The 71255-nt window shown below is 39.9% G+C and overlaps 2 protein-coding genes, 1 long non-coding RNA gene and 1 pseudogene across 9 annotated transcripts; all 4 read right to left on the reverse strand.

Moving 5' to 3' along the window:
- Positions 1-12289: 12289 nt before the first annotated feature.
- On the reverse strand, positions 12290-13153 carry LOC146520266 (uncharacterized). Its single transcript, XR_014873818.1, has 2 exons — positions 12712-13153; positions 12290-12622 (listed from the first exon to the last, which is right to left on the reverse strand). It is a non-coding gene; the product is annotated as an uncharacterized LOC146520266 (long non-coding RNA).
- Positions 13154-27050: 13897 nt separating this feature from the next.
- LOC146520267 (immunoglobulin heavy variable 2-4 pseudogene) lies at positions 27051-29262 on the reverse strand (annotated as a pseudogene).
- Positions 29263-30994: 1732 nt separating this feature from the next.
- Positions 30995-43326, reverse strand: LOC146520268 (uncharacterized). 7 transcript variants are annotated; one of them, XM_085157724.1, is made up of 9 exons: positions 42483-43326; positions 35476-35556; positions 34421-34468; positions 34290-34322; positions 33844-33891; positions 33713-33745; positions 33190-33237; positions 33059-33091; positions 30995-31350 (listed from the first exon to the last, which is right to left on the reverse strand). In XM_085157724.1, the coding sequence occupies exons 1-9, from the start codon at positions 43012-43014 to the stop codon at positions 31100-31102; spliced, it is 1107 nt and encodes a 368-aa protein (XP_085013850.1). In that variant the 5' UTR covers positions 43015-43326; the 3' UTR covers positions 30995-31099. The 7 variants fall into 7 exon arrangements, with proteins under 7 accessions (XP_085013850.1, XP_085013853.1, XP_085013852.1 ...); XM_085157727.1 differs by lacking the exon at positions 33190-33237; XM_085157726.1 differs by lacking the exon at positions 34421-34468 and having other exon boundaries at positions 42483-43325.
- A 2642-nt stretch (positions 43327-45968) lies between these two features.
- LOC146520269 (N-lysine methyltransferase KMT5A-like) lies at positions 45969-50797 on the reverse strand. Its single transcript, XM_085157523.1, has 6 exons — positions 50687-50797; positions 48209-48251; positions 47950-48112; positions 47582-47774; positions 47014-47085; positions 45969-46208 (listed from the first exon to the last, which is right to left on the reverse strand). The coding sequence occupies exons 1-6, from the start codon at positions 50795-50797 to the stop codon at positions 45969-45971; spliced, it is 822 nt and encodes a 273-aa protein (XP_085013649.1).
- Positions 50798-71255: the final 20458 nt, after the last annotated feature.

Genomic DNA, 71255 nt, shown 5'->3' on the forward strand with positions numbered 1-71255 from the left:
AATATACAAACTGTTAATGTGTTAACTGATTTGTTTTATTTTTATTGTTTTTGGGAAAGTCCACTGTGAGTTTTTACTTCTGTTCTGAACTGAGAAAGTGTAGTATTTGCTAGTAATTTACTCAATTTCAGTCCTTGTCTTTTCCTAGTCTAACCTGTCTACATATTAACACCTGTTAATTAAGAAAAAAATAGTGCTGTCAATAGATCGAAAAAATTGACTAATTAATTGCACAGTTTTCTGTAATTAATCGTGATTAATCGCAATTACTTAATCAATAGCCTGGTTTTAATTACATTTTTTCAACTTTATGTTTAAGCTTCTAACTGATTATATGCAATATAATGAAGTAAATGTAGAATAAACACAAAGAATGTATGCTTAAATTCAAAGATAATTTGAATAGTTTTTGTTCAATCTTACAGCACAGGCTCTCTCCTGTGAAATACAACTTTCAAAAAACCTATATAAACTGCTGAGTCCTCAGTCTTCATGCTGTTCATCTGCAGATAAAGTTTACTGCTGGAGTCATCTCTGGAGATGGTGAATCTACCCTGGACTGACTGGGGATAAGAGGTAGCATAACTATAAGTTGAAGTGCTGATATAAGCAATCCACTCCAGCCCTTTTCCAGGAACCTGTCTGACCCAAACCATCCAGTAGTCTCTGAATGTGAATCCAGAGGCTGTGCAGGTCAATCTGTGAGATTGTCCAGGTCTTTTAACAACTGGTTCAGATTGTGTCAGAGTCTGACCATTAACACCTGGTAAGACAAATAAATAAATAAATAAATAATGAATTATTATCCAAAAATAAGAGAATGTTACATCAGGGGAAATCCTCACCCGCCCACCAAATAACTGAAAGGAGCAGTCTTGTCTTGTAATCCTTGATACAATACTGCAAAGTGAGTTGTCTGTTGTCTTTTCCAACAGATGGATAAGTAGTGGTGGAAGATGTTTTGCATAGACTCTGCCTTACTTAAGTGAGGAGTTTTCACAATTTTTCAAATGATTAATTTGGCAAAAAGGTTAAACTCATCTCTGAAACTCACTCCAAATAAGCTTGTTCAACACTATGTTGTTCAACCATCAATAACACACTGAGCTAAAAACATCTGAAAGTGAAGTTGGGTATAAAGTGATGTAAGTTTATCTTTGTGGTTTGAATAATGTTTCGGTATTGCAGTTCTGCTGTTGACAGGATGATGGCTTAATCTGCAAACACCCCACTGGCTTTGTGAAATAACTGCAAGAAGAAGGATAACAATGAGTGCAACAGAAAATGAAAGACATGGATAGTAGCTGATGCATCTCATTGTAAAGATGCTTGCAAAATATTTTTTGTTTTTTAGATGAGACAACAGGGCACAGCTGTCATCAAACAAGAATTAAGGCAAGCAAATGATTGCTTTTACTCAGGCACTATTTCAGGTAACATCACAACAAATGAAATTAATGCAGTGACAAGCTAATCTGGAGGATTGCAGTTGGATGTGAGAATGACTGTTTATCCATAGCAGAAATGAAAGGATTGTAGTAACTATTAGATTTGTACGACTGGACAATGTGACTTCAATTTTATTTATTTATTTTTTTGGTATTTAGTTTGAGAAAAGTATGTGCCATCCGACAGATAACATCACAGTCTAACCGCAACATACTATAGTAAATATGAACCGAAGATAATGACACACTGACTCTCTTTTTGAAATGCTGCATTTGGATCTAAATTAATTAAACTCACACTCCCTCCTCTGTCACCCGCCAAACGGTCGCTGGTTCTGTGCTGTGTAAAGCTGATTAGGATCTTTGAAAGATGGTATTTACAAACATAAAAGCTAAGGCTTGGGTGGAAATCAGTTTCACTGAAACCTTTGATAATCGCCTTCTATTCATTTTTTGATCGTTTTAGTAACTTGCTTGGAAATGCAAGAGTGCAAGAGTGTTACATTTTCAGATAACATACTCCTGCGCAAACATTTTAATGATAATAGGAAAACAAATAATATTGGTGTTTTTTCTATAGATAGTTAATATTGCTAATATAGATGATAAATAGGAGTGCCGTTTTCAAGGGTTTTTTGTAGTACATTATGATACTGTCCTTTGCCACACTTTGAAATGATCTTTTGAAAATTATTTGTTCTTTGTTCATAAAAATGTACTTTACCTCAGCAAATGTGTTACAGGTTTTTGCATGCAAATTATTTGTTGCTTTCTCTGATATTTATGTTGAATCTCTCTTCTTTCCATCTATCCATTTGCCTCAACTTATCTGGAGATGGGTCACAGGGGCAGCAGCCTCAGCAGGGAAACCCGAACCTCCATCTCCGTAGACACCTCCTCCAGTTTTTCTGAGGGATCACAGAGTTTTTCCAAGGCCTGGTGAGAGACATAATCTCTGTCAGATAAAACTGAAAGCAGATTCACGGCTTTACACACAGTTTATAATTTCATTCAAAAATATTTTGTGGATGTTCAGTGTTTACTTATACTGTGAAAAAGATACTTCCCCTACGTGTGTATTAATAATAATTTATGTTGAAAATACACATCTATGGAGCATCCATTCATTTGGTTAAAATATGAAACAGAATGATAATACTTTATTAATGATTTTTTTATTTCCATTTCTTCATTAAATAATTATGCATTTACAAAATTATGATTCACATAAATATAAATGTAAATATTGTTGGAGTGAGGAGACTCTTTAAAATCATCAGGGAGCTCCTCCCCTGCCAAAAGAATAAGAAACCTGACAGTTAATGGTCAGGTGTTCCCCTGGCTGCATAATCATGGATGGGGCTATGTGGGAAATTTTAATCCTGTGAATTGAAAATTATATTTCATAATAAATTATAAATTATATAAGATTCTGTGTTGATCTAACCAGACTCATAGAGAAGGCTGTTTTCATTTTTTCACCTGAAGTGATTTACTTTATTTCAGATACAAAAGGCTGTTTCTGCAGAAGGTTTTAACTGCAATATTTATTCATACATTGTTTTACTTTCTTATTTATTTTTTGTGACATCAAATGCAAATGTAAATACGCTTTACTTTAGCTTTACCTAAACAAAATTAGGAGATTTTTGTTAACAAACATGTTTGTTGTTCTCTCTGATTGCAGATGTCAGACACAAAATTCAACACATTCCCTTCTTGTTAAGTAAAACCAAACAAATGAGTGTCCACAGCTATTTTAAGTGTCTAAGCATTTTACTTAAAGTGATAAGATAAGAGACATCATCTGCAGCTGTTTTGTATTGATCTTTGTTTGAGCCCTCTTTAAGGCCATTAGTGGTCTGATGACTCCTTCTCTGGTTGATTTACATGTGTTCAGGCGATGTGAGGTTTTTGTTCATGTTGTCGAGATAGGTGGAACAGAGAGAGATTGAAGTCCCCCTGGCTTCTCTCCCTAAATCTGAGAGAGCCATATTTACTAATAGTAAATTATCTTTAGTCATTTAATTAAAGAGATAAATAAAAGTATAAGTGATTAATATGTTGAAAGAGAAATGAGTCTGAGAATAGGAAAAAACACTGCCCAAAAGAAAACCACTGGATGCCCTCTGACTCAACTCCAAGTCCATCGGATTACTTTCAAGCAATTAGGTATAAGTTCAACCAATCTAACAAATATACAACAGCCTATATAACTAATAGTCCTTTCCATGCATGCTGTCTGATCCAGGCTATGTGAACTCTGCCAAAAAATAAGAGACCTGACAGGTGATGACAACATGTTGTCACGAGAAGATTGGTAACACGAGAGGTTTTGAGTTTGGATAGATTCTATTATTCTGTCTGGAAAAGGGATCACGTACCTGGAAATCACATCAGCTTCATTATTGTCATTATTCACCCAACTGTATTCTTTTTGAAAAGGCAGCATTTACAATAACTGAACGACTGAATTTACTCTGTTCTTGCTCGAAACTAATAACGTCAAAATTAAAAGATTTATTTTTAAAACAATTGATATTTTCTTGTGCATTAACAAATAATATAAATCCTAATGCATTATGTTTATTAAAAGATAAACAATTCAATGGGCCTCCATATAGACTAAGGTTATTGTCTACATTTATTTTAACGTTTCTACTGGAGATAATAAACTTACTATATGCCCTCCTTTAATGCAGTCATGATAAAAAATTCAAAAAACAAAACAACATACTGGAAAAATTATTATTTTTTCCTTGGAATACTTTTAAATGTATTTGTGCAGGTGTACTGCTAACATACAAGATTCTGTAGTATGTAAACTTTGGTTTGTCGTTTCTGGTTTGCATAAAGTACCCTTGATGTTTTCAGTTTCTGCAGATGTGTGACAACGAAGATCTAACGTGATACTATAGGGAAATAACTTCTGAGGAACTGAAACTGTGTGTGAAAGCACGGTAGCCTTATGAGCTAATGAATATGCATGTGACCAGAGACAAATAAATATGTAATATTATTTATTTATTTGTTTGTTTTTTATGTTTGAGTTACTATAAGAAGCAACTGATGGTGAATTCAAAGCTGTACAGTTCAATGCATGCAGTCCTCCAGTCTGTAACCACTGATTCAGAAACGGATTATATAAAGTATATAAATAACATTTCATTGATTTGAACTGTTGTCCAGTTTGGTGAGCCTGTGTCCTGTGTGTAGCCTCAGCTTCCTGTTCTTAGCTGGAGTGGCACGTGGTGTGGTCTTCCACTATTACACATCTGCTTACAGGTTGATATCTTGTTCTTTCAGAGATGCAGTGATGACTGATTACAACCAAAGTATGTTGCACTTCTATCAGCTCCATTTGGCGATGAGCTCTAACATCCAGCATCATCAAGGTATTCTTCCCTAGAGAACTGTCACTCAATGGATAGTATCAATTTATCAGATGTGTCCTAGAAATTGTCACGGTTCTGGGTCCGTTGGACCCAGTATTTTGAGTTTATTATATTTTGGTTTTATTCTGCTTCATGTATTGTTTGAGTTCCAGGTATGTATTTCATGTTATTTTGTCTCTCAGTGTCGAGTCTCAGTGTCGAGTCTGCGTTCTTGTTTAGTAATTCATGTTTCCTGTTTTATTGTGAAAGTCTTATGTTAGTGTGTGCAGCTTGGTTCCCCCCGTCTTGTTAGCCCTGATCTCTCCCAGCTGTGTCTCCTTTCTGTTGCCCATTCCCTCATTACTACCCTGTGTATTTAAGCCCTGTGTTTTCCCGTGCTCGGTGTTGCATCGTACCCTCAGATCCTGCCTGTGTGTTCCAGTTAGTGTTTTCATGTTTGGTTTCTTTTTTGTTGGTGCCAGCAATAAAGCTGTGGTTTTCAGTTATATTTCCGTCTCAGAGTCCTGCACTTGGATCCACATCTCCACCTGCCCTCACACAGAGCCCCGACAGAAATGGCTGCTGGCTCCTTTGCTTGTATTTTTGCTCACTGTGTGTTTCCCTGTGTACAGACCTTCCCTGGAATCCCTTACTGGAGTGTGGTTTTGGATGCCTGTTCTCGCTGACCCTGGAGCCAATCCCTGCCTGCACGCTGCATGTAGCACATAGTTGGTGATCACTTTAAACACATTGTGCGTTTATTCTGTCCTGCTCTTGAGTCCACTTCAGTTTTTGTGACAAAATCAGATAGAAGTACGAATTTGGGTAACGCTTTCTAATAATGTCACACTATTAGCATCAGTTAGGTATTGATCTGTAGAAATCTGTAGAAATTCTCATTTATAAATAAATATATGTTTATCCATCTATTACTGTTACACCGTCACTATCACTGCTGTACACTGCTACTAATTTATTGCTAGTAATAATAATAATTATAATAACATATCTGTATTTATAAGTTTCATAGGAGGAGTAATTCTATACAAATAATAGTTTAAGCATTTGCTAATAACTTACTAATACTAATCTATTAATGCTTAATAGATTTGACATTATTAAAAATTTAATTTGAATTGGTCTATTGCATGTTGTTTGCACTGCACCTTGACACCGTCACTGTAAAGTCTGTAAATGCATATGTGCATATGAGTTAAGATGAATTCAGTAAGATTTTGTACAGCTGCTAAGCCAACTTTAATCACAGTGGCTCTCGAGCACAATAATAAACAGCAGAATCTTCAGTCTTCAGACTGTTCATCTGCAGATACAGCTGCTGCCTGCTGTCGTCTCTGGAGATGGTGAACCGGCCTTGAACTGCCTGAGCATAGTAACTGTTGCCATTGTCATTTCTGACAGTGGAGACCCACTCCGGCCCTTTTCCAGGAGCCTGTCTGACCCAGGCCATCCAATAGCTGCTGAATGTGAATCCAGAGGCTGTACATGTCAACCTGTGAGATTCTCCAGGCTGTTTTACTGCTGGATCAGACTCAGTCAGAGTCTGACCAAAAACACCTGTGAAAAGAAAACAAAAAAAGATGAAAAAGGGATAGTCAATTTACACTATCAGTAAAAACTAAGAGCTATTACCCAAAGACCTTCACCTTCACAACATAGAGTTAGAAACAGCAGCCCTATTCTACAGTCCATCATGTTAAACCTAATGTCCATTGCTCTCTGTGGCCCATTGCAGTCAGAGAAGTAAAGGTGAAGGGCACCTTTGTTTTGCATTGGCTCCTCCTTGAAGGAAGGACATAACTAATGTGAAACCGGTAAAAAATTTCCATACTGTGTGTTTATAATGGCATTAAATATTAGAAAATGACTCAATGAATACTATCCTTTCACTCCTCAGTTACACAAGTAAGCAACAAATACAGCAATCTAGTAATCATAGTGAAAAAAATATTCATTTGCAAAATTATGCACCTGATTAATACTGACAATACTGGTTTCTTGGAATAATTTTTAAAAATGTCACCAGCCAGGCGTAATATACATACATATATTTGCCTAGTTTGGCATATCATTTTAAAAAGTAGTGCTTTCTGCCACGGCGAGAGGCCAGTGTGGGAAACACTGGTCACAGACAGCACTTGGAGACGCAGGGACTGAGGGTGACAAAGCTTTATTTACAGTGGTGCAATAGATGCAAACAGCGAATGAAGGTGAGAGGTGCTTAACCTCTTAAGCCCCAAGCCTACCTGATCTCCTGCTTTTTGCCCCCGTATCAGGGGGCGTTGGGGCTTAAGAGGTTAAAGTGCGTACCATAACCTAGAAAAGCTCAAAGTAATCACGGAATAACTTAAAACACTCTTGTGGAACTGAGGGCTGCCAGCAAACTAATATAATCTTAAAGCACACTAGAAACTCTACTCTGGAGCATGAACTTAGAACATGATTGGCAGTAACATTAACTTTGAGGCACACTATGATTCATAATCCTACGCTTAAAGACACACTTGTTTAACTCAGTGATTCATAACTCTTTACTTTGAAACATACATGGCCGACTTGCCATTTCTATGAAACAAAAAGCTATTAAGAGCACTAGAAGTGTCCGTGGGGAAGCCGTGGGGCTGTTGTGGATGGGATGGAGAACCCGACACTGGGTAATCAGCCAGTGCAGGAACTCCCGGGGAGAGGGAGAGAGGCAAAGGTGTAGTCATTATGCGCAGGCGAGGCGAAGCTTAAAGGGGAGGTGGTCTGGGTGAGAGGAGACGGTAATCCGAGGATGAACTGAATGCTGGGCAGGGCAGGCAGGTGGGCACGGAGAAACTGTGAGCAGACGAGCGCTGAAATCCAAACACGTCATCATGACTAACATGCCATCGATTGATGGTTTTACAATAAGTGAAAGAAGGAAAAACAAATAAGTTGTTTATGTTTCTCTAAAATTCCTTTAATTAATTTCCCAAAATGTGTGCTTGACTTCTCGGAGAGAGACAATGATTTGCACAGCTAATGTTGCTTTATATTAGCTGGAAAAGAGTAGAGCAGCACTGCATGGTTTTTTTTTTTTTTTTTTCATGAATCAGAGGCAAAAGGGGGGGGGGATGACTAAGCAGATTCAGTCTTAGGGAGGCCAGGCCATTGCTGTAATTGAAACCAAAAACAAACAAATTAAATATCGCATAATGCTAATTAGAAAACTTTTCCAACACAATTATGATGACACCAGGTGTTTCTGTGCTTCAGCAAATGCATATGTCAAACAAAAGAGATAAACAAAGAAATAAATAGAATCTTCAGTGATAATAATAATAAACAGAATCTTCAATTTTATGCCTGTTGACTTGACTTCAGGACACATTAAGAGAAAACCTGAAATGATTTTGTAATGAGCTACAATACAGTGATAGTTATATTTACCAGTTCTTTCTCTGGCTTATGATGAATGCCGTAACTTGTCAAATTATAACTAGATGTGGTATAGTAGACCTTCCAGTAGTTTATTTTAAATCACTGAGGGAGGCTGGTCACTTTTAATCTTACTCCACACATCTTAATAAGGTAACACAATTATTATTATTGTTTTGTTTCCTTTTTTCTTTATAGCTGCTCATTTTCTTTTCTTACCACGAATACTAACTTTAAAAAAGTACTCAAGTCAATCCTATTTTACTTTCCTTACAAAAGTATTACAGTTATTAATTATGATTAGGTAAATTAGTTTTAGCAAACCTTCCTTTAATATTGTACACACTGACAAATGGAATCTCAAGTACAAGTATAGAAATTTGTGAATGCCATCAATAAAACTGTACATGTGGAAATGCAGAAATAATTTGTTGATATTGTTTGTAAATAATGTTTATGTAGTGACATACTTATCAGCACTCTATGCAATAAGTATAAAGCATTTTTTTCTTTTTTGAGAATTGTGTTGTCTTTCTTTATACACTTTTAATATGACCTAAGAAACAGCCGCAGGACAATTTCTGTTCGGATGAATTTTTCTGAGAGCCTGACTAAAATATTCTTAGTCTTTTTTTCTCAAGGTGTTTAGCATAATTGTATTGTGTCACATTTTTACTACTCAAAGCAAAGGCATCATTTAGTTTCACTATGGTGTGGAACCTGTACAGAAACTAAAAGTCAGCAATGGTCACTGTGAGTTTTCAGTCTTGTACTGAACTTAGAAACTATATTTTGTTCTAAAAACTTCCAAGATCTTCCCTGATCCATTGCATTTTCAGAGATTCAAGACTAAATTTAAGCATGCCAATTTGGAATTAATACCTTTAAGTATTAAGTTTGACAGAGCTGTATGTGATTGATTGAATAAACTGAATACATTTGTAACCTTGTTCCTTGTTCTGTTGAACTGCAGGTTCAGAACCATGCCACCCAACATAAGTGAGGTAGGAGAAATAACAACACCATGTCTAAAATCTGTTTTACTTTTATTTTGCATATTCATGGGTGTAATTGGCATTGAAACTGATACTATCAATTATTTAGTAGGGTCTAATAAGAACTGTAGAGTGTCACAAAGTGTTGAGTTTAATTAGGTTAGTATAATTTTATTGTCGCAGTTTGTAGTTGAGTTTGTAGACCAACTCAAACAACTCAACAGCCACAGTGGATCTCCAGTCCAGTCCTGATTTGTCACAGTACATTATGTAGGAGTAACGCAGTCAGAATTCAATTGTGAATTCAAGTGTGCGTTTTACAGTGTTAGTTTAGCATCATTATATAATATTGAAATGATGAGTAATAGATATTTTCTCATCTGTTTTACAGTAAAATTTCTGTGACATGTAGACAACAAAGTCATTTTTCAGGTGAAGAGAAAAACCATAAGTCAGTGAGATCCCTTTAGTAGTTGGTGTTTTTGTACAGCTCTTCCTCTGTTTCCAGTCACTGTGCTTCGACGGGCACAGAAGTAAACAGCAGAATCTTCTGCTGTCAAACTCTTGATCTCAAGATACTGTCTGCTGCTTGAGTCTTCTTCAGTCATGACGAAACGGCTTTGGAAAGTACTGCCATAGATAGCTGAGTTTTTTCCTGTATCCATTCTACCGATCCACTCCAGAGCTCTCCCCGGCCTCTGTCGTATCCAGTTCAAATAGTACTCTGTCAGGGTATAGCCAGATATGATGCATGACATCTTCACTCTCTCTCCAGGTCTCTTCACTTCAGAAGGAGACTGCTCTAGTTTGATCTCACTCCAAACTCCTGCAAACACAAGGAAAAAAAAAGTAACCAACATAAATCAGAGTATTGTCTTATATGTTTTAAATAATACACTGTTTTCTTACCGTGGAAACATATAATGAATAATAAACTCCAGGAATTTATACATTCCATAATTTAGACCACTTTATAATCAGCACGTATGTGTGGTTAGAAAGTGTCCCAAGCTGTTGTGTAAAGAAACTAAATGAGAATTGATGATGCAGTGTTTATATCTGAGCAAAACTTTGCATAGACCTCCCTCTGCAGGAGCCATTTGGTATTTTTGGAGAAGGTAATGGTTTACAAAATCATCAATAGAAAAAAAGTCAGTCCACTTTTTGTATTGTTTTTTTAAACCTCTGATTTCACATATCAAGACAAAGAATAACCAGACATGTGACACTCTCATTATAATCAACATCATCAGATTTTTGATTTTTTTTTCCAAAGGAAGCTGCTAATCTTCTCACAGGATTCAACATTTTTAAAGCTAAACCATTAAGAAGTCTTCTATCATCTCACTGACACACAAGTATAAATATTTATTCGTTAATGTTAATGAAGACAACACTAGTCATAGTTTAATTTTACATCATGAATGTTATATCATGTCGGGGACAGAAGTAAAGAGCAGAATCTTCTGCTGCCCTGCAAACAATTTTAAGTTACTGTCCTCTGGAGTTTTCTTTAATCATGATTAAATGACTTTGAAAACAACTGCCATAGATGGGAGAGTTTATGTTCTGTCTACTCCATAGGTCTTTATTGTATCCAGCGAATATTGTAACCTGTCTGGTCCAAGACCAGGATTTATTTGACAAATAATGAGAACTATTAATAATAGGTTTATCTAGGAGTAAAACTTAAACCTTAAACCTCCTTCTTCATCAATCATTTGGTTTTCAGAAACTCCCAAGAATTATTATTATTGTGCTGTTTTTTTCACCTGAAGAGATTCACTTTGTTTAAGATACAAAAGACAGTTTCTACAGAAGCTTTTAACTGATTTATTTTACATTTTTATTTTACAAGTTTCCAAAATGTATCTAATCTTAATTCTCGAAGCACTTTTTTGTAAAATGATAAAGCCTTGTAGCAGTAAATGAGTATTATTGGCAAACAAAGACACATTTCTTTTCATTGTAATTATGAAATTAAAAAAAAATATTTTCAGAGTGAATAAATCTGCTGTTTTTGTACTTATCTTTGTTATTTATATCAAGAAACCTCTTTAATATCCTTATGGGTCTGACATCTCATTCTTTGGTTGGTCTGCAGCTGTTTGGTGTTATTGTGTTTCTCTGGCAAAGTAATATACAGAGGTGTCATCAGGTTGCACATTTTGTACATTAAGACTGTATTGCTGGAAGAGTCTAAGCCGATACTGAACTTGTTCTTTAATGAATCTTTGTAGTATGTGGCCCATCCAACACCTGCACTTCCAATCCACTCCAGTTCTTTCCCTGCAAGCTGTCTGATCCAAGCTGTCCAGTAGGTGCTAACAGAATAAGTGACCTGACAGTTGATGGTCAGATGTTAACAAAGTTCTGGAGTCTCAGAGGCTGACTGTGCCAGCTGTTCACACTTTACACCTGAAAACAGAAAAGTATATTTCATAGAAATAACACATCAAAGTTCTGCTTCTAAAGATAGAGGGACAGTTTTGGTAATAAAAAAAGTATTAATGTTGTAAGAAAAGCAACAACTTATTTATAGCCTTAAGAAGAGGAAGTGAAAGAAAAAACAGAAGAGCAGCTGCACACATGAACATTTCTGCATATTTACATGCATGTCATGCTTTCCTTTCTCCTCAGTTTTCATGTTTTACTGCCACCTGGAGGTTTTTTAGTATTTACTTTCTTTAAAAGGGTATTTGGTGTAGTAATATACAATAGAGTCATACTGCTGGACTGTACAGACCTGTGGAAACAGAAATGTAATTTCAATCTTCACCTTCAATTATTCAGTATTTCGTTTGTGTTTATGAGTGTGAATCCACTGAAGGCTCCTTCCAACCCAAGCATCTCAGCTCTCAGTCCTCTTTTGAATTGGAAAAAGTACATTATGGGCCTGTTGTTTGTTCCAAGATCTTAATATGGAAATCATTTATATGATTAATAAATATTTTCTGTTTACACTTCACATTCAGAATATTGAAATTAGTTTTCCAGTGAAGAGAAATCCAAAAGTCTTCGAGGTTTACTAGTTGATATTTTTGTACAGCTGTTCTTCTGTTTTGTGTCACTGTGCTTATTCGAGCACAGAAGTAAACAGCTGAATCTTCTGCTGTCAGGCTCTTAATCTCAAGATACTGACTTCTGCTGGAGTCTTCTTCAGTTATGATGAAATGACTTTGAAAAGAACTGGCATAGCGAGCAGAGTTTGAGCCTGTGCTCATCCAGCCAATCCACTCCAGAGCTCTCCCTGGTCTTTGTCGTATCCAGCCAATATCATAACTTGTTGGGCTATAACCAGACAGGATACATGACAGCTTCACTCTCTCTCCAGGCCTTTTCACCTCAGAGGGAGACTGCTCCAGTTTGATCTCACTCCAAACTCCTGCAAGAATAAAAGAAAAAAGAAAAAGAAAGTCATCATTATAATTAGAGTATTGTCTTCATTTTTTAAAGAATGAATCCTTTTCTTACCCTGGAAACATATAATGAATAATAAACTCCAGGAAGTAATATAATCCATAATTTAGAACACTTTATAATCAGAATGTTTGTGCAGTTAAAACGTGTCCAAAGCTGTTCTATAAAGAAACTAAATGGGAACTGATGATGATGTGTTTATATCTGAGCAAAACTTTGCATAGACCTCCCACAACAGGAGCTAATTGGTATTTCAAGAAAAAGATAAAGACATAGAATATCATGAACTGTCTATTTTTTTATATTTATTATAACAAATTTTCTGCACATGAGACAAACTCTATCACTAAATATTTTTTAAAAAGTCAGTCCCACTTTTTATATTGTGTAACTATTTCCCCCTAGCTTTTTTGCACCTTATCTCACCTTATTACAGTCCAGTGTGTTCTACATTTTTCAAAATACTGATAAAATGAATCAAAACTCAAATTGAGCCTGTTTCACGTCGAAGAATAATCAGAAGTGTGACACTGTCATCGTCATACTCATTTATCTGATCATTCAGTCTCTCTAGTAGTTTTTTTTTTTTTTTTCATTTTTAAAATATATATTATGGGTGTAATTAATGCTATCAAAAACTGATAGCATCAGTTGAGTGGGGGGATCTAATAGGACCTGAAGGGCAGTGTTTCCCAACCACTGTGCTGTGACACATAGGTGTGCCTGAGAAATGATCAAGTGTGCCATGGAGATTATCTGGTTTCACCTGATTGGTACGCTAAGCAACCATCGTGAGCTACGGGCAGAGGAATTACATTCCCCTCCACTAGAGGGCAGTACAACTACCTGCTCTAATTAAATTGGTTGCCAACTGCCAGTAAAACAGAAGAAGGCGAAGAAGAAATTACATGGTCATGCTGCAAGTGAGACAGTGCAGCATGTAATAGTGATAGATAAATATTTGAAAAGTACTTAATCTGACCAGATGAAGGCCCAGCATGAGTAGTGGTCAGAAAAAAGTCAAAAAAGGTGTATAATTGGGACAAATCTGAACCAATTCCGCCAAGCCTGGTGCGCGGGGAGAAATTATCAATATGCTTTTTGTGACATTTTTGTTTGGTGGGGTGCCGTGTGAAATGTGTGCCGTGGCTCCAAAAGGTAGGGAACCACTGCTGTAGGGTATCCCAGGGTATTTAGTATAAATTTATTGTAACATATTTACTCAAAGCAACTAGTTTTACCCACAGCAGCTCAAACAACTCATTCAGCAACAGTACTGTCTTTAGTCCTTACCTCACTTGACAAGTATAGTATCTGCTAATAACTTCACTTCAGTGCTTTGCCAAGATCCTGTCTGATCCAGTCTGTCTGTCTGATTTCGTCATTCACTGGATGTGATTTGAGAGATTGTAAAGTCAGTATCTGAGAATTATGTTTCCTGCTTCTGTGAAACATCTGACAAAGAAGGAAACCATGACTTGTGCCTATTGAAACAACTAAACATCATTTTAATGTCACTCAGTTACTCAAAGTTTCTAATAATGATTTTCAGCCTGCTCATCTCTTCAGTCTATAATCAAGAGTGCTTTTTACAGTGTCAAATTACCATTATTTACTTTTGAAATTATTAATATAACTAACAGATATTTTCCCATTGCTTACAGTAAAACTTACAGTAAGAACTGCCATAGATAGCAGAGTTTGACCCTGTTTCCATTCTACCAATCCACTCCAGAGCTCTTCCAGGTTTCTGTTGTATCCCGTGCAAATAATGGCTTGTCAGGCTATAACCAGACAGCATACATGACATCTTGACTCTCTCTCCAGGTCTTTTCACCTCAGGGGGAGACTGAGGGAGACAAACTCAAAAGGAACAAAAGGAGTAGAAGTAGTGATCATCACTAATCCAGTTTGTCTTCAGTGTTTTAAAGAAAACATAATTTGTGATAATTTAAAGCTGTTTATAATCAGAGATTGTTTTTCTGGTTAAAAAAGAAAAGAACTGCAAGAAGTTCTGTGATGAACAAAATGACAATTGTAATAATGGAGCAAAAGTTTGAATAGATCTCCCTCTACAGGAGAAATTTGGTATTCAAAAACTCAGTTTCACAGCTTCCAAGTATTTTACGATTTGATACGATATCATGAATATTTTTGCCGTAATACTTAAGCTTATAAACATCATGAGAATCTCATTCTCAACTGACCAGATTATTTACAGAGGGATGGTTTGTGAATGCTGCAGGACTGATGCGATGCTGATCTACATTTCTCATTGCTCTGCATGTAGTGCAGGAGGAATCAGCAGTATATTTTTGATGATACATTTCTCATGTACTGTGGATAATTGCTATCCAGAGTTAGACCTTAAAGTGTTTGTAAGATATAATATAGTATGCAAAATTAATAGAATATATGTTTTACTTTATTGGGAGTGAAAAATATTCGATAAATTGAATTGAATATTTTATTTGAGTGAATCTAATGAAATCATCAGGATTTTGTACAGCTGCTTAGCAGCTTCTGTCACTGTGGGTCTCGAGCACAATAATAAACAGCAGAATCTTCAGTCTTCAGGCTGTTCATCTGCAGATACAGCTGCTGTCTGCTATTGTCTCTGGAGACAGTAAACCTGCCTTGAACTGACTGAGAGTAGTAGTTGGTGGCACTGTTAGCATCAGCAGCAATCCATTCCAGCCCTTTTCCAGGAGCCTGTCTGACCCAGTGAACCCAGTAGCTGCTGAGTGTGAATCCAGAGGTTGTACAGGTCAATCTGTGAGACTGACCAGGTTGTTTAACTGCTGGTTCAGATTCTGTCAGAGTCTGACCATTAACACCTGTAAAGAGAAAATCAATGACAAATGCACAACTTAAGCATGGCCCAAAATATAATTTTATATTATCATCAACAAAGCTTTTCACCTGCCAAGCAAAGAATTAAAAACAGCAGTCCTGTCCTACAGTCCATCATGTCAGGCTGTGAGTCCACTGTTCTCTGTCATCATCGCTACAGTCAGACATAAAGAGATAGAAGCTATCAGTGCTTTGCATTGACTCCGCCTCCTTGTGAAGGGCAGCTTCTCCCTGATGAAATTAAAATTAGTGGTGTGCTGAGTATCGCAACCATGTTACACTATTCACTTTAACAACATCACCATGTTGAAACTACAACAGTAGACTACAGACCAATATCTCACTTCAGCACATATTTGTTTTATGCGGGTCACATAAATGAGAACAGCTGGTTATCACTCAAGAAAGAACATTTAGTGCCAGATTTACTAACAGCCTGTGGCAGCACAAAGCCTTCTTTAACACTAAACAGTGTGGAGATACAGAAATTCGTTTATTGCTGCCATATAATCTGCATCATTATAATTGCATTGATAACATTCTTTACAGCATTATGTCATCTAATAATATTTCTCACAGTATTGATATTGCATTAAAGTTGTCTATTGAAGATGTTCATGTTAACTTTTATTACAGGTACGGTCAGAAATATTTCATACACATTGCATATTTGTGCTTATTTGGAGTTGATGTTCGGTTCATTAAGGGTCTTAAGCTTCACTGGCGTAACTGTCCAGGTGATACATGCTGAGGGAAACTAGAACATAGAAGGATGATTGCATGCATGCTTACAATACATATAACACATATAATCTAGGAATGTGTTAGGCCTGAGGCCTTAACTCATTTGGTGTCTCACTATATTTTACTCTACTTGGCAACAGATGACCAGAGTCAATAATTAGCCCCAGAGACCCTGAGGGCTTGAAGTTTATTACCTTGTATGGAAGTTGTTATAGAAAAGAGAAGTTCTATGTCTGTTTATAGCCATTAAAGATGTACAAGATGTACCATTAACTGTGATTAATGTCTGGAACCTATTTTAATCTGTGATTCACGCCATAGGTGGGTGGGGGGGGGGGGGGGTATACCCCACTGCTTTATAAGTGTCCACAACATGTATATTTGTCAGAAAACATAGGCTGATGTTTTCTCCTGGCTGTTAATAAACTCACCATTTGATTGCACTTTTCTGGGGCCTACGTGGTTTGTCTCACTGCTCTACATTGATCAATTTTGCAACAACAGTTTCTGGGTTTACTAAAAAGATGTGGTGTATGTTTTGTGACTGAGAATTTTGAACAGGTAATTTTTGCAGATGACCTTTTTGTATTTGTATTCCCCCTTCGAGAGAATAACAGAATATGTTTAAGAGTTAAGTATTTGATTTGCTATTACTACACACCATAAAGAGTAGAATAGAATATAACAGAATAGAACGTTTTTGTCACTGTTACAAGAACAACGAACCACAGTTTGGCATCTCTCTGTTGGCAGCATGTAGATTTACATTCAGATTCTTACAATGTAAGTAGCTACAAAGTAACATAGTTGTTTTTATCTACACAAAAAAAGAAGATATGTACAAGTTTTATATAAATACAAAGAAAGCTGCTAAGTTGTGGAGAGCACCGGGCCGTTGCGACTGCTCGTGCCGCCATCTTGGAAAATTGTAATTTATTGTGATATATCCAGCACTGAAAAACACCTTATACACATAGTTGTGATAGCTGCTTCTAGAAATGTGAAGTGAAGTTTATTTATTTATCAATTGTATTTCAGAATGAATGTTCAATTGACACATTCTGACATTCTGTGTAGATGTTAGTGTAAGGCCTAAATTTTGGCTCTGTCATAAAGCTCTTTACACGGTTGGTTCATGATCTGACAATACAAAATGTTCATAATCATACTGGTCACCTGTTACCAAAAGATTTCAGTTATATGTGGTGAAATAGTTTATAATAACCAAGTTCTTCTCTGGATAACTCCTGCACTCCACCTAAGTCTTAAAATGAGTTAATCCTCAGGTGTGAATCCAGAAAATATAACATTTAACAGCATTATGTAACTATGAGCGATAATGAAGCTGTATGTTATATTGTTTAACCTTCTTTATTATTAATTGGTGATGGTAAATAGAGAAAGCACTTTTTGTATTTCAGTTACAGTCTCTCACTTTCTTATTTGATGCAGTAATAAACTGCATCTTCAAACTGTTCATATGTATCTAGACTTTTTTGCTGGAATCATCTCTGGAGATGCTGAATCTACCCTGAACTGACTGGCAGTATTAAGTAGGAAAACCCAAAGTGTCTATAAAAGCAATCCACAGTATTCTTTTTCCTGGAGCCTGTCTGACCCAGGCCATAGCGAAACTGCTGAAGGCAAATCCAGAGGCTGTACAGATCAATCTGTGGGACTCTCCAGGCCTTTTAATGATTTCATATTCTGTTTTTGTTTCTGACCTTACTTAATTAAACTTAAGTTTTAAGCAGAAAGTGATGGTTTAACACTGTATATCAAAACTATAGTAAGAGAAAATCTTTACCTGTCCAGTAGAAAGATAAAACCAGCAGACTCTTTAGTCCATAGTGTTAGTTTTTGGTTTTTGCTATCCTTTGAGCTGAACAGAGCTGTTGTTTAAATTAGACTCCTCCTCATATGAAACACATTACTGAAAAAACACTGACTGGGTTCTTACTTGGTGAGAAATTAAAAACTGCTATGTTACTTTAAAAACTTTATGTATTACTGCAGTCAAATTCTGGATGTCAGGAATGACATCATGAAGTCATATTGCCTTTACAGTACATAAAAGGTATTATTAGTCATAGTGTATAATGTATTTTCTTTACCACAACAGGTTGTGGTAGATGGCTCGTGAGCTTGGGTCTGCCTGGATGTGTCTTCATATTAAAAGGAAGTTTTAAAATACACTTCAGGCCTTTTCTGAGATCCTGTTTGATTCAGTGTCTGACGTGGTCATTCACTCGAATTGAGAGAATGTAAAAGTTGATATGTGTGACTCTGCTGGAGGAGATTCTTGATCATAGATCTGTTAGGAGAAAACATAGTCACCTTTTCATCGGAAACATTTTCAGTACTGGTAGTAAACATTTATCTAATGCAATAACTAAGTTAATAACTGAATATATTTCTATGTCATGTTTGAGTAAAATCAGGTATGGATCCATCCAGAGTCATTTGAGCTCCTCCCAAACGACCAAGCTCCTCACTCTCTGAGCACAAACTCCCTTCAGATGAAACTTATTTCCGCCACTTGCTTCTGTGATCTTATTCTTTTAGTTCATACACAGAGTTGGTGGCCATAGAGTCACAGCTGATAACAGCCTGACTAAGGGATGGTTCAGGTAGCTTATGCTTATGGTTTCTTCTTCAAACTAAACATACTATTCTTCTGGGATGAGCAGAAGGGAACAGATTGAAATATGATGTAATCTGACTTCCTTTAGTAAAACTTTATTGTAGACTGAACCAGGATTTTAATAAATTTTGGATTATGCTCATTTCAGCTTTCGCCAGTTAAAATTAGGTTGAACCATTTTCAACGTGCTTGCCTGTTCAGTTTAAAGTTATGGGTAAATGTGTGGATGTGTACCATGTCACTTTATCGAAAACTCTTTTTCATCTGCAGAGAAAAAACAGAAGTCATAAGATCACATTGTTACTTGATATTAGTACATGCTGCGGTTTTTGAGCAGCAGTTCTTATGGTTACATAAGTAAACAACAGGTGTACTTTCTGCTGGAGTCTTCTTCAGTCATGATTGCATGATTTTGAAAAGAACTGCCATAGGAAGCAGAGTTTGAGCCTGTTTTCATCCACCCAATCCACTCCAGAGCTCCCCCTGGTCTCTGTTATATCCAGCCAATATTTTTAACCTGTCAAGGTATAACCAGATAGGATAGATGACATCTTCACTCTCTCTCCAGGTCTTTTCACCTCAGAGGGATTCTGCTCCAGTTTGATCTCACTCCAAACTCATGTGAGAAAAAATCATGTGATCATGAATAAAAAGAATAGAATAATGAATATATCCTTCCTCAACTTTGAAATTAATTACACAATGAAGAATATAACACATATAACCGAGACAACTAAAATTTTAAGTATTTGTATGAATAAAATGTTGTTCTGGAAGTAATTAGATGAGAGTTTATGGTAATAGTTTTATACAATCTACTAAAGATTTCCATCTACAGGAGCCTTTTGGTATTCAAAACTCACTTACACAACTTATTCTCTATTCTTTATTTTCTTCTTATTTTAGCAAGGAGATAAAAGCATATGATGTTATGAACTAGCTGGTTTTCACTGTTATATCTCTAACATTGCTTTTTCCTCGTTACTTTTTGCATTGTGTAACTCTTCCCTTCATAATTGAAAGGACTCTCTCTTTCTTCTCAAAATGAGTAATTTTTTTTTCATCAAAATCACTGTCCTTTTGTCTTTCACAGAAGTAAACAGCAGAATCTTCAGCTGTCAGACTCTTGATCTTGAGGTACTGTCTGCTGCTGGAGTCTTCTTCAGTCATGATGAAACGACTTTGAAAAGAATTGCCATAGTCAGCAGAGTTTGAGCCTGTGTCCATCCTACCAATCCACTCCAGAGCTCTGCCCGGCCTCTGTCGTATCCAGTGCAAATAATAGCTTGTCAGGTCATAACCAGATATGATGCATGACAGCTTCACTCTCTCGCCAGGTCTTTTCACCTCAGACTGCTCCAGTTTGATCTCACTCCTAGTTCCTGCAAGAACAACAGTTTTAAATATGTAATGCCATTTCTTGGAGAAACTCTCTTGATGTCAGACTTTTTTTTAAAGTATCGAGGTAATGTAACAAACATATGTGCAGACTGTCAGTAAAGGTCCGTCAGTTTTCGTGTCATTTATTGATTTATATTGGGCGTAAAGTTGTTCTGTTTTATTAAAGGTGGGGAGGCAATAAAATAAAACCTGAAGGATTTTGTACAGCTGCTTAACCAACTCCTGTCACTGTGGCCTTCGGGCACAATAATAAACAGCAGAATCTTCAGTCTTCAGACTGTTCATCTGCAGATACAGCTGCTCTCTGCTGTTGTCTCTGGAGATGGTAAAACGGCCTCTGACTGACTGAGAATAGTAGATGCTACCACTGCCACTGCTGATATAAGCAATCCACTCCAGTGCTTTTCCAGGAGCCTGTCTGATCCAGACCATATTGTAGCTGCTGAATGAGATTCCAGATGTTGTACAGGTCAATCTGTGAGACTCTCCAGGTTGTTTAACTGCTGGTTCAGATTCTGTCAGAGTCTGACCATTAACACCTATAAAAATAATGAGAAAATTAATGATTTGCACAACTTTAAAGCATGTAACAAAATATTTTAGACCATCAAAAAAACAAAAAAACAACCCCTTACCTGCCAAGCAGAGAGTTAAAAACAGCAGTCTTATCCTACAGTCCATCATGTTGAGATGAGATCTCTGTCAACATCCCTGCGCTCAGATATGAAGAAGCTCTCTGTGTTTTTGCATTGACTCCTCCTCTCAGACATTTGTGTCCAACATCTAAAGATAAATAATTAAGGCTTTTTTAAATCGTGTTTATCTCAATTAACATTTTTGGCATTTCCCAAAATGTTTGCCTGACTTCACAGAGAGAAACAGAATCGTGTTATTAGCAAATATTTTGTTTATATTGGGATGAAAGGGTATAACAGAAGTGTATATTCTTAATTTAAATAATTTATTGAGAAGATGTGATATGCTCAATAATATATTAATGAGTTAGGTTGGTTTTTTTTTTTATTGTTTTTTTCAACCGTTTTTCACAATATGTAAAAACATAACTTCGCACTTATATAACTTCACCTAGATCATATATCAGACAGTTTATCAAAGCAGTCTATGCCTTTAAACATAACATTTCTGTCATCCTTTTCTCTCCCTGGGATGTACCTGGGTTATACTTTCTCCCGTTCTGTAACATTAGCTAAATACACACACAACTAACAGACTGCATCAGAAGTCTAATTGTAATGCTAAATACAGCACCATAAATAATGCATAAATTACATGTTTTTGTCTCTTACATTTCTTTGTATTCATTAAGCCTTAGTGATGAATATGCAATAGAATTTACTTTTATTTGTTAAATAAAATTATAAATTCATGAAACAAAAACATGTGAATTGCAAAAAAAAAAAAAAAGAAGCATACTCATGGTCTCACCTGTCACCTGACATGCTGGCTTTAGGCTTTAATCTGTGGACTTTTCCACTTAAAATTATTCAGTCTATTCAGTCTATTTATAGTTGGACACTCCAGTCTCATCACCACACTTTCAGACAGACGTCTGAAGGTGTGTTTAGAAGGATTCTAAACATAAACACTGGACATAACTAAGATTTTGAATGGGAGAGGGACAGTTAAATTATGTGTTTGTTTGATCATTTGTTAGTTTGTATTGCTCTGTTTTTGTTTGTTTGTGTGTGTTTTTTAATGGATTAGCCTTTGTATACTTTGCAGAATTCTATATAAAAATGGGTTGAGTGCATAATATGAATCATTTATGTTTAAAATACATGTTGTGTTTTATTTGCTATAAGAAACTCATCTACATTTACCAGTGAACTGATCCTGAAACAATCTGTGGTCTTAGGGCTCCTCCTCTGGTGGTGCAGAGTTTAAATAACCAAAGATGCTTTTCTTCTCCTCTGCTGAACGCAGACTTCACCCCCCTGAAGTTAAAGCTGACAGGAAGATAATTTCTGCAACTGTCGCGATGTGACCTTGACTGAAAACCTTTGAAAAATATTTGCTTGATATCTGTTTAAACCATAAATGATTTGGTTCCATCCTGTTAATATCAAAGACTTTATAAGTGCCTCCTGATAATAAAGGTATTTTTATACGCAGTCAACCTCTTTTAATTTTCCCTAAACAATGTAGCGATGACTGCGTCAACCTTAATTTCTTAACATACTGTTAGATAATGTATTAATTAATTTGTAATACACAGTGGAAGATTCTGTACAGCTGTTCAGCCAGAGTCAGTCACTGTGGTTGTCGGTCACAATAATAAACAGCAGAATCTTCAGTCTTTAGTCTGTTCATCTGCAGATACACCTGCTGTTTGCTGTTGTCTCTGGAGATAGTAAACCGGCCTTGAACTGACTGAGAGTAGTGGATATAACCACTAGTCTCACTGATCCCAGCAACCCACTCCAGTCCTTTTCCAGGAACCTGTCTGACCCAGTGTATCCAGTAGCCACTAAATGTGAATCCAGAACCTGTACAGGTCAGTGTATGAGAATCTCCAGGTCTTTTAACTACTGGTTCAGATTGTGTCAGAGTCTGACCATCAACACCTGTTAAACAAGTAAAACAGTCACTTGCTGTAAACTGGTTAATTGTTTGAAGGCAAACATAAGTCAGTATCAGTGAAAGTCTTCACCTGCCCACAAAGTGATAAAAAGCAGCAGTCCTCTCGTTATGTCCATCATGTCAAACTGAATTATGACTCCACACTCTCGTCTTCCCTGCAGTCACATAAGTAGGTTTAAGACAGCCAGGTTTTGCATTGACTCCTCCTCACAGAAAGGAAAGAGCTGATGTAGATGTGACAATTATTCTCTTATAGTCCACATTTAGACTTTTCAATACATTTGATTCATTCATTAATTTAGTTCAGTTCACTTCAGCCATTGTATTGTTCCTACTGAAAAACCTGGTTCACAGACAGGCACACAAAAGTCATCCACAAAAAGAAGAAGAAGAAAAACAACATAAAAAAACAAAACAATACAAAACTAGATCAAAAATTTTATTCACACACAAAATACAGAAAAATGCACAAAACATACAAAAAACACAAAACATTAATCAGTAAAAATTACTAAAATATACAAGTACAGGTATCACATGAAGCTATTTAAAAACACTATTAGACATGGACCAGCTAAGTTTTTGGTCCTATTACACCTTACTTGTGAAAGCACAGGCATTGATGGCCCTTCTTGGTCACTGCTTTCAGCCTGGCATCAAATTCATAATAATAATAATATAAAAGAACATAATTTGTTGATTTCTAATTCAAACGGTTTATTTATTTTCTTTCTTTCTTTCTTTATAATTTGACTCTAGTTTAACAAATAAACATTATGTTATTCCTGCTTCAACATACATAACATGTAGAATCACTGGTTTACAGAAGCAAACTGAATTTAGCTGTATTTGTAGAAATGGTCGGTAACCCTCTGTTCATGTGTTTTCATGTGTGATGGACTTTAGAGCACAGTTTATGAAAAAGGTTTTCATGCTGTTTTACTATTTCACTGTTTTGAGATTCTTCAAAGAAGCTGAGCAAATGTGATTACTGTCACCACTGCCCCATACAGACACAAAAACAGCATGTACAGTTTCACAGATTTCCTAAAACAACCAACATACACCAATAGCTCTATCCTCTATTTCAATAGATACTGGTCAAGTCTGACCTTTGAACAGACACACAGTTTTTCTGTTTTGTGCATTTTGAGTCATTATAGTAAAAATCATACAATTTCAGGCTAAAAGAAAAACATTTAGGGTATTTTTAACACTTTCATAATAACTAATGATGGATGTATTTAAGGTTATAGTTTCTTGATTGCCATCTTTGAGGATTAAACAATGTGAATGATGATCATCTGCAGAGGAATGGTTTATTTGAAGAGTTTCAGTCAGGTTTCAGAGTTCATCACAGCACAGAAACAGCTTTAGTGAAGGTTACAAATGATCTTCTTATGGCCTCTGACAGTGGACTCATCTCTGTGCTTGTCCTTCTTGACCTTAGTGCAGCATTCGATACTGTTGACCATAATATCCTATTAGAGCGATTAGAACATGCTGTAGGTATTACAGGTATTGCACTGCAGTGGTTTGTATCATATCTATCTAATAGACTCCAATTTGTGCATGTAAATGGAGAGTCCTCTTCACACACTGAGGTTAATTATGGAGTTCCACAGGGTTCAGTGCTAGGACCAATTCTGTTTACGTTATACATGCTTCCCCTAGGCAGCATCATTAGAAGACATAGCATACATTTTCACTGCTATGCAGATGACACCCAGCTCTATCTGTCCATGAAGCCAGATAACACACACCAATTAGTTAAACTGCAGGAATGTCTTAAAGACATAAAGACTTGGATGGCCACTAACTTTCTGCTTCTTAACTCAGATAAAACTGAGGTTATTGTACTCGGCGCTGAAAAGCTTAGAAATATGGTATCTAACCAGATTCTTACTCTGGATGGCATTACCTTGGCCTCCAGTAACACTGTGAGGAACCTTGGAGTCATTTTTGACCAGGACATGTCCTTCAATGCACATATTAAACAAATATGTAAGACTGCGTTCTTCCATTTGCGCAACATCTCTAAAATTAGAAATATCCTGTCTCAGAGTGACGCTGAAAAACTAGTTCATGCATTTATTACTTCCAGGCTAGACTACTGCAATTCATTATTATCAGGATGTCCAAAAAACTCACTGAAAAGCCTTCAGTTAATCCAAAATGCTGCAGCAAGAGTACTCACAGGGACTAGAAAGAGAGAGCATATTTCTCCTGTTTTGGCTTCCCTTCATTGGCTTCCTGTTAAATCCAGAATTGAATTCAAAATCCTGCTCCTCACATACAAGGTCTTAAATAATCTGGCCCTATCTTATCTTAATGACCTTGTAGTACCATATCACCCTATTAGAGCACTTCGCTCTCGCTCTGCAGGCCTACTTGTTGTTCCTAGAGTATTTAAAAGTAGAATGGGAGGCCCCCAGTTTTCAGGCCCCTCTTCTGTGGAACCAGCTTCCAGTTTGGATTCGGGAGACAGACACTATCTCTACTTTTAAGATTAGGCTTAAAACTTTCCTTTTTGCTAAAGCATATAGTTAGGGCTGGACCAGGTGACCCTGAATCCTCCCTTAGTTATGCTGCAATAGATGTAGGCTGCCGGGGGATTCCCATGATGCATTGAGTTTTTCCTTTCCAGTCACCTTTCTCACTCACTATGTGTTAACAGACCTCTCTGTATTGAATCGTATCTGTTATTAATCTCTGTCTCTCTTCCACAGCATGTCTTTTATCCTGTCTTCCTTCTCTCACCCCAACCGGTCGCAGCAGATGGCCGCCCCTCCCTGAGCCTGGTTCTGCCGGAGGTTTCTTCCTGTTAAAAGGGAGTTTTTCCTTCCCACTGTCGCCAAAGTGCTTGCTCATAGGGGGTCATATGATTGTTGGGCTTTTCTCTGTATCTATGAAGCGCCTTGAGGCGACATTTGTTGTGATTTGGCGCTATATAAATAAAATTGAATTGAATTGAATTGAATTGATCTATGTCCTTTGCAGACTTTACTGGGAATAAGAATTAAAAGGGAAAAGTGCAATATTGTGAATGAAGCGACTGTAAAGTATTGCGCTTGTATCAGTACAATGACAATAAAGATATTCTGATTCTGAAATAAACATAAGCACGTAGCACTTCCTTGGGATCCATTAATACAATAAAAAAGAATAATGGCAGGACTTTTGTACAGCTGCTCAGCCACTTCTGTCACTGTGAGTCTCGAGCACAATAATAAACAGCACAATCTTCAGTCCTCAGACTGCTCATCTGCAGATACAGCTGCTGTCTGCTGTTGTCTCTGGAGATGGTGAATCATCCTTCGACTGACTGAGAGTAGTGGATGTTAGCACTGTTATAATGGCTTGCAACCCACTCCAGTGCTTTTCCAGGTGCCTGTCTGACCCAGGCCATCCAGTAGCTACTGAATGTGAATCCAGAGGCTGTACAGGTCAGTGTGTGGGATTCTCCAGTCCTTTTAACCACTGGTTCAGACTCAGTCAGAGTCTGACCATCAACACCTGTCAGATGAATGAAAAAGAAAAATAACATAGTTACAACACAAGTTGTTATATTTCAAGGCAAAATTACAGTCTGTCAGTCAATAGCAGTCCTGTCTTGTAGTCCATCATATCAAACTGTGACTCTACTGATGTGTCATTCTCGCTACTGTGAGATAAGTAGAAGTAAAAAACATCTGAGTTTGCATTAACTCCTCCTCACTGAATAGACTGAGCAGAAATTAACATAGTCAACACTTTCCTCAGTTCTGTCACCTACGAGAAAAGAGCATAAAAATAGCATCAACGGCTGTTCAGACTAACAGTTTTAATGACAATCTCTGACTTCTATTATGTTACAGGTCTCCAATGGAGGGGCTTGTCTAAGAAGCACAGGGATCTGACTGTATCGTCACTGTTCACACAACCTAAAGCCTGCTTTGTTTGTTTTACAGTATAATTTTAATTTGATATAAATGCAACAATAAAATGAGGTAAATATTTAATTGATAAATTTTAAAGTAATTGATAATTAAATACATGCACAAATACATATCGATCTATCTGTAGACAAAGGACATGATATTCTCTTGCTGTCTTGACCTTTGACCCCGAGCTCCAGGGATGTACAGGACTGATAATCTTTGTACAGGACATTAGTTGAGAGGGTTGTTGTGTGTTGCTTCCTGTTGAGTATTTAAGCAGGTCTGTCAATGGTTTGTATCACTGTGAGGTAACGTGCACAGTAATAAACAGCTGTGTCCTCAGGCTGCAGATTCTGTCCTGTTATTGTCACTGTTTGAGCAGAAGTGTCTCTGCTGACACTGAACTTTCTTTAAAGCATCATTTTTGGCAGAACTCCCATCAGACCACATGCAGTTAATCCAGTCCATTTGCTGTCCTTTCCTCTGTCTGACCCAACATGTTGCATAGCTAGTCAAAGAATAACCACAGACCTGCATAGAGACCAAGGCTGCATAACCCTTGAATCTGGTTGGATGAGATCAATACTGTACACACCTGTGGAAACAGAAATCAACATTATCACCATCATTTATATGAATATTCAGTGTTTCTAATGTGTCAATTAGATTAAATCCACCAAAAGTTCCTCACAGGATCCAGCAGCCAGCAGCAGTATCAGAGCGAACATGACTGATGCTGAAGCTGAAATGATGTGAGCTCATTCGTCTTCTCAGTAAAACAGAATCACCAATCCCTTTTTCACCACTTTTTCATTTGCATATTTTAAAATAAATTATATTTACATATAATATTATATTTTCTTTTTGACAAAACTGTATGGCAAAGTGTTTTTATTTTAATGACATAGGCTGGGTTTATTGTAGTGTGACCATGTAGATGATTGGCATAATTTTGTTTTTTAATTTTAAAGAAATTTCAAATAATCAAATGTAGTTTATTTTCATGAAAACTGAAAACAGAGAATTGTTTTGCATTGCCACTAAATATATTATTTTATTATGAGTATAGACCAAGAAATGATTTAAGATAAATTGTTTTAACAAAATGTTTTTTTGAAAAATCCACCAGAAAATTCATTATTACTCTTACTTGATTGTTTTTGTTTGTTTTCTTATTTCTTTTTTCAAACTGAATTAGAAAGTTTCTCAATAAGGAAGATTTAATAAATGTCAGCTCCTACATAAGGGAGGAAAACTTTGCATAGCTCTTCTTCTTCTGTTTTAAAATGAGATCCATAAGAAGATTCTTTGGCTGTAGAGGAAAATGTACAGTGTCCTAAAATAAAACGGGGGAACTAGATATTAGATTCCCTACTGAATTTGTTCATTTCTTTGCAAGTTTGCTCACTTGTAAAGAAATCAATCAGTTTTTTTTCTGGTAGTTTCATTTTAATGGAAAAATTTAGAAAAAAAAACACATTACGTAAAAGTTCTAAACTGATTTACATGTCACTGCGTGAAACAAGTATTTGATCCTCAAGCAAAACTTAAGTTAGCAGTTTGTGACGAAACCCTTTTTGGCAAGCAGAGCAGTAAGACATTTCTTGTAATTGATAACCAGGTTTGCACTCATCCCAGGAGGAATTTTGGAACCTCTCTAAATCCTTTAGGTTTCTTGGTTGCTGCTGAGGAACTTGAATTTTAAACCCCCTCCACAAATTTCCTATAGGTCTGGAAACTGACTTGGCCACTGCATGGCCTTTAAATGCTTCTTAAGCTATTCCTTTGTTACATCAGCACTATGAGTCTATGCCATGCTGAATCTCACTCATCTGCAACCAATCTTAAGTGTTCTGGCTGAGGCAGTTCTCATCGAAGACCTTACAGTACATGGCCTCCATCCCTTGGCCCCTCAGTGTGGGGGGTGACTTGAGTGGCTAATAAATGATTGCTAGCAAATATTTGGAACGTGTGGGAAAATCTTTAATAATACACAGTTACCATTGTATTTCTATTTTATTATGTCTCCAACAGACTCCTCTAATTCATACTGTAGTAATTCCTTTTCATATTTATTGTGTGTAGTTGTGTGTCTCTGCTGAGTATTTGTGCAGGTCTGTCAGTGGTTTATATCACTGTGTGTTAACGGCGTGCACAGTAATAAACAACTGTGTCCTCAGGCTGTTTTTTAAAGCATCATTGCTGGCAGTGCTCTCACTAGCCCAATTAAGGTTAATCCATTCCAGTGGGTTTCCTTCACACTGTCTGACCCAAGCTGTTCCATAGCTAGTTACAGAATAACCAGAGATGTGACAGGTGATGGTCAAAGACTGTCCAGGCTGCACGATTCTTGAGTCTGGTTGGGTGAGATCAATACTGTAAACACCTGTGGAAACAGAAATCAATATTATTACCATCATTTATCTGACTCTTCAGTGTTTATTAGAGTGCAGCAGCAGTATCAGACTGAACATGATTCAAGCTGAAATGATGTGAGCTCATTGGTCCTCTCACTGAAACACAGAGGCACCACTCCCTTTTAAGTAACTTTTTCATTTGCATATTTTAAATAAATTACATTTAAATATAATGTTATTTGATCTTTTTGACCAGACTGCATAGTAAAGTGTTTTTTGTGTGTATGTTTGTTCTATTTTTTTCTTTGAAGACTTAGTAATGAATTATTTACAGGTTCAAACTAGACATCTCTGCCTGACTGTTGCTGAGTATTTGTGCAGGTCTGTCAGTGTTCAGCCTCTGACTGACAGCAGTTATCAGCGTAATAAACCTGAAGTCCTGTTTTGTTTTAAATTAATTTTACAAATGTGTCAAATCAAATTTATATTTATTTCCATATAAACTGAATACAGCATGATACAGAGGATTTTAAATAATATTTTCGCTGCCACTGAATTTATGATGTTTTTCAATATAGACAAAGAACTGAATTATGAAAAACTGTTTTAACAAAAAATAAAATAAATATTTTTTTTCAGTACTAACACATCTACTGATTCTGACTCCAGTGAAGTAAGGATCTTTTCCAGAACAGCTAAAAACAGGCACAGAGTTTAGTTGATCCTCCTCTGAAAACCAAATGTAGTTTCTTGAAATGATAAAAACGAAAAACAATTTGCACTGTGTAAACAATTTACACACACACACACACACACCTACACACACACACCTATACGGGTTTCTATGTATTCCAAGGACACTTTTTCCAAACCAGCCCAGGTGGTGGACTATGGGGACACCACTTTCCGCTTGCCCCTGAGAGATGCTGAATACGTCAAAAAATCTGTTTTGAGCCACAGAGCACAGATCTCACTTCAAAGTTCCTATACACGCAACACAACTAGAGATATAAGAACCTGTTTTTTTGCAACCTTATCAGGACATAGATAATTAGGTGAGAAGCCCCGCCTATGAAAATATTAGACATTTTAACACCCAACAGGATTTGTAAGGACACTGGCTATACAACACACATACCTGTCACCAAAGTATATTATAGGGCCAAAAATGAATAAGTGGGACATGGCTAAACTCAAACACTACTACTGCATATTAAAATTAATAGTTAACAAAACGTGGTCTTATGACAAAAATCGAACATCACAAAACACAAAGACCTGAATTTGAGAACTAGCTCAATGCAATTTGCAAAGACAAACCTTATTCTTAGATTTGTACTGGAGCCATCACATATTTATAATGTGAATTCCCTATAGTCTTTATGAAATGTCTAATGCTCAAGTCAAAGCAATACAGGGATAAGAGTTCCAAAGGTAACTTTTCAACCATGAATTTACAGGTCTTCTCTGTTAAAGGCTAGCAATTAAAGGTTAGATTTCCTAGTTGGTATATTATGCATTTACATTAAGCACATATCTTCCTTAATTTGAGTTATACAACTGCTGATGAGAATTTGCTTTTAGGAACTTTTCCCCTCAGTATAAGAAAGCCTCACTGAAAGACAAATATTCAGTTCCAAAAGAAAAGGTTCCAGGGTTGTGTATCTTCAGAGTTCTTGAATTGGTAATAAGATACATGCTCAAGCACAGAAAAGGTGCTTTTCACATAACATGTTCCCTTTAAGTACGGTCTTTAGAGACAAAAAAAAATTATATATATATATATATATATATATATATATAAATAATAGCCAATCTGATGGTGAATACTCAAGTTTATTTCAACAAGAACACGTGCTTTTTGCAAACATGACATATATGTCAAACATCTGTGTATATATTTTTGTAACTTGATTAATCGTTTAGCGGCTGTTCCTTTTTTTTAGAGTTATGCCGCGGTTCCTGACGAAGTCTCTCACATTTTGAACAGAGCGACTGTCTAATACAGGACGTTCAGCATTTTTACACTGTTTGATTTCTGTCACAGTGGCTAGTTTCCCATTTGCAATGTGCCCACGGAAATGTCTCATGACTGCTGCAATCTCTTTGGGAGACCATGGACATTTTTGTCTCCTTCGAGGATTTTCCCCTTCTGCGCCATTTCCAGGGAATGCTACAAGGGGGAGAGAAAATAAGATCAGCTTACTTTTGATTTGTTAATTATTAAGTTATTATAAAGTTACTCTTCAAGAACAATATGGATGTAAACATCAAATCCATTTCATGGTACACATATCAAAAAGAAGTCCAGGCATTAACCACAGCATTTTTTAACTTGGCTTAAATAGCTGTGGGGCTTTAGATTTACACGGGGGTTTGGCTTTTTGCCATGTTAGATAAATACAGTGTCTTAAAAGCTATATTCTGATTAGAAGATCTAGCTCGTTCTTTCCCGCAAAAACATTAACTCAAAGAAAACTATTAAAGATAGAACTTCTATGTGAATGCCACGGGACACCCAATTACAAAGTGACATTAGTTCCCATCCAGTTTCATCATGTCCTCCTTTATTGTCCTCTACTTCCAATCATGCAGAATCCAGGTTCAACCCATTACTTCAGCTTTGTCCTCTGATCTTTTCACTTAGTTTGTCAAGCAAATTATTCCTCATTTCCACCACTCTTATTCTCATGTGATTTTGTACTGTAACAGTAGCCCAGTTCAGACCTGGCATTATGACAAGTTCTGGGTGATCAGATACAACCAGCATTAATGAAAACTCTAAAGATATCCAGGATACTTTGAGGACTCATTCAAGATCCAGTGATGTAAGGCACACATTTGTTTCCATTCCTCTGAAAGTCAAAACAATCTGTTCCGAAGACAATGTAGGACAGTCTACTCTGATGTCATACTCAGCAAAACAAGATGACTCACATGAAACCTCTTTCTCATTTGATAAAAACCGTGAAACATGGGAGATTAAAAAACATTTGAGTCAGAAATAACTCGTGCAAAAAAATATTAGTTTAAAGATGTACACATTTACAGAATCACCAACACTGACAATAAACTCTCATATTGTCTCTTAAAATAAAAATAAAAAGATTTCAATCAAAAGGTGATCTAACATGCCAATGTAGTTTTCATATATGGTTTAAAAAGCAAGATAAGCAGTTTCCCATCTTTGTTTTCGAATAGTTATGAACATTTGAACTGTTAATCAGGCTTTTGAAGATGATTAATGGTAAGTATTAATATGCAATATTAGTATTTAAGCTGAGTTTACTGGAGCTTTAAGTGAGCCAACTTTCAAGTCGATGTGTACTGTAAACCTATGCAGACAGATCAGTATTTAAGGCTTTACTCTCACCATCCACTGGAGCACAACTTGGGCGTCATCAAGATATTACAAAATAGAGCAAAGACACAGCGGCCAGGGAAGCACAAGAACATGACATCAAGAAGGCCCCGAGTAAATGAGGTTATCCCAGCTGGACTTTTGTCAAACCTGGGAAGGCACCTAAAGAACGCTCCAGCCAATCCAGGAGCGAAGAAGGACAAGAACAGCTGATACGGATTTTCTTAAAAGATAACGTCTCTGTGGCTTTCAAATCCCAAAACTGAAATAAGAACCAAAATAAGAAAAGTATTCTAATGTTGAACCTGAGAAGAAAATTCCTCATGCCAACTTTAAGGTCATACTGGATATTAGTCATGAACTATGCAATGTTTGTAAAATTCTGGCATGTCATATTGACCAAACTTTCATATCAGATCTTTTCAAACACTGTTACAGAGATAACCATTTGCTAGTCTGTTGTTCAAAGAATCTGTTCAAAGGTGTCTTGATATTTTAAAATATTTTATTCTTGTGGTACCTCGTGATGTGCCTTCTCCAGCCGAGTCCACATCTGTAAATAGAAAAGTAAAACAAAAATATCACAAACAACATGAGTGGCTTGGTAATCATGGAAGAGCCATCAATATGCAGGGTGGTGGATAGTTATACCGTTTGAGGTGTTTGGAGGTTCCTCTACAGGTGGCATAGTACTCCTCCCTATAGTACAAGGAGTATTTTATCTCAATATAGCAGTCACATTTTCTGTTCCTGTTTAGACTTTCCTTTAACACGAAAATAATTTTCACTAACAAGGAGAGAGGCACCCATAAATACAAGTAATCCTCAGGTCCATAGCTCAGTCCTAAAATGACTGAAGAAGTTTAAAGTTACATTGACCATTTCTTCAGCTGGCATATCAGTGAATTGTCATGATATATCTGCAGTACCAGTTAAAACTTTGGACACACCTGTTTATTCATTCTGAATTTGAATAAGCATTGTGTCTTTTCAAAGTAATCTTAACTGCATTTCCCAAAACTAGAAAGCATTTTACTAGAAATAAAACATAAAAGCCATCTACAAAGATGAAAGACATCAAAAATCCCGTCAAACACTGTTACAGAGATAACCATTTGCTAGTCTGTTGTTCAAAGATGTCTTGATATTTTAAAATATTTTATTCTTGTGGTACCTTGTGATGTGCCTTCTCCAGCCGAGTCCACATCTATAAATAGATAAGTAAAACAAAAATATCACAAACAACACGAGTGGCTTGGTAATTATGGAAGAGCCATCAATATGTAGGGTGATGGATAGTTATACCGTTTGAGGTGTTTGGAGGTTCCTCTACAGGTGGCATAGTACTCCTCCCTGTAGTACAATGAGTATTTTAGCTTAATATAGCAGTCACATTTTCTGTTCCTGTTTAGACTTTCCTTTAACACGACAATGATTTTCACTAACAAGGAGAGAGGCACCCATAAATACAAGTAATCCTCAGGTCCATAGCTCAGTCCTAAAATGACTGAGGAAGTTTAAAGTTACATTGACCATTTGTTCAGCTGGCATATCAGTGAATTGTCATGATATATCTGCAGTACCAGTTAAAACTTTGGACACACCTATTTTACTAGAAATAAAACATAAAAGCCATCCACACAGATGAAAGACATCAAAAAGCTTGTCAAACACTGTTACAGAGATAACCATTTGCTAGTCTGTTGTTCAAAGATGTCTTGATATTTTAAAATATTTTATTCTTGTGGTACCTTGTGATGTGCCTTCTCCAGCCGAGTCCACATCTGTAAATAGAAAAGTAAAACAAAAATATCACAAACAATATGAGTGGCTTGGTAATCATGGAAGAGCCATCAATATGTAGGGTGATGGATAGTTATACCGTTTGAGGTGTTTGAAGGTTCCTCTACAGGTGGCATAGTACTCCTCCCTATAGTACAAGGAGTATTTTAGCTCAATATAGCAGTCACATTTTCTGTTCCTGTTTAGACTTTCCTTTAACAAGACAATGATTTTCACTAACAAGGAGAGAGGCATCCATAAATACAAGTAATCCTCAGGTCCATAGCTCAGTCCTAAAATGACTGAGGTCGCCAGTCTCCCACAGGACTAACACAGAGAAAAACAACTATATGCAATCACATTCACATCAATGGGCAATTTAGAGTGACCAATTAACCTAACCCCAGTTTCTTTGGACTGTGCGAGGAAGCTGAAGTATGCCGAGAGAACCCACGCAAACATGGAGAAAACAACTCCATGTTTGCGGACCCTGGACCGATGAACTCAGGACCGTCTTGCTGTGAGGCAACAGTGCTAACCACTATGCTAACGTCCCGCCTTATCGACTGGGCAGCCAAGTCCAATAAGTGCACTTGCTGGGGTTAGGATAAGCGGAAGAGATGTTCTCGGCATACCTTGTATAAATGTAAACACAATACTCCAACAGTCCAGTTATAAGACAATCATCATCAGTGGGCACACTGTAGGAAGTGGGTAATACTGTCAGAGGTCCCTGGAGGTACCTCAACAAATTGCCTAGTTCCCTTTTCTGTAGTTGAATAGTGTAGCTCAATATTAATGCTCTGTTGCGTTGTGGTTGATTCATTTACACACATCTCTGGCTAGATATCTGTAGCATCACAACACAAAACTATCAATGTAAGTACTATTACATTTTTTGTACTGATCTGGTTAGACCTTTCTTTAGTGACATTATTTGACAGACATCAATCTTTATGACTATGTCAAGAATAGCTTAAGCAGTGTATTAACCTCAGCCCAAAACAAATTAAGACATTTTCAATACTTAAGACTTACAGTGCACATATAATCCTTACTACTACCTTTTAAATAACTGTGTATACCTGAAACATCTCACAATATTGCATTCAACTGAATACTACATAAATATGAGTTGTTTGTTGGTGCATTTACCCATTTTTGTTTGTGCTGGTGGGTATTCTTTGTCAGCCTCGCCGTCTTCACTCTCACCAGAGTCTGTCAAGTCTAGGTTATCTGACAAAAAAATATGTTAAGCAGCATCTTGATGCATTCTCAATCATCCAGGTAAGTAAATCTCCAAGAGTTGATTCTGTTCATCTGGACATAGCGTTTTGTGGGAAAAACGTTTCGTCACTCATCCAAGTGACTTCTTCAGTCTCAGCTTACTGCAGGTTTCCCCAATCTTATAAACAGTACATTTGCATAATGACTGAAACCAGCCCACTGAAGGAACAATGGGCTGGGAGGTCAGTTCCTTAATCTTAATTATGCAAATTCTCATGACCATTGATCAACAACCACTGACCAAAACCCACTGATCAAAGACCACTGATCAATAGCCATGAGTACCATACACAGAGAGTTGGGGAATGGCTGCAATCACAGCACTGTAAGATGGCCTTAGGCCCCCTCCTTGATTATGAATCGAGGCATTCTGAATGCATCAAGACGTTTTAACCCACTTTGGCAAGGACGGCCTGAAGCTTGTACGTCAGTATGAGCAAACAGCACGTAAGATGGTGGATTACAGGAACCACCTGAGATTCAGCCTCAGATGCAGACAAAACCGGATTGCTCCTAAAAGTCTGCAAATGAGCTCTTCGTTAAAGGCTTCCGGGCAACAAAAATCCTCCAGAAGGCACAGCATCAGTTGCTTAATGAACGGGTGAGGCAAACAAATTTTACCATGGACATGCTAAAATCTCAAGAGGAGCGGATCCAACAGAGACTGACAATGCTTCTAGATGAGAATACTCTTAAAAAGGTGTTTGACTTTACTGAGAAGGCTCGTCTAGCACAGCACAAGAAGTCTAAGACCAGGCAACAAAGGAAGTTTGACTTACTTGTTGTACGTCGGAAACCACGGCAAAATACGGAGAGTGTCCTCAGTGACCAGAAGAGACAAGGATGCGACACAGAGGATGTGGACAAGTGGGTGAAGAATTTGTCTGACAGACAGCTCACCGAAACAGAGAAAAACATCCTTGCTCAAGGGCTGAATTTTGCTGTCACACCGGGACAAATCCCGCTAGTGGAGCTGATCACAGCCACAGAAACAGCAATTCGTAACAACAATATTGCAGAAATGGAAGCATAGCAACTACAGACGAAAGTTTTGGCCTGTCTCAGCAATGCAAAGCCCCCAGCATCCAAAATCACCATGGAGAGGAAGGTGCTCCACCTGGAGACTCTGTTGTCCTGCTGGGAGACTTCAATGCTCACGTGGGTAACGACAGCAAGACTTGGAGGGGCGTGATTGGGAGGAACGGCCTCCCTGATCTGAACCCGAGCGGTGTTTTGTTATTGGACTTCTGTGCAAATCACAGTTTGGCCATAACAAACACCTTGTTCGAACATAAGAGTGTCCACAAGTGCACGTGGCACCAGGACGCTCTAGGCCGCAGATCGATGATTGATTTTGTAATCGTATCACCAGACCTGCGAACATATGTTCTGGACACTCAGGTAAAGAGAGGGGCTGAGCTGTCAACTGATCACCACCTGGTGGTGAGTTGGATCAGGTGGCAGGAGAGGACGCTGGACAGAACCGGTGCACCTAAACGCTAGGGGTGCAACGATACTCGTATCGATATTGAACCGTTTGATACAGTGCTTTCGGTTCGGTACGCATATGTATCGAACAATACAACATTTTTAATTTATTTTATCAACTTCCCTTCTGACGATGCTGTCTGTGTTGAGCGCTCAGTGGATCTGCGCTCGACAGTGCAGCCTAGGCGGAGTAGTCGAACGCAGATTCACTGAGCGCAGGGCAAGCTAGCGAGACAGAAGCTAAGCTCGTTGCAACATGGCAAATTGAACCTCCCCCACCCTCATTCAGATCTGGCGTTTGGAACTATTTTGGTTTTCATGTGAAGTATGACCCTGAAGGTAAGCGCGTCATGGATTAAAGTAAAACAGTATGTTGGATGTGCCAGCAATGCTCAATTACATGGGTGGGAACTAGTGTGTTAGCGCAGTTAGCTCGTTGTGTTGGCCGTCCAGCCCCACGCACAAGGCAATCCGCAGTAGCTCGTTAACGGAGGTGTTGTGTCGTTAACCTCATTTCAGATTAACGCTGACAGCACTAGTGGGAACACAACGAATATGACTGCACATTTACTCCGACATCATCCTAGTGCAAAGACAAGTGGAAGCAGACAAAAACAACAAGCACGCATGCTACAAACTTTACCCGAGTCATTTAGACAGCCGTTAGCACATGATTCTCCTTATGGGGACCTGATATATTTAATATGGTGCTGAGAATATAGCCCAGAAGAAGCGTATAGTATAGCTTTTATTTTGGAAAGAGCCATTTCTCTGTAATAAACTCTCTTTTCCAAAGATGAGTGATTCCTCAATCAGATACAGGGCTCGCAAAATATATGTCAATGCTTTTGCATTCTTTCGGAAATGTGGCTGGGTAATTATGTCATTGGCATCGGTGAGCCACTGTCAATATGTGACATATTGAAATTGCGTTTGAATTTGCGCTTGTTTTTTGCTTTCACTTTGCAATCGTGCGAACTGCGTATAGAGAGCGACAGCACTGATTGGTGAGTGATGATAATTTGCGCACCAATTCCTCTGACATCTTATCAATCGTTAGCTTACTATGCAAACATGACAAGTGAAATCTCCCGCAGCTTAAACATGTGAGAGGTTGATCGCGCAGAGAATCGCTGAGCGTTATGTGAGTGTCTGTGTAAAAGCAGCAGGATATATATTTTAGTTCTGCTGAGCCAAATAAGACAGGTCAGCGTGAAGAAGTGACAGCCAAACAAAGCTTACCACAAAACGGAAAAGTTATGACAAATCAGACTATAAGGCAAAAAGAAAGTGCAGCTTTATGGTTTCATGGACAAAAGAATTTCTGTGGCTGCAATATGACGAGCTAAATAACCAGGGCTGCACATAAGTGGTCCGCAGGTGCGCATTCGCTGTCAAAATAAAAAACGCGCACAAGATAAGAAGTTGCAACGCGTGTTTGCGTACATAGGATTTTCTGGAGGAGGACAGACATTTGTTTAGAACTCTTAAAGATGTTGAAGAAGCAAAATCCTTTAAGCAATTACTTTGGTGTTCCTTCACCTCCAAAGAAATGGAGTCTGAACCACAAAAGAAGCGCGTATTCTCAGAAAAGTGGTTGCAGGAGGTGAGCTGGCTTCAAACAAATGATGAACGCACAGAGATGTGGTGCAGAATGTGCCGTGAAAATTTAATAAATGACAAATTAATAAAAAGGCATGAACATTTTTTTTGTATCGAAAAAATATCGAACCGTGACACCAAAGTATCGAACTGAACCGAACCGTGAATTTTGTGTATCGTTGCACCCCTACTAAACGCGTAGTGAGGGTGTGCTGGGAATGTCTAGCAGAGGCCCCAGTCCGCAAGATCTTCAACGCACACCTCCGGCAGAGCTTCAACAGCATTCCGAGGGAGACTGGGGACATTGAGTCCGAATGGACCATGATCAGCGTCTCCATTGCCGAAGCTGCTGCATTGAGCTGCGGCCGCAAGGTGGTTGGTGCCTGCCGTGGTGGTAATCACCTAACCAAATGGTGCACACCAGAGGTGAAAGGAGCCACCAGGCTGAAGAAGGAGTCCTATCAGGCTTGGTTAGCCTGTGGGACTCCGGAGGCAGTCGACAGGTATCGACAGGCCAAGCGGAATGCGGCTCGGGCAGTGGCTGAAGCAAAAACTCGGGTGTGGGAGGAGTTCGGGGAGGCCATGGAAAAAGACTTTCGGACTGCCTCGAAGAGATTCTGGCAAATCGTCAGGCGTCTCAGGAGGGGAATGCGGTGCTCTACCTGCGCTGTGTATAGTGCTGGCAGAGCGCTGCTGACGTCGACTGAGAAAATTGTCAGGCGGTGGAAGGAATACTTCGAGGACATCCTTAATCCCACTGACACGTCTTCCGAGGAGGAAGCAGAGTCTGGGGATGAGGGGAATGACCTACCAATTTCCGGCGGCGAGGTCACTGAGGCAGTTAAACAACTCCTTGGTGGCAGAGCCCCTGGTGTTGATGTGGTCCGCCCCGAGTTCCTGAAGGCTCTGGACGTTGTAGGGCTGTCCTGGTTGAAACGCCTCTACAATGTTGCGTGGAGATCAGGGGCAGTACCCCTGGACTGGCAGACCGGGGTGGTGGTCCCCATCTTTAAGAAGGGAGACCGGAGGGTGTGTTCCAACTACAGGGGGCTCACACTCCTCAGCCTCCCTAGGAAAGTCTATGCCAGGGTGCTGGAAAGGAGAGTTCGTCTGCTAGTCGAACCTCGGACACAGGAGGAACAATGCGGTTTTCGTCCTGGTCGCAGAACACTGGACCAGCTCTTTATCCTCTCAAGGATACTTGAGGGTGCATGGGAGTTTGCCCAACCAGTCTACATGTGTTTTGTGGACTTGGAGAAGGCATTCGACCGTGTCCCTCAGGGTGTCCTGTGGGAGGTGTTGCAGGAGTATGGTGTATCAGGCCGATTATTACGGGCCATTCGATCCCTATACAACCGTTGCCAGAGCTTGGTTCGCGTTGCCGGCAGTAAGTCGGACTCGTTCCCGGTGGGTGATGGGCTCCGCCAGGGCTGCCCTTTGTCACCGGTTTTGTTCATAATTCTTATGGACAGGATTTCTAGGCGCAGCCAAGAAGTGGAGGGCTTTCACTTTGGTGGCCTCAGAATCTCAAGTCTGCTTTTTGCGGATGATGTGGTTCTGTTGGCTTCATCGGGTGAGGGCCTCCAGCTCGCAATGGAACGGTTCGCAGCCGAGGGTGAAGCAGCGGGAATGAGGATCAGCACCTCCAAATCTGAGGCCATGGTTCTCAGCCGGAAAAGGGTGGAGTGCCCACTCCGGGTCGGGGATGAGTTCCTGCCCCAAGTGGAGGAGTTCAAGTATCTCGGGGTCTTGTTCACGAGTGATGGGAGAAGGGAGCCGGAGATTGACAGACGGATTGGGGCTGCGGCTGCAGTGATGCGGACGCTTCACCGGTCCGTCGTGGTGAAGAGGGTGACCGAAAGAACGAGACTGCGGACACAAGCAGCAGAAATGAGCTTCCTCCGAAGGGTGGCTGGCCTCTCCCTCAGATATAGGGTGAGAAGTTCGGCCATCCGGGAGGGGCTCAGAGTAGAGCCGCTGCTGCTCCACATTGAAAGGAGCCAGCTGAGGTGGTACGGGCATCTGACAAGGATGCCTCCTGGGCGCCTCCTGGGCGCCTCCTGGGCGAGGTGTTCCGGGCATGTCCCACCGGGAGGAGGCCCCGGGGCAGGCCAGGACACGCTGGAGAGATTATATCTCTCGGCTGGCCTGGGGACGCCTTGGTGTTCCCCCGGATAAGCTGGAGGAGGTGGCTGGGGAGAGGGAGGTCTGGGCCTCTGCTTAGGCTGCTGCCCCTGCGACCCGGCCTCGGATAAAGCGGATGAAGATGGATGGATGGACGGGTGAGAGATGTCATTACGGAGGCAGATGAAACCATGGTCTTGTACGACGTTACATCTCTCTTCACTTGCATCCCAGTCACGGAAGCATTGAAGGTAGTCCGTAAGAGATTATGACACCAACCTCAGCAACAGGACCACTCTCAGCATCGACCAAGTGTGTTTGCTTTTGGAACTGTGTCTTCATTCCACCTACTTCACATACAAGGGTCAGTTCTACAGGCAGAAACATGGGTGTGCCATGGGCTCCCCAGTTTCACCCATCGTGGCCAATTTGTACATGGAAGAAGTGGAAAAGAGGGCTTTGCTATCCTACCCTGGAACACCACCAATCCATTGGTTCAGGTATGTGGATGACACCTGGGTGAAAATCAAATCTCAGGACGTACCACAATTCACGGATCACATTAACTCTGTGGACCGACACATGAAATTCACCAGGGAGGCTATGAAAAGTGGCAGGTTAGCTTTCTTAGACTGAGATTTCCATCAGTAATGGGGGACATCTAAAAGCTGACGTGTACCGTAAACCTACACATACGGATCAGTATTTAAGGTTTGACTCTCATCATCCACTGGAGCACAAACTTGGTGTCATTAGGAGCGAACACCATCCCCACTGACACAGCGGCCAAGGAGGCAGAAGAACATCACATCAGGAAGGCCCTGAGTAAATGTGGTTATCCCAGCTGGACTTTTGTCAAAGCTGGGACGGCTCCTAAAGAAAGCTCCAGCCGATCCAGGAGAGACGGACAACTGCTGCCCAAACGAAAACCTGTAGTGATCCCATATGTGTCAGGAGTATCGGAGCAGTTGAGACGCATTTTATCTAAACACTGGGTCTCTGTGGCTTTCAAACCCCAAAACACTGTGCCAAAAACTAGTCCACCCCAAGGATCGGGTCCCCCGACACAAACAGAGTAAAATAGTGTACGCTGTTAAGTGCCAGGAGGATTGCCAGGATTTATACATCGGGGAAACCAAACAACCTCTGGCGAAGCGCATGGCACAACACAGAAGAGCTCTCTGTGAATGGTATTCATGGCCATTGATCAGTGGTCTTTGATCAGTGGGTTTTGGTCAGTGGTTGCTGATCAATGGTCGTGAGAATTTGCATAATTAAGATTAAGGACTGACCTCCAAGCCCATTGTTCCTTCAGTGGGCTGGTTTCAGTCATTATGCAAATGTACTGTTTATAAGATTGAAACCTGCAGTCAGCTGAGACTGAAGAAGTCACTTGGATGAGTGACGAAACATTTCTCCCACAAAACACTATGTCCAGATGAACAGAATCAACTTCAGCTATGTCCAGATGAACAGAATCAACTTCAGCTATGTCCAGATGAACAGAATCAACTTTTTGGAGATGTTAAACAGCAGGTACAAACATTCCTTGTTTCTCTTAACAGCTTTAATGTAAAAGTAAGGTTATTAAATATATTGTGTTAAGAACACTCAAAAGCTTAAAAACTAGACACCTTAAAATACTATCTACTTAGAAATACCTTCAATTTCAATCTCTTCCAATGTTTTGCCTTGGAGATTTCCAAGGGTCCCTTTCTCCATGGCAAGTAGTAGTTTTGATATTTTTGCCAGCTGGGTTGTAGCCTCTGGAAGTCTGTAAAATTCTCTGTGGACACGGATATCATGGCCTAGAAAGTCAGCAACTTGGTCAAGCTCGTGATTTTTTAGGTTCAAGACGTGTGACAAAGTTGCAACATGCTTGCGTAGCTGTGTTGACCTAAGGAGTTCAGGACTTTGTGCACCACAGTCATTTGCATAAATCCTGAGACAGTCCTGTCCTCTGTAAGGAGTCAAACAGTTGGGTCTTGCAAAGAGGAAGGGGTTTTCTTCCGGGACTCCACACTCTAGTCTTCTGCTTATGAGCTGCGTTAGGGCTTCAACCATGTCTGGTGATAACAGTACAGCAACCTGCTCATCAACTTCAAAGGAGGACGATGCCATGGGCACAGCAGCTTGAGAACGGTCAGGGTGCTCTGAAACCTTGTGCAAGCAAACACAAAAGTACATTAACATCCATTCAACACAGATATGTTGAGACTATACAATACAGTTATGAAGGTACACTGGTTATTGACATAAATGAGGTAAATGTAATGAAGTAATATTGAGTGAAAATTAATTCTCCAGTGTGAACCAACATGACTCTCGGCAGTATCCACACACAGTCCTCATAATAATGTACCTGAAAGCTTCATACACTGCAGGGTCTCTGTTACACACAGACTTGAGAGCCCATCTTTCAATAGACTTACGCATCCAAAACACACACAGTCCTCATAATGTAGGTATCTTACATTAACCAACACTATAGGACTTGTGTCTAACACCCTCACTATCAACATCCAAACAACTCGGCTGTGTTCTTGTTGCAATAATAACACCACCAGAAAATTAGTCACCTGCTCATCAACTTCAAAGGAGGACGATGCCATGGGCACAGCAGCTTGAGAACGGTCAGGGTGCTCTGAAACCTTGTGCAAGCAAACACAAAAGTACATTAACATCCATTCAACACAGATACGTTGAGACTATACAATACAGTTATGAAGGTACACTGGTTATTGACATAAATGAGGTAAATGTAATGAATTAATATTGAGTGAAAATTAATTCTCCAGTGTGAACCAACATGACACTCGCAGTATCCACACACAGTCCTCATAATGTAGGTATCTTACATTAACCAACACTATAGGACTTGTGTCTAACACCCTCACTATCAACATCCAAACAACTCGGCTGTGTTCTTGTTGCAATAATAACACCACCAGAAAATTAGTCACCTGCTCATCAACTTCAAAGGAGGACGATGCCATGGGCACAGCAGCTTGAGAACGGTCAGGGTGCTCTGAAACCTTGTGCAAGCAACACAAAAGTACATTAACATTCATTCAACACAGATACGTTGAGACTATACAATACAATTATGAAGGTACACTGGTTATTGACACAAATGAGGTAAATGTAATGAAGTAATATTGAGTGAAAATTAATTCTCCAGTGTGAACCAACATGACACTCGGCAGTATCCACACACAGTCCTCATAATAATGTACCTGAAAGCTTCATACACTGCAGGGTCTCTGTTACACACAGACTTGAGAGCCCATCTTTCAATAGACTTATGCATCCAAAACACACACAGTCCTCATAATATAGGTATCTTACATTAACCAACACTATAGGACTTGTGTCTAACACCCTCACTATCAACATCCAAACAACTCGGCTGTGTTCTTGTTGCAATAATAACACCACCAGAAAATTAGTCACCTGCTCATCAACTTCAAAGGAGGACGATGCCATGGGCACAGCAGCTTGAGAACGGTCAGGGTGCTCTGAAACCTTGTGCAAGCAAACACAAAAGTACATTAACATCCATTCAACACAGATACGTTGAGACTATACAATACAATTATGAAGGTACACTGGTTATTGACATAAATGACGTATATGTAATGAAGTAATATTGAGTGAAAATTAATTCTCCAGTGTGAACCAACATGACTCTCGGCAGTATCCACACACAGTCCTCATAATAATGTACCTGAAAGCTTCATACACTGCAGGGTCTCTGTTACACACAGACTTGAGAGCCCATCTTTCAATAGACTTACGCATCCAAAACACAACACAGTCCTCATAATGTAGGTATCTTACATTAACCAACACTATAGGACTTGTGTCTAACACCCTCACTATCAACATCCAAACAACTCGGCTGTGTTCTTGTTGCAATAATAACAACACCAGAAAATTAGTCACCTGCTCATCAACTTCAAAGGAGGACGATGCCATGGGCACAGCAGCTTGAGGACGCCAGGGTGCTCTGAAACCTTGTGCAAAGCAAACACAAAAGTACATTAACATCCATTCAACACAGATACGTTGAGACTATACAGTACAGTTATGAAGGTACACTGGTTATTGACATAAATGAGGTAAATGTAATGAATTAATATTGAGTGAAAATTAATTCTCCAGTGTGAACCAACATGACACTCGGCAGTATCCACACACAGTCCTCATAATGTAGGTATCTTACATTAACCAACACTATAGGACTTGTGTCTAACACCCTCACTATCAACATCCAACAACTCGGCTGTGTTTCTTGTTGCAATAATAACACCACCAGAAAATTAGTCACCTGCTCATCAACTTCAAAGGAGGACGATGCCATGGGCACAGCAGCTTGAGAACGGTCAGGGTGCTCTGAAACCTTGTGCAAGCAAACACAAAAGTACATTAACATTCATTCAACACAGATACGTTGAGACTATACAATACAATTATGAAGGTACACTGGTTATTGACACAAATGAGGTAAATGTAATGAAGTAATATTGAGTGAAAATTAATTCTCCAGTGTGAACCAACATGACACTCGGCAGTATCCACACACAGTCCTCATAATAATGTACCTGAAAGCTTCATACACTGCAGGGTCTCTGTTACACACAGACTTGAGAGCCCATCTTTCAATAGACTTATGCATCCAAAACACACACAGTCCTCATAATGTAGGTATCTTACATTAACCAACACTATAGGACTTGTGTCTAACACCCTCACTATCAACATCCACACAACTCGGCTGTGTTCTTGTTGCAATAATAACAACACCAGAAAATTAGTCACCTGCTCATCAACTTCAAAGGAGGACGATGCCATGGGCACAGCAGCTTGAGAACGGTCAGGGTGCTCCGAAACCTTGTGCAAGCAAACACAAAAGTACATTAACATTCATTCAACACAGATACGTTGAGACTATACAATACAATTATGAAGGTACACTGGTTATTGACACAAATGAGGTAAATGTAATGAAGTAATATTGAGTGAAAATTAATTCTCCAGTGTGAACCAACATGACACTCGGCAGTATCCACACACAGTCCTCATAATAATGTACCTGAAAGCTTCATACACTGCAGGGTCCTCTGTTACACACAGACTTGAGAGCCCTATCTTTCAATAGACTTACTGCATCCAAAACACACACAGTCCTCATAATGTAGGTATCTTACATTAACCAACACTATAGGACTTGTGTCTAACACCCTCACTATCAACATCCAAACAACTCGGCTGTGTTCTTGTTGCAATAATAACAACACCAGAAAATTAGTCACCTGCTCATCAACTTCAAAGGAGGACGATGCCATGGGCACAGCAGCTTGAGAACGGTCAGGGTGCTCTGAAACCTTGTGCAAGCAAACACAAAAGTACATTAACATCCATTCAACACAGATACGTTGAGACTATACAGTACAGTTATGAAGGTACACTGGTTATTGACATAAATGAGGTAAATGTAATGAATTAATATTGAGTGAAAATTAATTCTCCAGTGTGAACCAACATGACACTCGGCAGTATCCACACACAGTCCTCATAATGTAGGTATCTTACATTAACCAACACTATAGGACTTGTGTCTAACACCCTCACTATCAACATCCAAACAACTCGGCTGTGTTCTTGTTGCAATAATAACACCACCAGAAAATTAGTCACCTGCTCATCAACTTCAAAGGAGGACGATGCCATGGGCACAGCAGCTTGAGAACGGTCAGGGTGCTCCGAAACCTTGTGCAAGCAAACACAAAAGTACATTAACATCCATTCAACACAGATACGTTGAGACTATACAATACAATTATGAAGGTACACTGGTTATTGACATAAATGAGGTATATGTAATGAAGTAATATTGAGTGAAAATTAATTCTCCAGTGTGAACCAACATGACTCTCGGCAGTATCCACACACAGTCCTCATAATAATGTACCTGAAAAGCTTCATACACTGCAGGGTCTCTGTTACACACAGACTTGAGAGCCCATCTTTCAATAGACTTACGCATCCAAAACACACACAGTCCTCATAATGTAGGTATCTTACATTAACCAACACTATAGGACTTGTGTCTAACACCCTCACTATCAACATCCAAACAACTCGGCTGTGTTCTTGTTGCAATAATAACACCACCAGAAAATTAGTCACCTGCTCATCAACTTCAAAGGAGGACGATGCCATGGGCACAGCAGCTTGAGGACGGTCAGGGTGCTCTGAAACCTTGTGCAAGCAAACACAAAAGTACATTAACATCACATCCTTCAACACAGGATACGGGTGAGACTATACAGTACAGTTATGAAGGTACACTGGTTATTGACATAAATGAGGTAAATGTAATGAAGTAATATTGAGTGAAAATTAATTCTCCAGTGTGAACCAACATGACACTCGGCAGTATCCACACACAGTCCTCATAATGTAGGTATCTTACATTAACCAACACTATAGGACTTGTGTCTAACACCCTCACTATCAACAGCCAAACAACTCGGCTGTGTTCTTGTTGCAATAATAACAACACCAGAAAATTAGTCACCTGCTCATCAACTTCAAAGGAGGACGATGCCATGGGCACAGCAGCTTGAGAACGGTCAGGGTGCTCCGAAACCTTGTGCAAGCAAACACAAAAGTACATTAACATCCATTCAACACAGATAAGTTGAGACTATACAATACTACACTACACTACGGTAAATGTAAATATAATATGTACCTTTACTCTCCATGGCCAGTCAGAGTCACCGTAGTTGTATGTTATTGCTTCCCCCGGCTTGATGTCTTTTATGGCAAATAAACAGAGATGAGGCTTTCCATTTACTGTGATTGTCCTCATTTTGCTGTTTGGGCTCACGTGATCGTCATTCACCAGTCTGCCCAAAGAGCCATCCTCTCTGGCTGCATCAATGCTGAGATAACAAAAAATGTAAGACACAAAATTACACAAGGTTTATAAAAAGGCTGAACAATTTGATTACATTTTTAATTATATGGATTTGTAACAAGCTAGCAGTTTGTCTTAATGTGGTCGACACAACTTTTGCAAAAAGTAGGCTGAAAAATGAATTATTTTAATTTACATACCACAATTGTTGTCCATTGTACCTGAATTCAAAAAGAAAAACCTTTAAGGCGTCATGGTACAATCTTGTTCTGTTTTCATATTCCTTCTTGGTTACAACGTCTCCGCGATATTCCAGAAGGAAGTCTCCTTTGTTATAGTTGCACCTACTAAACACTCCTCGACCTTACAAAGAAAATAGAAAATGTCAACATGGGTCTACTACAATGGTTAAACTTATGACTGTGCCAAAAATCCTCAACAAGTATCCTAGTACCTCACCTTTTACTGAATTTATGAATTTCACTTCAAATCCATCTTTGTCCTGCCCAAAGATGAAAATTTTACTGCTTCATCTTTGGTTTAATTTTTGCTCTCGGGGGCCTCATTGCAATACACTGTCTCAGAAAAAAGAAAAAAAAAATAGTACAATTTATTTAATATTTCAGGAAAATAGTTGATAATGAAAACTGATCTTTCACAGGAGGTGTCTTTAACCCTCTGGAGTCAATGGTATAATCGGCTGTTTTTGACTACTTTTGATTTAATTGTTTTATCGGCTCATGTTCATTTATCCACCACAATAGGAAATGAGATTGTTGGGTTTTTCTCTGTATCTATGAAGCGCCTTGAGGCGACTTTTGTTGTGATTTGGCGCTATATAAATAAAATTGAATTGAGAGGCAATAATGTATCTATGTTTTGTTTTTTAAGAAAATACCGTTTTTTATATTTTCCTGCACTAAACTTGACGACAGTTTTCAGGAAAAAGCGTAAATTGTGTATCATAACTCTGGTTTTACTTGGCCTATCAACACATTTTTAAAAACTGTTATATACGCATGTTGCTGATACACCGTAAATTGGTCATATAATCTGCACTCCAGAGAGTTAAATGTTGCTACCTCGGTTATCTGAAATGTCTCATTAATAGCGTGTCACCTATATTTCAGCGTTGCTTAAAATCTGGAGACAGTGGGATGGATGAATAAATAATAACATCTCAGTAATTTCAAATGTTACAGTTTAACTAAAAAGGTGTGTGTTAGACTAGGTATTTAACCTTGACTATTTAAATACACAACCGCGTGTCATCAAAAAAGCTAGCTTTAGCATGAGAATTACATTGAAATACAAAACTCAATCAAGGAATATACACCAAAGAAAAATCTCAACAAAACTAAATCTGACCAGTTGCTGGGCTACAAAGCTGGCAAAATTCGAAAGTTTAAAGTTTAAAGTTACCTGTTGGCTTCTCCACACCAGCGTCGGTGTCGGTACTCCTCAACTCGAAGTCACGAAGTGAGGGGGAGGGGTGAAAAACAGCTCATTGGCTAAAAAGTGGTCAGGTGATGAGAGTTCTGACTTTTTTATGGAATTTCAGTGAAACATTTACAGTGACGAAGGACTGAGTTTTATTGCATTTGTTTGTTTATAGGAAATTCCTCTTTTAAAAAGTATTTAGTTATTTATTTGAGGCAAAGGTACACTACAAGGGAATACATGTTTCATCACACACCACCAGCCGAGGTCCACCACTGAAGCAATGGTTTTACACTTGCATCTGCATATGTTAAACAAATCTGAGATTCAACCAACAACATAGTGTGACATATTTTTAGATCCTTATGTTAAACCAGCATGTATCAAGATGTGGCTTTCTTCTGAAAAATGTATTTAATTATTATATTTTTGTTCTGATCTTTTGTTTGAAGATACAGAAGGTGCATCCTGAAACCAATGAATTTATCACTAGCAATTATGGACAGTTTGAGAAACCAAACATTGTTTTGTTTAGCAGTACAGAATAAATGAGATCATATGATATGACTAAAAAAATCTGAAACTAATAAATCCTATGGAAATTATACAGTGTAAAATTGGCTCTGTTTACAATATAGAACAAGCAGAACAAAACCTTAAAGAAACATGCCATTTTCCTGCATTAGTTATTAGTTATAACAACAAACTTGACAGATTAAATGCAAAACATGTATGTTAGGTTGAATAGATATGATAATTTGATAGTAGTTATTGAGTGAGTAGTTGTTTGGCTGTGTGTTATAGACAGGGGTGCACATAACTGGTACGCAGGTATGAATGCGTGACAAAAAATTAGGAATGCGTAGTGACCACTTTGCGTACTTGACTGTCTCATTTAATCTTACATGTGTTGCTTGTCACCAGCTAAATGTCCAAAAAAACAACAGACATTAAGCAGCTTCTTTGGTGTGCCACCACTAGCTAAGAAACACCAACCCAGAGCCAGAGAAAAGACTTTTTTCAGAAAGTGGCTCCAAGATGTGCCGTGGCTTGAAGCTAACAATCACATCCACATCTAGCAGACAAATCAGTGTGTTTTTAAAGGCTCAAAGAATTTTAACCATCCTTTATTTGACAAACATGAAAAAAAGTAAGGTGTCACGGTTCTGGGTCATTTTGACCCAGCATTTTGAGTTCTTGTGTTTTGGTTTAATTTTGGATTGTATTCTGATTCTTGTGCTTTGTTGATTATTAGTAGAATTCTATGTTTTTTGTTTATTCTTGTTAAGGGATTAGTTCTTAGGTTTTGTGTCTCATGTTTTAGTGTAGATTTGTTCTGGTGCCCTCCTGTAGGTTTAGTTTAGTGTCTAGTCTGCATCTTTGTGTAGTTGTTTCTTGGTTTCCTGTTTTATTGTGAAGGTCCGTGTCTTATGTGAGTGTATTCAGTTTAGCTTCCCTTGTCTCGTCTCGTCAATTACTTCCAGTTGTGTTCCCCACCTGTGTGTATTTAAGTCGTGTCTTCTCGTGTGCTGGTCGCTGGTCTGTCTGTGTTTCAACCGTGTTCACCCTGCTGTCCAACTTCAGGTTCAACTGCTCACCTTCCTTCATGTTTCGTGTTCATGTTTGCTGTTCAGTAGTTTAGTTTGTCCCAGTATAGATTAGTTTTGTTTCCGTTTTGCCATTTCCACCTTGTGCTTTATTTTTCAATAAATCTCCTTCGCATCTACGAGTACCTGCGCTTGGATCCTCATTTAATTCCTCCACATGTCTCATCCCGTTCGCTGTGACATTACTGACCAGCCACATTATGGATCCATCGGCATTTGCCCCACCCAAGGAACTTCAGGAGGTCATAATCGACTCTGCTTCCAGGTTGGTCAACCTATGGCTAGAGCATGAGGGAGAGTGAGCTGCTCTGCGCTGTGGAAGCCAGGCTACAGCAGCTCATTTCCGGCCACCCCTGGCTATTGGACTAACTGCACCCGCTCATTCAGGATTTCATTCTCCACAAACTTCATCTTCACCCTCCCCCACTCAGTCTGCAGCCCCGCCTGCAGCTCAAGTCTGCAGCCCCGCTGCCTGCAGCTCGGTCTGCAGCCCTGCTGCCTTTAGCTCAGTTGCCAACTCCACCACCATTATCATCTCAACCATTACTTCAGTCGCCCTCAGTTTCAGTCTGCTGCCCAGCTGCCCTGAGTTCAGTCTGCCATTCAGTCTCCTGTGTTGCCGCTAGCTCAGCCAGTAGCACGGCTGGGGGTTCTGGAGAGCCCCGCCAGGTGTCACGTCTCGTCAGCTGGGGGTTCAGGAGAGCCTAGTCAGCGTCACGCCTCGTCAGCTGCACGGTCCGAGGAGCCCGTCCGCATCACGTCTCGTTAGCTGGGGGGTCCCGGAGGACCCAGCCAGCATATCCTCGTGTCCGCTGACGGCTCTAGGGAGTCCGTTCAGCCACCACCTGCAACTTACACACCATCGCCTGCAGCGTCACCACCTGCAGCTGCCACGCTGCCGTCTGGTTCCGTGGCTGCCACGCTGCCGTCTGGTCCCTCCTCGTTGGTCGGTCCCTCCTCGTCTGGTCCCTCCTCGTCTGGTGCTGCGATTGCTACACTGCCGTTGGCCTCCGGACCTGCTCTGTTGCCGCCACTGCCTTCCTCCTGACTTGTTTCGCCTGCGTTGCCGCCGCCGCTGCTGTCCACACGGCTGCCCCCCTGAACTGTTCTGGATTTGGCTCATGTGCTGTCGACCCCCCTGAACTTTTTTGTGGACTCATGTTTGATCTGGTTTAGCTTTGTTTTGAATCGTTTTCATGTGTTTCTGGACTTATGCTCCTTGTCTTTTTTTTTTTTTTTTTTTTGTTTCTGTCCCTTGTCTCGTCTCGTCAATTACTTCTAGCTATGTTCCCCACCTGTGTGTAATCTCCCGATGTTCTTTTGTGTATATTTAAGTCGTGTCTTCTCGTGTGCTGGTCGCTGGTCTGTCTGCGTTTCAACCATGTTCACCCTGCTGTGTAAGGCCGGGTGGACAATAGATGATAACAAGTAAGACTGGTTTCTGAGTTTCACAGCTGGGGTGGACAATGTTAAGCATCAGGCTTTCAAATGATAAAGTCTGTCTTGGTCTTTCATTAATTAATAGACTGGTGTGAAAAATTGCTGCCAACACCGCCCCCTCAACCTGTGCTTCGAGGATTTCTGGTAGTTAGAATGACTCGGGGTGTTGATTCATTTAAATTAACATAATCATCCTGCTGCAGTCAGGTTTCTGTAAGGCAGAGTAAATCAATTTGTTGATCAATTATTAAGTCATGTACTAACAGAGACTTGGAGGAGAGAGACCTAATATTTAATAATCCACATTTCACTGTTTTACTCTTTGGTTCAGATGTGGATACTGTATTGTTCTTTCTTTGTAATTGTTTATGTTTTAAGTTGTTTGTTGCTGGTTTTTAGTTTGTTTTTTTTCTTTTTGGAAGCAGACACAGTCTTTATGAAGATGGGTTTTTGGGGGGGTAGCAGGAGGAGAGAAGCTGCAGAGAGGCGTGTAAGGACTGCAACTCTGCTTCTGGTCCCAACTCTGGATAGTCATATTTTGAGGGGTTTAATAAATTTGTCCATATTTCTAGAAATGAGAGCTGCTCCATCCAAAGTGGGATGGATGCCGTCTCTCCTAACAAGACCAGGTTTCCTCCAGAAGGTTTGCCAATTATCTATGAAGCCCACATCGTTTCTGGGACACCACTCAGACAGCCAGCAATTTAAGGAGAACATGCGGCTAAATATGTCACTCCTGGTCTGATTGGGGAGGGGACCAGAGAAAACTACAGAGTCCGACATTGTTTTGGCAAAGTTGCACACCGATTCAATATTGATTTTAGTGACCTCCGATTGGCGTAACCGGGTGTCATTACTGCCGACGTGAATTATGATTTTACTGAATTTACGTTTACCCTTAGCCAGCAGTTTTAAATTTCCTTCAATGTCGCCTGCTCTGGCCCCTGGAAGACAATTGACTATGGTTGCCGGTGTCTCTAGCTTCACATGTCTGAGAACAGAATCACCAATTACCAGAGTTTGACCCCCAGCGGGTGTGTCGCAGAGTGGGGAAAAACGGTTAGACACATGAACGGGTTGGTGGTGTACCTGGGGCTTCTGTTTAGTACTATGCTTCCTCCTCACCGTCACCCCAGCCGCCCTCTTTCCCCAGCTGCTTGGGATCTGCCGGGGAACAGCTAGCGGGGCCTACGCTATCTTCGGCTGCACCAGCTACAGGGCCTGGCTAGCGAAGGGTGAATGAAGGGTGCGATGCCGAGTCTCCAATTCAGTAATCCTGGCCTCCAGAGCTGCAAATATGCTACATTGTTACAGATATCATTACTGCTAAAGGAGGCCGAGTAGTAACTAAACATCTGACACAATGAAAGAAAGTGCAGGAGGGACAGGTGAAGTAGCCATGGTGCTAACGAGTCGGCTACGAGCTAAGCTAAGCTAGCAAAACAGTACAGAGACAGTGAGTGAAAACTTTGGCTATAAATTAGGTAGTGAGTACACAGAAAGTGTGCTTCGGATGAAGCACGTGAAGATTATACTCTGAAAAAAAGAATGTATTTAAAAGTTGTTAATTAAACTGCTAAGCAAATAAGCTACTCAGAAACACCACTGTGTTTGAGCAGGAACAGGAAGTGATACTCTACTACAGAGCGAGCGAACACCAAGTGACAGGGTAGGTAGCAGTAGGTTGTTTTCCCTGACATGGTGTCAGGGCTCTCACCTCTGCTCTGTAAGCAGACTCGTCTCCATCTGAAATGCAACGAATGATGGTAGTGTCACCTGCCCATCCAAAACCTTTATTTTGGTTTCCTTTTGAGGGTTTTTAACCAGTCAAAGGTGGACTTACTGATTGTGTTTCAGATCATTGTCCTTTTGTATAACCCAAATACCCAACTTCATGAGTTCATGTTCAGTTCATGTCCACTTCAGGACATGAACTGATTGCCGGCCATTCTCCTTCAGGATTTTCTGGTAGAGAGCAGAAGTCATGGTTCCATCAATTACAGAAAGGTGTCATGAAGCAAAGCAGTTCCAGACCATCACATAACACCACCATGTGTGACTGTTGCTATATGTTCTTTTTATGAAATGTTGTGTTAGTTTGATAAAAGATGTAACGGGATTCAAAGCTTCCAAAATGTTCATCTTTTGTCTTGTCAGTCAACAGAATATTTTCCCAAAAGTCTTCAGGATCATTAAGATGTTTTTTGGCACATATGAGAGGAGCCCTTGTGTTCTTTTGTCAATGGTAGTTTTTTCCTTGGACCTCTCCCATGGATGCCATTTTTGCCCAGACTTTTTCTTATTGTTGAATAATGAACTCTGATCTTAACTGAGACAAGTGAGGTCTGCAGTTATTAGATGCTGTTCTGGCTGTTCTCTTGTGACCTCCTTGATGAGTCGGCAGTGCGCTCTTAGAGTAATTTTGGTAGGCAAGGCTGCTCCTGGGAAGGTTCAGCACTGTTTTAAGTCTTCTCCATTTGTGGATAATGACTCTCTGCAGTGCCAAAGCGATGGAAATGTCTTTGTAACCCTTCCCAGATGGATAGATGTCAATGACTTTGTTTCTCATATTGTTTTTGTAGATTGTGAAGCTCTTGGCTTTTGAGATCTTTTAGCCTTCTTCACTTTGTCAGACAGGTTCTCTTTAAGTGATTTCTTCATTCAGCAGGTCTGTAATAATCAGGTATGGGTGTGGCCAGTGAAACTGAACTCAGCTTTACAAAAACTGTTAATTGATGATTTAACAAGAGGGGCAGTTACTATTTCACACTGGACCGGGTAGGTATGGATAGCTTATTTCCCTTAGTAAATTTGTATTTACTCATATATCTTTGTGTAATATGAAACGTGTTTGTGATCTGAAACATGTGAGTGTGATAAATATGCAAAAAAATTAAATAAAAAAAACTAAGAAATTAGGAAGGGGGCAAATACTTTTTCACACCACTGCATGTGTTTTATGATCCAGGTGGGAGAGGGCAATATGCTGAGCTAATGCTATTGCATCATCTGTGGATCTTTCTGGCCTGTAGGTAAACTGAAACTGGGTCGAGCAGGCATTGAAGATGTGATGTGAACTTTGACTATATGCTCAAAGCACTTCATAACAATGGGCGTAAGTGCTCTTGGGTGACAGTCACTGAGTCAGCTCACATTAGGTTTCTTCAGGGACGGTGGTCCTCTTGAAGCATGAGGGGACTATAAACAAGAGAAAGTCATCACTTTACCCAGCTGACTTATCTAATTATAGGCTAATCTCAAACCTTACTTTTACATTCTTTAAAGAGTACCAGAATGCTGAATCTGTTCATCTGGACATACTATTTTTAGTGATTTTTAGAAATGTTTTCATCCCCAACTGGTGAATTCTTCAGTCTCAGCCTACTGCAGGTTTCCCCAACCTTATAAACAGTACATTTACATAATGACAGAAACTAGCATCAACAATGGGCTGTGAGGTCAGTTCCATGATCATTAGTATCCAATTTGTCATGACCATTGATCAGTGGCCATGAGAACTGATGAGGCCAGGGTGTATGTTTAAGAACAATTGTTTGGATGATCAATTTGGTCACCTATAACATCTCAACATTTCTGTCTTCTGTCCACAACCCATTTATATGCAGCTCCAAACACCACATCCAGAACCCTTTGGATTTTGTTGAGAAGGTGAGAGATCATATATGGCAGGCATCTTTGCACAGACTGGATCTAGGGTCCTGCCTGGTGTGGTAAACACCAGCCTCTACTGGTCTTGCACTTGGAGCCCTGATTAGTGCTTCATCCTACAAGGGTTTGTCCTTCCATGATGCTTCCTGCTCCACCTCCTCCTCCTGAGGTTTCAGCTGCTTGAACTATTTACTAAGCACCTAATCACTTGTGTTTATCTTCCTGATGCACTGATGATTAGGGATGGGTATCGTTTAGGTTTTATCCGATACCAGTACCAAACCGGTACTTTTGAAACGGTGCCGGTGCTTAAACGGTGCTTGAACCGGTGCTTGAACCGGTGCTTAAAGAATGGAGAACACACACTTTGTCCAAAAACCTCTCATGTTTAGCTGTTTTTTTGTAAAAAGATAAGAATGTTAGCCGTTTCTGCAGCTATAGGGGATTTATGGCATTACTCTTGGCTGGAAGCAGTGCTTAAACAATGGAAAAAAACACAAACTTTATCCAAAAACCTCTCATGTTTAGCTGTTTCCCTCTTTTTCTTTGGTCATTTTAGCCTTTGGCCAGGGTGAAGGGAGTATCTGCCATCAAACAAGAAGACAGCCGCATGTAAATATGACGGTGTTTGCTAGTTCACCTTACGTGCATTAATTTTATAACGTGGTTAGCGTACTCAACGTAAATTACACACGAACAACAACAAGGCAACGAGTGTTGCCCAGCCATGACAGATGGTGTCATAAAGCAGCTGATTTCATGCAGGATAGGACCCAAACGCAAACTCACTAGGGTGAAATGTGAACTTAAAATACAGCTTTATTACTGAGCACAAAAAAGTCATACAAAACCGAAACTGGGAAAAATAACATGAACTATAATGGGAGCCCTAAATACATGAGGAAGGACACAGGGACACACACATAGTAAGGAGGGAGGAAGCAACACAGGACTGAGGGAGACACTGACCTAAATACACAGAAGGATAAGAAGGAAGTGAGAACACACAAGGAACACAGTAACACGAATAACCATAACGAGACAGGGGGAGCAAAACTGAACAGAATGAACATGGAAACACAGGACCTTCACAATAAAATAGGAAAACTGCTCTTGACGAAGGCGGTCGCACTTTTCTCCTCTCCTCTATTATAATATATAATAATACATATAATATATATAATATAAAGGATTCCTAGAGCAAAATATGAAAAAAGAAATGCTTAAAAAATTAACCATCACACAGTCAAGAGTTAATAAAGCATAACTACAGTATATATTAAGTGCTAGATTAAGTAGTTTAGTCATCTCAGTATCACTGAAAGTGGAGTTTTAAATTTAACAGAGTTTTAAGGATTTATCTATGGTCATGTTTTGAAACACTATTTTTAATAAAAACTACAACAATGGGTACCTTCCAACTGTCAGCCAGTCAGAATACAGAACTTTGTTATGTAACACACAATCTTTTTAAAAAAAAAAAACGTAATTATAAGGACCTTCTGCCTGCCAGCCAATCAGAACACAGAATTGTTTTATGTAACACACACTATCTGACAAAAACCGTAATTATAGGGACCTTCCGGCTGTTAGCCAATCAGAAGCCTTAAAAAATACACGTTGTGTGAATATTCATGACCAGGTGCAGTACCCAAACCGGTCTACAGGGGAGCTGTGTTGATACACAGATTATACACAAAAGTTGGGTAATTGTGAATAGTAAGGACTTTTTTTCGATTTCGCTGAAATTTTGAATTTAGGCTTTTGACACCTATTTAAGCACCCTCACATCGAGTTTTCATTCCATGAATTGTGAGGACATCGGCCCTGTCCTCATAATTCCAAATGTCCGGACAGTGTGGCGTGTATTCTTGTGAAATGTCCTCATAAACCACCTTTGCGCGCACACACACACACACACACACACACACGCACACACACACACACACACTGCTGTGATCGCCCCTTGAGATGTCAGAGCTTTTAGGTCAGCCTGATCTGTGAGCTTCAGCAGCTTCCTGGAAAACCAAAAAGCAGCAGGATGCTAAAAACTCTTCTGAATTATTCAACATCATCGTATCAAAGTCAAGACAACAAACAGCAACAAAAAGAGAAGCTGTCAAAAACGGAACAGCACGTTCACCTGTTGGTGCCATGAAGGATTTATGGTTCCACATTTTTCATATTAGAGTTTAAACTCTCTTATTTAGTGCAGGGAAATCATTCACAGGTGGATTTGAGCATAAAAGTTGGCACATTTTAGAAATGGCCACCAACTCCGGCCATAAAATATAATTTCTGCTAAAATAGTTAGAAGTGGACTTCAGTTTTAAGCTTTAAGGCGATTCCCCACCAGCTTGCTCAACTCTGGGCAATCTTCTCCAAATCCCTCCAGGAGTGTCTCCAGTGCCAGAATTCTTAGTTTCTCTTCATATTTTTGTTTCTCCTCTATGGATAAATGATCCGAGTAGTCTTGGCTCAAAACACTTTTGTCCTGCAGTACTACCAACTGTCCACTACTGACCATCATGAAGAAAGTAATGTTTTGCCAAGTCAGCAAGTTAGTCATGTGACTGTAAACTATGAACTATGGAAGTTTGTCTGCAGTCTTCACTTGTAATCTTTTGCACAGACAGCTTTCAGAGTGTAGTATAGCTTTCACACCGGTGTTAAACATCCTCAGCTGCAGAATCAGAAAAGCACTTTGAGTTTGTTGTTTCTTTCCATCACATCTACATCCATTCCACTCATGCGTGTCCCCCATGCTCCCAGTAGATAGGTAAATGGGTGGACTTCTTCTAGGGAACCTCTGCCTGTCTGCTTCATCCTCATGACCTTGGTCTTACTCTTGCTGATTTTGAGACTTAATAGTCTGAAATTACTGAGAAGCTTTTGAAACTCATGTGTACACATTTTTTCAGAGCACCACAGAGTGGGTGTGTGGCTGAGGGAGAAAAACTGGTAAAACAATAAACAAAATTGGTAGGAGAGCCAACCCAAAGCTGGATTTATGTAAGACAGCTAACCTAGAAACTGTAATGAGATGCAAGAAAAGAAATGGAAGGAAGTGGACAGGTAAAACCAATGAACTCAAAGGACTTTCTTGTATGCAGCTTTTAACCTAATGTTCACAGACCTGGAGTTCAGCACCTTGCCCGAGGATGCTGCAGGTTGGAGGAACCTAACTCTTGATCTGAAGTCATTGATTAAATGGCCTCTATGACCTGGATAAAAGGTAGAAATCTTATGAATGTCTGGACTACCATGGGGAAAAATGTCTTTTTCTGATGTGTTCTATTTGCGCTGTGCCTTAATGTGTTCATTAAACGCACCCTGAGAATTGAGTCCACTCTAAAACTGAGAGTTTCAGAGTGAGCGAGAACTTTGTCCAATAAAGAAAGTCTGTGTTTCTTCTGAGGGGAGCAGAAGGTTTGGTTTTATTATCTGACAACCTCTCTACACTCCTTGCTCGCTGGGGTCGCCAAAATAACACCCTGGTCCAACCCGATTTGTCACACTGATGTGAAAGAAGATGATGAGAGCCATGTCACACAAACTGGGTGGTGTGTGAGCATTTGAGGCTGGGTTGAAAGTCAAAGCAGGGAAAACGCAAACACGAAGTCCTTCTTTGTCTTTCTTTCTGGTCTCCTTTTACGTTACTGCATGGATAGATAACACAAATAACATGAAGGGTGTACGGCTGCATTCAAATATCTATTTTCTAAAACTGATCTACCATCTCAGCTCGAGAGCATGACACGTCTCTCACTCTCAGCAGTGATTATCACGCTTCACTTCACCTCGTTACAGACTTTGTCATGTAGAATTAGTGACTCTTCATTCACTCTGAAGGCAAATGATGTCCTGCCTTTAATTTAGACTACTGTTTGAAAATGACTCATGTATATTGAATTATCTGTGCTTTTTTTTCCCACATACAGAGAAGTCTTGATGGGCATATTTGTCAGTATCACTTTTGACGTGATTTTAGTAGGTAAAGAATATTTCTGCACTAAGAGCTCCAAAGAGTGATGGGAATGTTTACCTTCAAAGCCTACATTAGTAATGCTGTTCTTAGACTTGGATGTATAGTGAAGCTTTCCATGGATTGTTGGTCAGGTAACTCATGAACAGTGTTGGGGAGTAACGGAATACATGTACCGCCGTTACGTATTTAAAATACAAAATATGAGTAACTGTATTCTGTTACAGTTACCGTTTAAAAAGGTGGTATTTAGAATACAGTTACTTTGTTGAAATAAATGGATTACACGGCGGTACTTCCCTGTTTCATATTGTGGCGGGTCAGGACTGTTTGGGTTTTTTTTGACAGCTACGTTCTGTTGTTCCAGGCGGCAGCGTTACGGTTGCCATGGTTACAGGGTGACGCTCTCGCTCTGCGTGTTTCCTGGGTGAGAGAGGCCTTTTTGTTGTTGTTGTGCTAAGCTAATAGGCAGAATGCTACAGGCATAGCTCTAAAGAAGGTAGCATCATAGGCAGTGTAGTCCGTGCTGCAGGAGAATGGACTGCCATACAGTTATGTGTCTGTGAGCGAGGGAGGGAGAAAAAGGAAAAGTACAAGCTGTCATTGATTAAAAACGGGAGCTGGAAGCATGTAAATATAATAATAATCACTGCAGCCAAGAAGAGTGCCTGACGAGCCCAGCTGTAAGTAAGCTATTAAGACTCGACTGTACACCGTGTTCGTGTTTTCCTCCAAAAACAATAAGTTCCGTTGGAGCAGCCTTTCAACGCCTCTCTCTGTCTCTTGCTAGTAAAGTTGACCCAGACAACAAAGTAAAGCTAGTTTTTGGCTACGAGTAGGGTTGCCAAGCGTCCCTTAAAAAACGGAATCGTCCCGTATTTAGAAACAAAAGTACACGTCCTGTATTGAGCTAATAAGGGACGCACTTTGTCCCGTAATACAGTGAGAATCAAAAGTAGTCTATAAGTTTTAATGTAATTAACGCTTTGTTTGAAACCATAATTCCCAGCCCCGCCCCTGCTTTGTGACCAATGAGCTGACAGCACACTTATGACAATTCGAGTATGACAATTCAGATTACCGCTCATCTCATTGGTGGAGGAAAGGTCGCTTGCAGAGAAAATACCGGAAGACAACAGATGACCACAACAAAAAGCATGGCCAACAGGGAAAAAACGCCGACACTGCGGTGCAAGTCTCAGACGACAGTACACCTGAAGCTGGGCAAACACTGTGCGATTTTCAAACTGCACGATTGGCTCGCATGGGTTATAAGTTCGTAGGTCACGATGCAGGGTCTCACACTATACCGCCCGATGCTCTGATGCGACCTGAGTCACACTGTGCCTCCATAAAATGAAGGTTATAACAGAAAATCTGTCGCTCGCTCTCCCTCTCTGTCTTTCACTCACACAGACACACACCGCCATCAACATTGCTAAATTACTAATGACAAACATGATCAGGCAGCTGTGATTGAGCAGCAATGTAAATCCAACTATTTTCACGGTTGTTGTGGTCGTGATAATTTGGTGATGCCACATCGAAAAGGCTCGAAGTTCTACAAGTTGTGCCTCCATCGCTTTTGTTCAGATCACACGCTGCACAGCCGTGCTGCTCCGTCTTTTTCACCGACGTTTACGTGTTTGCGCGTGAGCAGTGTGAGCGGCTGCGGTGACACCCTCACGAGCGATTGATGATCGGGAGCTGGTCGTGAGGTGTTAATCGCTTCTCGTTACCCCACGTATACTACACGATGCACGATGAAGGCCAAAACCGGGCCGATCACCAAATTGGTCGCACGACTCAAAAATCGGCTCAAAATGGGCCACAAATCGCACAGTGTGAGCCCAGCATTAGACCAGCAATGTTTGTTCCTCTCAGAGAAAGAAAAAAAGGCTGCAAAAGTGCAGGGAAGAATGGGAAAAGGAAAACACCTGGCTGGAAAAGTGCACGATAACACCTATAAAGCGCACTGCACTGTGTGCCGGCGCACTTTTTCCATAGGCGTGCTTCTAATGGTGGGCACATGAAGAACATGAGGGGCGTGAAAGCTCGGGGAACCCTTAACCAATTTTTGTCTACCAGGCCACGGCAGAACCAGATATGGTAAACACTGGTTTGTTTGTTTTTAAACCCTCTGGTTAAGGTTAAAATGGGTATGTGCAGTGAATATCAGCGCTATGTGGCCAGAAGTGTGATAATATAATTTATTTTGTGTAATAAACAACTGCAAGGATAGATGATTACAACAAATAGATGAGTAATACATAAAAGTAATACATAGATGAATAATGATGATGAGTTATGATGCGTAATCATGGGAACAAGTGGGTTTACAAACGGGAGCAAAAGCTGAAATAATGCCTCTGCTGAAGCCAATTGCACTAAATGCACTAAATGTGCACTGTTACAAGAATATTTTTTTTCTATTTTTTCTATTAATTTATATAATTTTAAGTTAGGCAGGACAGAGTTCTTTTAAAGAAAGATTTACTTTTATTATCAAAAGTTAAGCATGACAGGCTTCTGTTTAAGAAAGAGACCTGTTTTATTGTGTTAATGTTGTCATTTTGAGCTAAAAATAAATGGCTAAATGATTTTTGTTTCCCATGTGTTGATATCACAAAGAATACGCATCTACTTAAATCAAATTCAAGTCAAATGGTTAAAAAAAATAATTTCACACACAAAAAAGGAGCTAAAAAATTCACCACACTGGGAAGGGTGAAGACAACTGGGTCGCCCGGCCCTGGCCACGAGGTGTCCCTTATTTATTTCTCAGGGAGTTGGCAACCCTAGCTACGAGCCCGACACAGAACCCACCGTATTAGCCAGAGGTCCCTTTACTACGGTTCGGAGCCGCGGACCTTCAGTAACAGTAATAAATCACAACAATAGTACATTCATGTAGTTGTAAACAGCATGATAATATATTAAGTAATCCAAAGTATTCAGAATACGTTACTCTCATTGAGTAACGTAACGGAAAACGTTACAGAATACATTTCGGGGCATGTATTCTGTAATCTGTAATGGAATACATTTTAAAAGTAACCTTCCCAACACTGCTCATGAAACAGAGTTCCTGTAACAGTGCGCTCTATGTACCACAGAAATCTGACAAAAACTCAGACCTCTGTTTGTAGCACATTAAGGAGAAGTTTTTATTCAGTATAAGTACTCTTCAAAAAAAAAAAAAAAAAAAGCTCTAGGATATTGATATTGACATTATAATTGTATAAAAATATAACATTTTAGAGCCTTTTTACTTTGGTGTATTGTTAGGTTTATGTACAGCACACTCAAAATACACAAGCTAGCACAAACTCCATTTCTTGAGGCACAACATTTTTTTTTACAGTGTTTTGTTTTGTGTTTTTTTAAAGGTTTTTTTTTGTTTCAATGATTTAATAGCTTGTAGAAACACCTCCACTGAACTTTTTTTTTTTTTTTTTTTTACAGTATATAGCTTCTAATCACAATAACAATTGCTTCAAGATGGTTTATATTGTAAGGTACAAACCCTACAATAATACAGAGAAAACACCAACAATCAAGTGACCCAATATGAGCAAGCACTTGGTGACAGTGGGAATGAAAAACTCAACAGGAACCTAAGGCAGAACCAGGCTCAGAGAGGGTTAGCCATCATCTGTGACTGGTTGAGAGTGAAACACCATCAACAGCAATAACTACTAATAATTTTCTGTATGAATTTTTCAGTCGCTCACATTGTTGTGGAGGAATCGTTGTCTTTACAGCATTGTTTCAGCTCCTTGAGGTTCATGCACAGCACAGCTCTCTTAAGGTCCCACCTCAGCACTTCAATCAGGTTGACGTCTGGACTTTGCGACTCTTTGATTCTTTTCTTTTTCAGTCATTCTGTTGCAGATTTGCTGCTGTGCCTGGGATATCAGACAGATGACCTTACATTAGAGCTGACATGCTGTGTGTGGTTTTGTGCATTACGACCATACGTCTCCACTTTGGTCTTATCTGTCCAAAGGATAATGTTTTCTGAAGTCCTCTGGTTTGTTCAGATGCAGCTTTTCAAACCTAAGCTGTGCTGCTGTGTTTTTTTGTTGTTGTTTGTCCTGTTTTTTGTAGAGAGTAGAGGCTTTCTCCTGTCAGTTTTTCTGAGCATGCTCCACATCTCCAGGTCTGAATGCTCCAGACCATCCATCTGCTTCCGCTTATCCTTTTTCAGGGTCGGGGGGCGCTGGAGCCTATCCAGCTGTCATAGGGTGAGAGGCGGGGTACTCTGGACAGGTCACCAGTCTGTCGCAGGGCTAACACACAGGGACAGACAACCATTCACACTCACATTCACTCGCACATTCACACCTAGTGGCAATTTGGATTATCCAATTAACCTATCCCCACAAGCTGCATGTCTTTGGACGGTGGGAGGAAGCCGGAGTACCCGGACGGAACCCACGCAAACACGGGGAGAACATGCAAACTCCACACAGAAAGACCCCGGCCTGATGTTGGAATTGGACTCAGGACCTTCTTGCTGTGCAGCAACAGTGCTAACCACTGTGCTACCGTGCTGCCTGCTCCAGACCAGCATAATACAAATATTTCTTCTTTTATACAGGTTCCCACTTTTGCTCATTATTAATTTTTATTCCTTAGGAAACATTAAAGGTGTAATTGGTTTTTCACTAAACTGCAGTTAAGTTTATAAAACACATCTAAAATAAACTTAAAGCGTCCTCCACCTTTAGCTCTAATGACTGAAGAACTTTGAAGTAAGGTATTAATTCTGAGTATCTATCCTCAGAGGCACTTTTTGTAATTACCCTCTGTGGGACTTAACTCTATTTTTCACCATTAGGGGGGAAGTGTTTTTCCAACAGGTTTGATGTTTTCAGATGTGCAATGCTGTTGAAATTTAGATATTTCTTTTTATCTTTTGGTCCCTATTGTCATTCTTTGTCACCAACATTGCTCCACATATAACCTTACTGTGGGAAGACAAGCCTTTTGGACCCATGCTTCATGCTTAAATCACCTTAATGAGGCAAATTTTGCACATACATAAGCATCAGGTGAAAATCACCTGGGGACTTGCTGCTTGGTGAGTTCAGTGTTGTCTCTAACTTAAAATTTTGCAACTCCAAATTGCTGTTATAATGTGTGTGATTAATGTGTGTGATTAATGTGTGTGATTAATGAGGTGGTTTACCATTTGGTGGGTCCTAGCTGCCAGCCGTCAGTCAAATATCGGACCCTACAGGACATCTGTGGAGATTTGACCCAAGCATCACGCTGAGGTCGAAACCTGCACGCCGAACGCTGACACTCACAGTAAAGGTCAGGACAGTGGAGCACAGGGCTCTGGAGGGTTGGTGACCTTTCATCTCGCTACATGTGGACTCTAAGTGAACCAGGTTTTTAGGAAGCAGAGTGAGCAGTGGCCCGACTGTCCTGCTGTGAGAAAATTAGCCCTGTGGTCCATCTGCTGGTTCATTAGACAGCTGATGGTTTGACCTCTACAGGAAGAACTCTGTTCTTGTGAGGAAAGGGTTGCGGTTTATCCCCGTACCTTAAGAGGAAACATTTATATTCTGATTGGAGCAATCGCTTCCTGGCTACCTCCTTTCCCTGCTTTTCTCAATAAAAGGCCTTGTGATTGCTGCTATTATTTTGAAGGTGTTGCAACAGTCCGTCTGACCATTTATCCAAAGTTGGGCCACAGTGCCAGCAGACAAAGCAGGTATTCCAGCAACATTTTCTATCTCCTCCTGGGGGATCCTCAGGCATTCCCAGGTCTGATGAGATATATTGTCATGGTCCTGGGTCAGTGACCCAATGTTTTGATTTTTGTATTATTATTATTATTGCTATTCTTGTTCCCCAGTCAGTCGTGTCTTATGTCACTCCTGTCTCTGTGCTCCATGTTATAATAAAGCAGCCTCCTTGAGTTCATTCCTCCGTCTGAGTGTTCTGTGTTTTGGGTCCTACATCCTGCCTGCCACAGCCGTTTCATGACAGAACGACGCGACCACACAATGGACCCAGCAGCACTCGCCCCCTCAGAAGAACTCCGGCAGGATATCATTCACTCTGTGGACCAGATATGTACTGTATTTTCCGCACTATAAGGTGCACTTAAAATCCTTTAATTTTCTCAAAAATCGTCAGTAGGCCTTATAATTCAGTGCGCCTTATGTATGAATTCTGGTTGTCCTAACTGACCTCGAACCGATTTTATGCGGTACATGCCCTCAAAAAATGTTTTAGTACGACTTTGGTAAGCTACAAAGCCGCAGCTGGAGCATTACGGCTACCATAGTCAGAAGCCGTAATGGAATCTGGGTCCAAAACTCCGTCTGCTCAGGTCCCAAAGTCAAACGAACACTGCAGCATCACTGAGAGTTAAAAACCATCTAAATCCTGTCATTAATGAATCAATGGTACGGAAGTGGAGGAAGCTAGAAGAATGAGTTAAGTAAAGTTTGATCTGATTTTGTTTTGCCTAATGCGCCTTATAATCCGGTGCGCCTTTCCGAAAAATATGGTAACCAGTGGCTGGATTTTCCTGAGGAGTATCATCACGCTGTAGCTAACCGGCTACAGCGATTCGTTTCTGGTTTCCCCTGGCTACTGAATTCTCTTCACCTGCTAATACAGGATTTTCTTCTCAGTACATTGCACCTTCATTGCCCAACTCCAACCGCTCACCTGCCCGGCCTACCGGAAAATTTGCAGTCCGACCCGGCAGAGGACTCATAGCACAAGCCACCGGACGTAACGCCACCCGAAATGTCGATTGCTCCTTTTTCCCAGAGAAAGCATTGTTCACGCCGCCGTCATCCTTCGCTCGCCGAGAGAGCTCCGGTGGTCAGTGGAAGTGACTGTTTTAAGCACACTCTACCCGTGGGCGGTCAGCTCACGCCAGCACAGGCTTTCTGCAAAGCACTGGGAATAATTATCGCTCCACCCAACTTTTCCACACCACAGCATGGTCAGCCACGTCAGAGCTGTTCCACATCGCCATCAGCTTTCCCTGCTGCTACTGCTCCCTCTTCTAGGAGGAAGCAACTTCCGTGCCAATTATGGATTTGATCAACTGGTCTCTGAATGCTATTGACACCCTTTTCTCAACGAGAAGTCTGGGCTCGGGAGAACCCGAGTGCCCTGGAGGGACTTTACCTGCCCGATACACGATGGACGGGTGGCAGAGGATCGTGTGCCTGGCGGGCATGTCGATCGAGGACGCTGAAGATATCTACCCATTCGGAACCATGATAACAGGGTTCTTGCTGATCGGAGCTGGCTTGGCCCTGGCTTATCGGAGAATTAAGAGAGGGAACCAGCTGTTCAAACCCCCACAAGGCTGCCCGCTGGATTGGAACAACAGGTGCGACTTCTCAGAAAGGGCTCACTGAAGGCAGCATGGTTAAGAGCTTGGAGGCGCTTATGACTGCAGTGAATGCTCAGAATAACACCTCTGAGCGTATGTATGTTGGATTACATCAGGAAGGAATCAACTCAGAACAACATCTCTGGGCGGAAGCTACATCTCGGATCAGTTGGCTGCGGTCGTGAGGTCTCAGAATCTGCTATGTGAGCAAAAAAGAGTGACAAGACCACAGAATCAACGGCTAATAACATCATGGAGAAACTCGCAGCTATTAACGGGAGATTGAGAGACCAGGGTCGGACTGTTAAAAACAGCTTTGAAATTCTCATGAGTTGTTTGCAAAAGAAAAACTACCATCATAATGCGGCTACCCCTTCGGCGCCAGCTGTGGGCTCAAGGCTGGAGCTGAACAAAAACTCCCTGATAACGACTGTGTTGAGTCTGTTCCTTCCCATTCCCTACAAGGCCACCTGGGTTGGCTGGAAGACTGTTTACTTAGCCTGGCAGGGCGAAGGACACTGTCTCAGCTGAACTATGGACACGCACACACATACATATACTGATACTGATAAGCACTCACTGACGCATCACCCTCCCTACCCCGGATCCAACGCCACCTCCAACGCTTACCTCCCCTCTGATGTGGACATCGGGTCAGTTGGAGGCGCAGTCAAAGATTGCAGCGGTCCCAGATCAGATGTACACACTGGAACTCTTTCCCATGTTGCTGTCTGTGTTTATTGTGCTATGGTGTGTTGATATCTGTGCATTCCTGTATTATCCTTTGGTGTTACACATTTCGATGTTCTTTTCCTCGCTACCTAGCCTGACCTGTCTCCCCAAGGTGATGTTTGTGTATTGTATGTACGGTCGGCAAGGTCTGTCATCTCAGTTGTGGGCAAAAGACCTGCAACTGACAAATAAAGGCTATCTCATCTCATCTCATTTCAGATACTGTTCATTTGCTTTAGATAGTTGATGATGATGTGTTTTTGCCAGTCTACCAGTAAACAAGTTCCTAAAGAACTTTCTTTGCTAAGTAGTCTGTTATGTGTAGACACAACACTTGTTTATTCCTTTGAGTTTGGAGCAGCATTCTGTGCTTGAGTGATTCATAGGTCAGTGTGTAGTGGCTTACAAAGAAAAATACATTCCTCTGAAAACCTGTCCTCTGGACAGGTACAAGGACTGGAAAAGTAGCCAATGTCCAAAGAGCATCTTTGAAAGACCGTCAGAAAGCCTGCAGAACTATTGCTCCAGACTTATTTTAAAAATTAGCATAAAGTCTGGCTCTTAGGAAAAAAATAAAGAAATGAGAAGTAGCCAAAGCTAAGAACCTCTTTACAAATGAAGCCCCAGATATGGGTTACACTGATGATAGGTGGTCTCCTCCCTAAAAGCCTCTCTGACGGTGAACAGTGGCCATTAGCCCTCTGTTTGAAGCTTCATGACAGCTCACGCTTCGCTTTGCTTGGCTGTCCAGACATGTATGTGTCACTCAGGGACGCTCGGATACGGTGTCGTTAAATTATCAGGAATCAGACGGCTATTTTAGTCGAGCTACAGCTTGACTAAAATAGCTGTAAAGATTTTAATGGATTATTATGTCTAGAACATTTTGTGATTGTACCCCATAAAGTTTCTCCTGATTAGCCATCATTCTCTCACAGGCATTTTATTTTAACTCGATGCAGGAGTGTGTGTGTGTGTGTGTGTGTGTGTTGGGGTAGAGCTAATACACTCTGACAGCCCAACGGGTGGAGACAGGGCATGCAGAGAGAGATCAGTGTTTCCTGCTGCAGCTCTGAATATGGACAGCAGCAGGACCAATAATAGCAGGAGGACAAAAATCAATCTGCCAGCGATCAATCGCAGCATCAGGGAAAACATCGATAGAAACACTTCTATGATTGAAAAGTTCTGGGGGTTTTTTTTTTCTTTGTTGTTTTGTAGATTTTTCACTTAAATGTACATCTGCTTGTTTTGTGAGCAAATGCATAATACAAAGCAGTTTGATGTAAAGTTTTTGAGCGTGGTTTGAAAGCAGGTTAACGGCTCTGCAGACAGGAACAGCACGGTGTCCTCTGAGCAGGCCTGAGTGGTTATAGACGCTCCTTAAATATTTCATCTGTCTTCTGTGCAGCAGGAACAACTCACAGACCGGAGAGGATAAAATACTGGACACCTCAGTATGAACACAGCCTTCATCGTTACCTTAAGCAACCTTTGGCTACCCAAGTCTGTTGCATAAGACAGTTAAGGGTGTTTTTTTCCTTTGGAGCACTCCAGAGAGGTTTAACCCTTGATTTTGCACAGGCTTTTTTCCTGAATTACATTATAATGCCAAAAGTACTTACTCATTTGCCTTCAAACACACCATAAACTCGAGTGAAATACCATTCTTAATCCACAGTTTAATATGTTGTCAACTGACCCTTTGCAACCATAACAGCTTCAATTCTTCCTAGAAGGCTTTCCACAAGGTTTAGGAGTGTTTCTGGGAATTTTTGACCATTCATCCAGAATCACATTTGTGAGGTAAGGCACTGATGTTGGAGGAGAAATCCTGTCTTGCAGTCTCTAATTCATCCCAAAGGTGCTCTGTTGGGCTGAAGTTAGGACTCTGTGTAGGCCAGTCAAGTTCTTCCACAGCAAACTCACTGAACTATAGACCTTGCTTTATGAGCATGAGTTTTTCCAAAATATCTATATATCATATGTCTATATATCAAATATCACCCTCCACCAAAATTTACACTTGGCACAACGCAGTCAGACAGGTACCGTTCTCACGGCAACCGCCAAACACAGACTCATCCATCGGATTGCGATGGACTTATTGCACAGACAAGTGGCATCCTATCACGGCTCCACAATGAAATTTATTGAGTAGCAACTTTAGGTGTGCTAAAGCAGTGTAATAGGATGCCCTGTACAAGATTTGAAACATGGCGTGAGGAAAGGCTGATGTGGGCTGGCACAGAGATTTGCAGAACTGCCATGACTAATGGTATGTTTCCGTTTTTTTACCCATCACATCAAAACACCACCATCAACGATGCCCTTAAACATTGTATATAAAAGATAGCAACTGGAAGGCATACATTGATTAATTGATTAGTGATTTTTTTCAGTTGTCATAATTGATCTTAAATCTGACACTAATGCACTTTATTCTGAGGACATTCAGATTTTCAGGCAAGATGCCCCAATGAATATATGTTTGGTATGCTGATATGTGCTTGTAAAAAAGCCCTCAAGTGACACTGGTTGCTCCCTGAACGTCCCACAGTTCAAGTATGAATACATACAGTAAATGATATTTATACAGTGTAAATATCATTTATGATATTTAAAAGGATTATTTTCTCTCTTTGTCTAAAAAATGTGTTCATAGGTAAAGACTGTTTTATTGAAGCGTTTTTTAACTTTCAAAGCACACATTTTATTTATTACTTCATGTGTGCACTTTATCTCCCCAGATTAAACAAAGTTGTCATATTCTGTCATAACCTATAGATGGCAGAGGATATAGCACTGTACTAGTCCTGCTACTTGAATTCCAAACAAACTGCTGTCTGAAAATAAAGAATTAATGGAAAAAAAAAACATTAAATGTTTATAGTTTTAACAGAGAAATTCAGCAAACAAACTATGAAAGATGAATGAATGAATTATTTAAAACCTAAACAGGGAAATTCTTCATCTTAGACATGTCACCCTCCATTTCCAGAGAGGCTAGCTAATGTTAGGTTTGAATAACCTAAAAATCACACTTTTCCTCTGATCGTTTTGAGAGTTTATTCACTAAAAATCCAACAAACATCCACTTCCATGAGGGTTTCCATAACACTTTACAGTGCTGCTTATCGACAGTTCAGCATATCCTCAACAACTCACCTCAGTATGGCTGAAATTGAAAGTGAGCTTCTATGGCTCATTTGCTCGTATCAGACTCCTTTCACAAAGTTTTACAGCTCCTCCAGAGTA

Source organism: Neolamprologus multifasciatus, chromosome 4 (genome assembly GCF_963576455.1).
Source record: "Neolamprologus multifasciatus chromosome 4, fNeoMul1.2, whole genome shotgun sequence".
NCBI classification, from domain to species: Eukaryota; Metazoa; Chordata; class Actinopteri; order Cichliformes; family Cichlidae; genus Neolamprologus; species Neolamprologus multifasciatus.

Bases quoted from the DNA above. Each gene is read 5' to 3' on its own strand.
- LOC146520268 (XM_085157724.1), bottom strand. From the start codon at position 43,014: ATGTTAATGTACTTTTGTGTTTGCTTGCACAAGGTTTCAGAGCACCCT. The intron at 34,469-35,475 runs GTAAATGCACCA...CTTGTACTATAG, and splicing joins ACCAGCACAAACAAAAATGG to GGAGGAGTACTATGCCACCT. The intron at 33,092-33,189 runs GTATAACTATCC...TTCTATTTACAG, and splicing joins ACCTCCAAACACCTCAAACG to ATGTGGACTCGGCTGGAGAA.
- LOC146520269 (XM_085157523.1), bottom strand. From the start codon at position 50,797: ATGAAGGAAGGTGAGCAGTTGAACCTGAAGTTGGACAGCAGGGTGAAC. The intron at 48,252-50,686 runs GTGGGGAACACA...ATCTTTGGGCAG, and splicing joins CACGACTTAAATACACACAG to GACAAAGATGGATTTGAAGT. The intron at 47,086-47,581 runs GTACATATTATA...TGCTTGCACAAG, and splicing joins ACTGGCCATGGAGAGTAAAG to GTTTCAGAGCACCCTGACCG.